This window comes from Pelecanus crispus, chromosome 4 (genome assembly GCF_030463565.1).
Source record: "Pelecanus crispus isolate bPelCri1 chromosome 4, bPelCri1.pri, whole genome shotgun sequence".
In the NCBI taxonomy this organism is placed as follows: Eukaryota; Metazoa; Chordata; class Aves; order Pelecaniformes; family Pelecanidae; genus Pelecanus; species Pelecanus crispus.
The window spans coordinates 29352398-29408502 of record NC_134646.1 but is presented as its reverse complement, the minus strand read 5'-3'; the positions used below and the strand labels follow the sequence as shown (position 1 = coordinate 29408502).

Sequence of the window (56105 nt, the reverse complement as noted above, 5' to 3'; positions counted from 1 at the left end):
AGTTTTTCGTACACGAGGGTACAGCATTGCTGTTCAAAATACTATGTCTTCCTCTCTGTTTCTTCTTCACTGTTGCTAATTTGCAGCTACAAACCTGACTATCATGTTGCACTCAACAGGTGTCTTATCAATATCTTTGAAAAAGCTTTCCTGGATACTTGTTCTTCTGTCCATGCTCCACTTCATCCTCTGCTTGGTAGCTGGGTATGTGCTAGTCATCCATCTTGAGCGCTTGGTGCACAGCTACTGGACTTTAATCGCTAATGTCTTGCTGAACATCAGGTCAGCCCACCCTATGGCTTCAACATTTGCCAGACTTTCATACTGCTTCACTAAACATAAGGCATGAAAGTGCTTTTAGTAATACTCCCAACTTCTCCATCTTCTGTATATTACCTTGATGCACACCCACACAGCAGTGGGGTATGGAAGACTTTATACACCTTTAACTTGTCAAGTCATTTGGTTCTTTGCCAGCTCACTCAGTAATCCTTCTAGTGTCCTGGATATGAGAAGCTACCTCATTAAGAAAACTCCACTGGCATTGATAAAGCGTTGCCAAAATAAATCTGTTCATAAATGACTGGATGTTCAGTCCCATTGATGGGTATGGAAGTGCGATATGTGATCTTTCAGTGGCTGGTTAACTGTTTTTTTTCAGGCTGATGCTCCAAAACAAATTGTAAAGGCCACAGAAGTTAGCCAAGAGCAGACAATCTTAATTGGAGTAGGCACCACGTCTGACCAGCACACTAGTACTGACGTACAAGACTGCCAAACAGGCTGCTGAGGAAACCTTAAATACTGAGTGCAGTCTGGAGAGATTAAATGATCTTACTATCATTTGCGAGTATACGTGCTTTAAAGGAGTGGCCTGTGCTTTAAAGTTGCTGTGTAAATAAGTGCCACTATGCAGCATTGCATGAAAGGAATTGATTTTATGACATGTCCCTTTGGACATCAGAGGGAAAGTGTCAGGTTGCCCTAGACCTTAATTCACAGTGAAATTCAAATGTTGCTTTTGGCACCTGTCCTGAACTTGGCTGCGGTGTAATTTGTGGACACTTTTTTCTACAAGTTAGAGAGATGCAGGCAGATGCTGTTGTCAGAAGGAAATCCCTGTGGTTATCATAAATAGGATTTCTCCCCTTTTGCCCATAAAATCTTGACAGTGAATGCATTCTGCACAGTCTGTTATCCCACATCACATCCGAGAGGGGGAAAAAAAAAAAGTGATCAATCAGTCAAAAGCTGGAAATCAGCTCTATATTTCAGCAAGAATCTAATCTGAGCCAGATGCTCTCCTGTCTTTCCCAAATGCCACTGTGTCATTGTCTTGCCTGTTTGGCTATCAGCTTCTCAGGTGAATGAAGGGAACCAGGTTTGGTGCTTGGTGCAGTTTTTATATCTGTCTGAGTCCTCTAAGGGGGCTTGCTTGTTATCTAAGCATAGGTAATGAGCACCTTGCAGAATCCTCACCTTGTAGCTTTTACAGGTGTTTTTTCTGTCTGAAAAGTGCTGGGTTGAGACTGTGGACATAAGGCTTAGCATGGGGAATGTATGGTCCTGAAAAGATGACAAGAAGGGGAAGGAGCATTGGAGGGGGCCTTCTGCTGCAAACTTGAGCAGAAAGTAGTTAAAACCAGTCTGGGGCAGGGTTTAATTTTTGAAAGCTCACTGGCACAATTTGTATCTTGTGCAAAAAGTAGTTAGCTTTGTGTAGTGTTGCTTGAATTATCTGTGAAGTGTTTTGAAGGTGGAAAATGCTCTGTACAGAACTACCAGCCTGCAGTCGTATTTGGCATCCAAATACTCCCTAAGGGGTTTGGCTTTGTGTTGCGGCACAACCCACAAGATCTTTGTTTTCTGCTTCTAAGCTGCAGCCAGCCCCTTGGAAGAACAGCTGATGAGCTTTAGCCTTGATTTAGGCACAAATCAAAACCAATGCTGCAACCTAGTCCAAGTTGTTGGCCCCATCTGTCTGTAATCAGAGGCATCTCAGAGCAGCTCTGACCCTGCATTGGTGCCAGGCTGTTATTAAAAGTGTCCCTCAGTAAGTCCCGAGAGCTGTAGCTCATAGAAACAAAACAAAAATAACCGCTGTATTTTAGCATGTTCATGTAGAGTACCGATGCAGCCATGGCTGTTGGTAGCGGTGCTAAGGATGTCGTTACACGCTGCATGGGTTATGTTTAAACTTGTCACTTTTTTTCTTCTGGAGAAGGGCTGGGACACCTTATGTCACGCATGCCAACATCTGAGAGCTACTAATAGGAGCGTTCGAGCCAGAAAAAACACACACACCTTGTAGTTCTTTCCAAAAGGTTTATTCCCGGGGGAAGCCTGGTTGGCAAAAGAAGGCCAAATCTTCAATGTTCCTGGCCGTGGATGTGGCCTTCGCTCGCAGAGAGGAGCGGGTGGCCGTCCTACCTCACGAAGTTCAAGCTAGAGAAGCTTGTAAGAGCAAAGCCCGCCCGCCTTGCTCTCTGCAGGCTGCGGGTTTTGCCTCCTACAACTCGCTGGGCCCCCGTCGGAAGGCGCTGGGGGCTGCCGCCCCCGGCGTGCCGCTGGGGCTGGCAGGCAGCGAGGGGCCGGGCCTGCCGGCGGGGCCGCGCCGCGGGCGCCAGGTGCCCCTCCGCGGGGAGGCGGGCGGCCCGGCCGCCGGCGCCTCTGCCGGGGACGGGCGGTGCTGCCGCTCCCCGCGCCGCGCCTCCTCCGCCCGGCAGCGAGGCGGGCGGGCAGAGGCGCAGGGGCTCGCTGCCGCCGCCCCTCCGGAGCCGTCGCGGCGCAGCCGGCGTCGGCGGCAGCCGGACCTCCCGCCCCGCGGCCCGCCTCGCAGCGCGGCGGTGGGGAGCGCCTCTGCCACCCGCCGCCCCGCCGGCCATGGAGCTCTCCCTGCGGCTGCTCCTGGCGTCCTGCCTCTCCCTGGGGGCGGCCGGGGAGTTTGACAGAAGGTAGGCGCCGGCTGAGCGGAGGGGCGGCGGTCGGGGGAGTTGGCGTTTCCTCGGGCAGGTCGGAGCTCCTGCGGGGGGAGCGGAGGGAGCCCGGGCTGTGCCTCGCCCCGGCGGGGGCTGCGGCGCCGGCGGCTGTAACGGCCCCGGGCTCCTGGGTGCCGCCGGGGCGCGAAATGGCGGCGGGGGGGTGGGGGGGGAGGCTCGTTACCGGCCCCCGGGGCTGCCTCCCGGCGAGGCGGGGGCGGCCGGAGCCCTCGGCGGGACTCCTCTGGGCGCTGCCGCCCCCCCAGCCGAGAAGAGGTGCCGGCGGCACGGCGGGTTGGCCGAGGGGCCGGGCGGGCCCAGCGCCCCGGCGGGCGGCCGCAGGTGGAGGCGCGGGGCCGGCGGGGCCCGGGGCCGCTCCCGGGGCCCCCAGGGACGGACTCGCTCGGCCCCGTGCCCCCCGCCGCAAAGCGAGCGCCGCGCACTGCTCGGCAACCTCAACGCGGGCTTAGGTATAAAAAGTTTATCCCTCTGGCAGGGTTGCGCCCTGCAAGAATTAAAAACGAAGCACGTTGCATGCGGTAAAAATAAAATTAGTTTATTGACGCCTCGAGGCACTGGAAACAGAATACGGCGAAGGCTGCAACTCAAGTTTTAACATGAAGCAAGGTGAAAACGAACGCTTGGAGAGCGGGTGCCGTGTGGGTTGCGGTGAGCCGTGTCAGGTGTAGTGAGCGGAGGACGCTTCGTGGATGCGGCAAGGAGCGGGCTGCCCGGAGCAACACTTCGGCGTGCGTATGGCTCGGCCAGCACGATCCCCTCTCCAAGGATTTCTTTTTAGGATTTGTTGAAACGCAGCGTTTGCGTTATTTCAGCTTGTCATTGAAACGAATTCACAGTTTATGTGGTATTTTGTAATTGCTTGAGATTGACATCTTTTCCTTGGAACACGGAAACACTGCAGCTCTCCATTTGTATTTAATTTCTGTTTAAGAGTTCAGGAAGCTTTTGTTTTGATTTTTTTTTCTTTAATGTTTCAGTGAGAAAATTTGGCCATCTATTGTGAAATAAACCGATGCGGAAACTTTATGATGGTGGTTTATTCCGTGTTACAAATTCCGTGTTTCAGACTTCTGAATTTATTCAATACCAGCCTGGGAGTGGCAGCAGTGAGCATATTGCAAAGCATGTCAGTTCTTTTGAGGCTTCACAAAGTTACCCTAATTATCTTTTCCCCTCTTTGCTTATGGTCATTTACATTTTCTGAACTAAACACAGTGTTAATGATAGAAATATCATAGACTCAGCTTAGAGCAGCTACTGTTTAAAAAAAAAAATTACCTATATCTTCATACAGGAGAGTTTTTTGCTGGTCTTTGTCTTTTGTTTTTCTCAATCTACAGTAAGTTTAGCAACTTTCAGAATGTTTTACCAGACTTTTTTTGAACTGTCTTGTTCAGGTGGCCCAGACAAATAGTCTCCTCCACAGGACTGTGTCGGTTTGGAAGCAGAATTGACTGCTGCTGGGGCTGGGCCCGATTGTCCTGGGGACAATGCCAACGTGAGTATCGTTGCTGCTGGGGCTTCTAGTCACTTTTAGAAAAGGCTTGTACACACCTAGTCATGTCTTTCACTTGTTCACACACATTCTTACAATGCAGGCTTTTGCACGTACGAGTCTGACTTACTTAGAAGGATGTTGTCAGGTTAAAATTCTGTCTGTTATTAACAGTACTAAAAACGATTGCAATCAAGTAAGGTAAACTTTAGTTAGAGCAATGAGAATTTGGGAAGTTCTGTTTGGTTTCCACTTCATTTCATGCTCTGGTCTCATAGCCTGATGTAACACTACACCGTGTCACATTACAAGCACTGCAGGGCGAGAATATTTGCGTCCAAGAAGGAAACCCAAATTATTGATATTTCACTAGAAAGTTGATGGAAATGTTCCAATTAGTATTAAGTACAAATATTCTTTCAGTAACCCTAAACTAAGGGTATAAATCCACCTGACAGCATCCTTTTACTGAGTCACACACGAAGAGAAACATCTCTGAGATTCTTGCACCTATCTAGAATCTTTGATATAATTGCAGGATAACCAAGTAGATAAGTCTTCATCATTAACTGCATCTTCAAAAGGTGTTCTGTGGTGGCAGCTAGCACTGCGTCAAAATTGAAATTGTTAGGAGTGTCATAGAGACCTCAGCTTGTTAAAATTGATACTGGGAACACTCGCTCAGGTGTTTAACACTGCGTACGTGAGTGATACCCCCTAAGTTTTTGCAGGAGTGAACCTATAAATACTGGTTCTCTTTTTTTTTTTTTTATTTAGATGAAAATGTCTGCAAACTGGATTGTTTTCTGCCAAGCCATTTTTAAAGTAAAACAGGTATTAAATACTGTAAGTTGCTTAGTCTGCAAGGCAGTGACTGTAGGTGGCAAATATTAGGCAAAAGATAGAAATAGCATTGGCAATGCAACTGTAGACTCTAAGCAAAGGTTTTGTTCAAATCTGTAAACAACAAGACTGGCTGCTTCTTTCCCAAGAGTGTTAAAAGCCCACAGTGTTTAATAGGTATATAAGATGACTGGTAAAAAAGCTATGTAAAGTAATTCTAGAACATAACATCCCTGATATGTTTTTTTGATGCAAAGTTCTCAGGTTGATATCTCTCAGGCCATACCATGAATCATTTCGATTTTTAGGGCTGTAGCTGGTAACACACAGTCCTTTCCTTGGGATGAATGTTTATAGAGCGGGAAGGAGAATGTGAAGCAGATTGATTGAGGCTACTCCAGAGATGACAGAATCTCTGTCCCTCTTTCGTAACACATCACTGAGCATTTAAATGTTTGAGGTTATGAAGGCTTAACTGGCAAGTATCGATAATTCACATTGTTTTGTTTTTTTTTTTTTAAAAAAAAAAGCAATAACAAACCCAAAAAACCTCAAAACACTAAAAGGGTCTCACTGTGGCCCTTTTCTTAGACAAGTAATAATAATACAGAAAATATTTTTTATTTTTTACTCTTTGCATTTTGTCAATAAGGTCATTTGTAGTGCCAGCTTTTTCAGATACTATAAATGCTCTTTTTTTAAGGCTAAAGCTAGGTGAATTCTCACCTCCTTCCACTGCATTTTAGTCCATTATTCACAGATTTGTTCTCCGTACGCATTTCCAAGAAGTGCAGAGGTGGATTTTGTGTGGTCATCTCCAGCAGTTGGGACCAGACTTTCAAAGGAATACAATTTTCACTTAGGTGTCTAAATGCATTTTTTTCACACACTGGGTGCTGATAATTTTTTGAATCGCTGGTTTGGAAGAGTCTCAGACATTTGGGTGAAGAACTTATTAAACACTTAGCAGCTCCTTCTAGGTTGTAAATGGGAGCCAAACTCTTAGCAAAATAAAGCAAGAAAATCTGCCCCAGTTGCGGGTGGTGAAAATTCCAGTCCTATCACAGAGTGGGAGATTACACTAAATGAAAGTGAATCTTTCTAGTGTTCGCAGCCAAATAGAAAATCTGTAGTCAGCTCTCCACCTTGGGAATGTGGCATTCGGCGTGAAGGATTAACCTGGCACAGAAGGCAGCATTCCTGGCCTCAAAGGAAAACTTGAGTGTTTTACTGTACAAAGGGATATCACTGAAAAATTTCCAAAAAGCCAAGTACACAATTATTTCTCCTGCTTTCTCTATGGAGAAAGGCAAACCTCTGTCCCTGAGATGAGTGGCATATATACATGTCAGACTTTCTGTACTAGATGTACGTTTTCTTTGCCATTTCTAGAATAAATTGTATTTGCACAATGGAAACACGTATAGAGTCAAGCTTAAAAATCAGCAGTGAGACCCGGTTTACAAATGAGTCCAAAAAAGAAGCTGTAACTATTCAGGCAATAATGCTGAACTCTTTATTAGTGAGCTTGAACTGCTTTTCTCAAACTAGTTTGAGCCATCCTTGGTATGCCTGCAAGTGCTACAGCACCTTTGGACTCACCTGCTTACTCACGTGTAGTTCACTGTGTAGGCACCGGTCACCTCTGAATTTATCTTTCTGACAACAAATGTAAGGTGAGAGCCATGCTGGAGCCAGAGTGCAGCAAAAATACAGGCTTCCGATACGTGTCAGGGTTGTCGCAGTTTACAGAGACCTCTGAGTCATGATGATCCATGGGCAAGTGATCGCTAACATACCTGGATACATTTTCTGCTGTCCAGCTGAGCTGCTTCACCAAACACGCTATTGAGAAAAAAATGTGTTAGTTTAAACTGTGCTTTAAGGTAAAGTTTTAATTGTGACAGAGGTTTAAGCCTGTATGTGTCAGCTCTAACAGGGTAGGATTGTGGCACAGCTGACAAGCAGTGACTCATTAAGGCTTGGTAACTCAGTGCTCTTGAACTTCCATCCATAATCCATACTGACTGTGTTACCTAAATTTGCTTTTCTGAAGTGTGGAGTAATTCCTTTTATGTCTCTTCGACTGACAAAGGAGTGCACATCAAGCATACTCATGCTTACTGCTGCTTAGTAATGCAAGTCAGCATAACGCAGCTGTCTTTTTCACTCCTATAAACATGTAGGAAGAAGTTGAAATCAGGCCCCTCCTTTAATTTACACTCTTCCTTTAAAACATTCTGTGTGTCCTGTTAATAAATTACACCAGTCAAGACTTGTACATGTAAGGAAGTGCACGTATTTCTTATCTGTCTGTAAACTTTCTCCCAAAGCCTGTCAGTGACAGCTGTAACATTTCAGCTAGTAGAAATATTCTCTCTTCAGTGACATGAAATTGCCTTCCCAATTGCTCTTTCCGATTCCGGCAAGTGCACTTAGAAGGTGTCCCTCCAACTGAAATAATCAAGAACTTTGAAAAAGGTTGGATTTTTTTTTTTTTTTGATTCCTTGCAGGTTGTGAACACCAAAGTGAGATCCATGTTTAGGCAACCAGATTCATTTTGATAAAATGAATATGATAAAAATACAGCCATATTTTCAAAGAGGCTGAACAAACATAACTCTAAATTCATTGGCATTTCTAAGTCCTTGTAAATTGAAAAACCATCCACACTTACTTAGTGGCCTAATCTAGATTTAGAATGGTGGATATATTCCATCGCTAAATAACTAGGTAGCCTTTTTGAGGTTCTGATCTTATATATAAACCAGGTTTATTGGTTAAACCTGGTGTGTAGAAAGGCTAATCTGGAAGCAGCAGAAATGTTGTTTAAGCAACAACTCTTAGGTCATGTGAAGTAACCTCATCATCAGTAGAGCTCATCCTTTACACTGATGGACTCACAGCATCAGTGCTTTAAAGTTAGATGTTAAATATCCCAGTTTAAATTAGTCCAAAAATCCCATGTTGTTGCCCAGCCTTTGAGATTTACTTGTACCTTAATAAGTAGTAGTGGGAGTAATAGCTGTAAGTGGGAGTAATCACACAAAAGCCTACTTCTGTGAAAAATGGTATGTTGATGAAGTGCCTGATGAGATGTGTGTAAAAACAGGGCTGTTGTCTTGCATTTTTATGTGTTATTGTTGTGCACACAGCAAAACTATAACCCAGAGCAAAAGTGAGGCTAGAAAGAGTTTCTTCTGGATTTCTTCTCTCAGAGTAGGGCGTTTTGACTTCCTGTGATGGAGCATTTCTGGTGAGAGCAGGTATCAATAGTACATTTTTAATTGATAACTCTTTTTGTATTGTAAGGCAAGTGCATCTGTGGTACTGAGTGTGTTGTCCTAACCCAGTATCCATTAAATGGGTTTTAAAGTATACAGGGAAAACCAAGTCGCGGCATGCATCGTTGCACACATCTTGCACAAATGCACTTTTCTGTGAGCCAACAGAAAAAAATTGCCTTAGGAAGTTGATTCAATTTTTTTTTTTTTTTTTTTTAAAATGTGTTATTCAGCATTAATTTTCATAGTTTGAAATACTTGGGGGAAGAGAATTTCCAGCAGTGGTACGGTTGGAGCTCAGTTCTTTGAGCTGGATGAGAAATGTCAACTGCAGAATAGAAAACAATCGTGTCCATTCCTGTATTCTAGCTACTGTAGTCTAGGAGACCTGCTGAAGCCTGTCATCTCATCCCCCTAATAAGACGTCTGTGACAGTATTCTCCAGGGATAGCTGCCTTCCTAAGTGTTTCTCAAGGAAAGGATAATCTGGACCTTGTTGTTCAAATGTCTCTGCTAGGTCAGAGGTAGGCCAAGCAGCAGGGAAGTCCTTGGAACCACTGCTGACTGACCCTTGCTGATAATCTGGCATATAGAAATCAACTGTGAATATATACTGGCATACTGAGCTCTGGTTAGCCTATCAGAAAACTAAAATATAGGACAGGAGATGCACTCATTTCATGCAGAGACTTATGGGAGAAGTAGTGTGATGCTTTTTGTTCCTCATGAAAGTGGAAGTTTTTCCATTCGGTTTCCAACAGGCCATGCTAGGGGTTATTTGACAAATAGTAGTTCTTCGTGGACATTTTTGCCACTAATCCATCTTGGTTCCCTGAAAGTTATTCTTAGAACTAACGGTCTACCTGTCTTGCTTTTAGCTGGCTTACAAATATCTCTATAGTTCTTGCAAAAGCTGTAAAAATGGTTTCCACATGCGTGTGTCTTTCATGAACAAAATACACCTGCTTTGTACTTGGCTGCATGTCTGTTTGTAATTGATTTGTATGCTAGTTATATGGAGTCAAGGTACACTAAAAATGCAGGCTGCCTTTTGCTTCAAAATTTCAGCTGCAGTTTAACAGCCAAGAACTGTAGAAAGAGAGACTATTTTAATGTAGATTTAAAAGGTTAAGCAAGATTTTTTTAAGAAAAGCAATATAAAATGGCTTGAATTTTCATTCTGGATTACAGTTTGGACAACTCCTTTGCTAGAGGTGATGGCAAAAATGGTTCTTTTTGCTGTGTTCGCATACATACAAGATAGAAGGATGGATCTGCAGCTTCTATAAGCAGATGCAGATCTACTGTCAGATCCTCTGTTGGCATGAGTCTGCATGACTGTTGGAGTCAGCAGAGGGTACTCTGAGATTTTTTTCTGGTGGACAGAAAGTTTGACCAACAGAAGATGCTTAACAGGAATAAAATCCCACTGAACATGGATTTTACAAGTGGTGATGTTACTTGGTTACTTCACTCATTTCAATGTTGAATTGTCCTTAAACAATAACAAAGTCTATAAAGTCTGTCTTGAGAAGGGGTTGTGAAGATGAGTGTGCTCTTTCAGAGCATCCATCTGTTGTAACTCCATCTGGTTATCTCCCTGTGCTGAGGTTTGAGTGTTCTACCTAGGGAGCAAAAACAGAATAGGTCAGCAAAGTAGTTTCCCACCACGTTACACTAAAACCATGACAATTGGCTTAAAAGCCTGGGGACAGAGCAATCAAGAAAGTATACAGTGAAGTAGCCCATTAGTAAAAGTATAAGTCAAACCATTAGTTTACACCGCCCCTTGGCATTGCATCATTAAAAAATGTAATTGAAGGATGTCAGGTTAGCATTTAGATGTAGTCAAACCTAGTAGAAAGCATACTATTTCAGGAGGTTCTTAAGACGACCTGCAAGAGAGAGAGGGGAGCTTGTACAAGCTGATAGAGCAGACGCAGGCATAACCAAATGCTTTGCTGGGAACTGTGCATGCTGCTGCCTTGTTACAACAGTTGTGAAGAAACTTACACTGTCTGTGCTGCTGCTCCTGTCCTAATGAGCTGAAAGACTGTGTATCTGTACTGTGCCATCTGTTTACAGAGATGCAAGGTGGTGGTGGTGGTGTGGTGGGACGGGGTGGTGGAAGAGGTGGCTGCGCTCTCATTGATGCCTAGAAGGAGATTTTGTATAACCAACGATGATATTGATGGGAGTTTACCCACATAAATCATCTCGTACATCAATGGGAGAAGAGGCCATGAGCTGCTTAGGACTTCTGTTTCTTGCGCATAACAATGCTTTCAGTGGAAATGGCAATTCTGTATAGTCCAAGGCGCACAAAAATAAAACCATGATTTTGTCAATAACAAGCCATGAGAATACTGGCTTTCAGGAGGCTGACCCACTAGCAGAAACCTCCTTAAAGTCAGTAAGAGTTTTGTTAGTGAATTTGTGGTTGCAAGAATATAGTCTATATTAATGCATTGTTTTGGCAATGTTTAATTAATACTGATATGCAGCATGTCTGCTTCTTATGAAATGACCAATATTTTTGTGCATCCCTGGTACTTTTCGAAGACAAGAAATTTTATACAGAATTGCAATACTGCTTTAATACTGCTATGCAAGAAGAAATGAGGTTTTGCTATTTTTATTCAGTTGGGTTTTTTTTTCAGTTTAGAAGCTTTATGCTTTTAAAGCAGTTATGACTTTACTATGTTAAAGATACAGTATCCTTTTCCACTTCTCCACTGCATCCCTCCTGCACTTCATACATAGAATAATAGTTTTGCAGTCCAGTTTTTCCCAAGGAAATCTCAACAGTAACATGATTTGACCATTTACAAGTGTAGTATATTTGTATTTGGAGCTTCTCTCAAAGCCCAGCAACAACCTGGGGAGCCTCCCTCCACTGTAACAAATGCTAAGGGACTTTCTGGTTAAAACTAATTTAAACCAATATAAGTTGCAATCATAGCAAACCCTTAAGTGTTGGTCGCATACTACTTAAAATACAAAGAGCTGCTGTTGCTTAAGTCCTGGTCTTTTATAATAAGGCTATGTAGCCTAACAAGCTATGCTGCTAACATTAATTTTATTGGCAAATAAATTGATTTAAAATAAGCCCAAAACATAAATCTGTGTTTCCATCTTATTTAACTTTTGTAGCATATCTAGTTTCATATGGTAGTAAGAGCTGAAAAGGTCTCTAAGCATCAGTTTTAATTTAGATGACATTCAAAATTTAAACATTATAAAAAAGACCAGTAAATTTATATGCCAGCATGTTTATTGGTTGCAGATGTTCAGATACTTATAAATGGGTGTAATTTTAATTACTCTCAAATTAGCATCCAGATGCTAACCCTTTATGTTTGCTCTGTGGAGACGCAGCATTAAAAATGTGTACCTATATTTAAATGAAAGGATACTGTCTCTTTAAGAAAAGCATTTATGTTCTGTTGATGGAAACATTGGACCTAAACCTGAAACATGAGAATTTTTACAACTATGTACCATATGAAACATGACAAAGTGTAGCTCCTTAGTTGATTGAATAAGAATAGCATCACGTCATTGTATTTAATTACTCTTATGTATCAGAATGTGTTTGTTGAATCTCATAATGAAACACTGATGTAAGGTATTTCCATTTTTAAATGTGTACCAGAATTTTTTTTATTTCAGAAAAGCTCTGAATGTTGAATGTGTGTAAGTCTCCAGGAATGTAACAAGTTGATAAAAACCCCAGCCAAGTCCATCCTCCTTACAGAAAAAAAAGCTGGAATTTCTTTTTTTGGATATTTGTTTTGCAGCTTTCTACGTCTTAAGGCAGAGAATAGCCAGCCTAAGGTGCCAGCCCAAAGGTTAGCTGAACATATTTCTTGGAATAATTTTGGCAAGGTTATGACTTGGAGTTATGGCCTCTTAAGTCATAAGTTTACATGAAAACTTACGTTTCAATACGTGACAAGAAGATGTAGATGTTCTTTTATTTTCTTCCTTTTTTAAACATTTGATTTGGGGAAAATGAGGGGGGAAGGAAATTAACAGGGCTGTTTTATCCCAGTTAACAGGGCTGTTTTATCCCAGTTACCTATCCGATGAGATACTTATTTTCTAAACTATTGCACTTTTCCCTTTTTACTCTTTTTCTTTCTTTTACCCTCAAGCCCCAGGCAATATTTTTTCCTTCCTGCAAATTGTTTGTACTCCCAGCATCATATTTACAAGCTGTTAGACTTAGGAGGCCTAATTTTGCTTTCACAGTATTGAGTCATGTGCAGTGGGAGGTTACTTTGGGATGGCTGAAGCACTTATTGCCCCCCGTTGCCTGCTTTGCACCTCCACTACAAGTTGTTACTCCCACAACAGGGAAAACTTTACAGCCCCTGCTCTACAGCAGCCTGCAGCCTGGCATGTCAAGGTCCCTTCCAACCCAAAGCATTCTATGATTCTATGTTAGAGCAAAATGAGATCAACGCTAGTTTACATTGGTACCCAGGGCTGTAGTCTGCTGCTGCTTAGGAATTATAACGTCTTGTTTACTTATCCCTGTGGTGGGAGTACCAGTCTTCAGGAAGGGGAGAAAAGCGATCAGCTGTTCATCTGTCTGTGAAAGTCAGCTTTGTTACTGTGATACAGAAGTAACTCTGGTGAAGCCAGTGGGTGTTATATTTTAATAAACAAAATAGCAATAGGGCCCAGTTTGTTTCCTGCCACCACACATAGAGACACTCGCACTACCCCCCTTCTACCTGCTGGAATTCAGTAGACACACAGAAAGATTCAGGTAACAAACAGGCATTTGAGGTGATAAAGCACCATTCTTTAAGCAATTTTCATGAGCCACTTGAAATGCAAACATGAAAAGATTGACAAAGCATGAAATATTTCTTGCTTTGTTAATTTTGCATTGTGTTAGATGAATTTTTCACTGATTTTTAAAAAGAGTATTTAAGTGCGTAAGCATTAGATTAACTTTCACTGACTTCATTAACTCCTATTGATTTCAGTGTTACCCATGCTTAAGTTTACACGTGCTTTTAAGCACTGTTCTGAATAGCAAGGCATTAATGAGCCAGGGTCTGGATTTGTGTATGCAGTTTAGAAACACATTTGGCAGCAGTCATAGGCAAGCAAAGAATTCACTGCAATGAATAGCCCCACTGGTTGCAGTTTGTCATGTTAATGTGCTGTTACCAGAATCATATGTGCAAACTGAGTAACTGATTTACCCAGGCAAATGTAGTAGTTGTGCATGAAAAATTAGGAGCCACTTACTTAATGGAACTGTATGTTTTAGATAGAAGCTTAAGCATGCATTTTGACAACGTTTGTAATCATGAATGCTACAACTAAGTGCAAGTAATTTGTGAAAAAATATCCAGGCATTAGATACTACCATTTTATCTGATGGTATTATCAGTCTGTAGTTACAGAAGTTGGTCAAGGACATTTATTATCTTTCAAAAAATAGAGTAAGGAATGTTTTGCATATGAAATTATCTGAAAATTCATAACCCATTGCCCTAGTCAGGCTTATTAAGCTCTGCGGAGATATATGTTGTGACTGCTAGTACACTTATTTGGGAAGCAAAGTTATTTTTTCAGAAGTAATTCTGTAACCTGAATTATGGGTATGACAAGTTTTTACCACCTACTGGTAACTGTGTGGTAGGTTAAGCTTTATGCATTCTCCTGCATTTGTATGTAGTTGAACAAAAAAGAAATACGTAACTCTGAAAGAGCTGCAGTGATTTATTTTACAAATTAGCTCATACCTTTGGGATCCTACATCAAAATTACTGTGAATAAGGCAGATTTATTTTCCTTAGTGTGTGTTTATGCAATTGCATAATTTGCGAAGAATTGCAAAAGGTATATAGAAAGAGACAGATGTGAGCTGAAGCTGGCTCTGAGGAAGAGAAGTATAGAACTTGAGGCTGTGGTCTGTTAGCACCACAGGAAAAAGGGAGCCAGTTTCAGGTGAAGGAGAAGCATAGAGGAAAGCTTGTTTCACCAACATGCAAGTCTTGTTATAAAGTTGGCACTGGGGGAACATAAGTAGCAATCCTAAGATTGGAAGTCTGTTCTGCATTCAGCAGTATAAGAGAATCCGATAAAGGTTTGTGAAGCTGAACAGCATGTTATCATCTCTGGGCTGATGCACAAATTACTTTCTGTGTTTGGGCAAACTGAATTTTAAGGAGCTGGGATTTAGAGTCAGAATAAATAAGGGGCTGTATGTTACTTGGGAAGAGAGGGCAGAAGCAAGGCCATTCAGGCAGGTGGTTGGCATAGTTTGTTTCAGCTGCAGGTATTCTTATGCATATTTTTAGACTTCAGAGAGGTGAAAATAGAAGTTCAATGACAGTTTGGACAGCTGCAGTCTGGCATTTTGAGGCAGATTTGAGTGGCGGGATGCAGAAAGAGCAATTAAAGACACTGAGGGCAACTTCTGTCAGTGAAACCCTCTTGTGGGCATCACGCAAGAAAGAAAATGCGAGGAATAAGAAATAACTATTAAGGAACAGAAATTAAAAGGCAAAGCAGAGAAAAAGAAGGCAAGAATTATATGCAGAATTATACTCAAGGCTGTTTTGATGAAAGATGTAGCTAGGAGCGTTGGAAAACCAAAGAGTTAAATTGGTAGAGATACTCCACTAAGAAAGCTCAGGGATATCCATTGTTGGCCACAAATGAAGAGGAGGAGTTAGGTAGGTAGGAAGTGCAACTGTCTGGTTAGGACTCTACCAAACACTGTTTGGTAATCAAGAAATAAATCATTATCATTAAAAATCTAGATGAGAAGGAGTAGAGGGGACAGCATGTGGTAGTCAGCCATGCCCTCAAAAGCTGGGCAGCTTAGTGCAGAGGAGCTGACAAAACCTGAGGGGGACTTCCAAAGCAGTTCTGAGGGAACTGTGTGCAGGGAGAAAATACAGATGAAATCTTAAAAAACCAACATTATAGACCCACATTGAATGTGTTTTTCATTTATCGTATTTACACAACAATTAAAAAATAATAATTCAGAATGATTGAGTCATGCTCGGACACTGTGAGCGGCTAGTAGTGGCTGGGAAGATTGGTGGCTTCTGGCTTTTACACAAGCATAACACGTGCTAACAGCACATGCATTTCACCAGAAATTCTTTCTCCCTCTCTCCCACACTTGAAAAGAAACCCCAACCCTAAACCCAAACCACTCAGTCATCTTTCAGTTCCTTGTGTTATTTTCACAGGAAGTTTAATTTGGCCTGAAGTTTAAGTGAGACTTAGAAACGTTGTATTTATCATCTTATTTTGGAGGAAAAGTTCGTTCTTGCCAATCTTCAAAATAGGTACTTAGTTAGATTTATGGCCAAATAAAAGGGTTTAGGATACCTCCTTGACTCCATTGAAGTTGGTGGGAACTGGGACAGAGCAAGTGTTTGCATCTGGCACAAAGAAAAAATTTGAAATTATCAAACTGAAATGAATAATCATGAGACCAGAGTTTATTTGCTGGTATCTCTTGAATGAATTGGGCAACAAAATTAAATGGAAAGTTTAGCTGTAGTTTATTCTATCGCCTAGATAAATAAGCAGCAGTTGACTATGAAAATAGCTGTGCTTAGGATTTCTTTCCGTCTGTCTCAGTCTACATTACTACCCAATGGGAGTGCCAGTTTAAATGCTTTCAGAGAGGAATCCATGGAGAAATGGTAGGTCTTTGATACTGATTCAACAATAAATTAGCAATCTTGGTTTTAGTGGCACTTGTCTATACAACTTTTGTTTAAAACAGTTACCGTTACAAAGAGAAGAAAATTTTGCTTCTTTTTGGCAACCTTTTCAGACTCTTTATCTTCTGGACTTCATTGCCCTAAGTGTGTAAGAGAGTGACTTTCTCAGCCTGGTGTAACTCTCCACTGTCTACATTTCCTTCTTGCCTAGTAGGGAAGTGAGTGTTACATAGCAGACTGAAGTCTATGGACATGGCTTATTTCAGTCATTGTAAATATGAGTTGATTGGTGGGAAATGGTGTTCTATTGGGGGAATTTTTTAATTGTCAAGATGCAAAGAATATTACTTGGGAGACTCTTTTCCCCACTACTTCTGAGTCTAATTGTGTTAAAAAACGGATAAACTCCATGTGTTTGTGTGTGAGCAGAGCAACTGAAATACTCTCTTCTATCTGGAATTTTGCAAGAAATTAAGTAGAGTGGAAAAATTCAAAGAAAAAACCCAGTCACATCAGCAGACGTAGTGTATGCCTAGACTTATACCAAGCAGCTGAAATAATTGCCTGCTATTAAAAGAAATGCTGGGAGTCAGGCTCAAGCTTATTTTTATACCTGGATCTCATTGTTGATCACGTTCAAATGGAACCCTTCGGGAGTCAGCGAGCGTGTGTCCGCTGCTGCGCAGGGGCAGCTCCTCCTTTGGAGAAGGGAGTATTTGCAGGCTGCAGCTGGCAGAGCCTGCGCTGTCCCACCTCTCCGGGCCTGGTGACTCTGGTAGAGGTCAGTGGGAAGGGCATACGGATGTTGCTTGGTGGAACCCCAGCCAGCTGCGTAGGCTTGGCTGAAAGCCACCTGCTTCTTAAGTCCTGAGCGCTGTGCAAAGCCCCATGGAAGTTAATGGGAGGATATACAAATTGCTTGGTGAGGGTGGCTTGATTCCTGATAGGAAATGCTGTGAGGTTATCTGTGGTGGTGGCTGAGCTACAGATGTTGCTAAGCTTAGTGCAAAGCGCTTTTCCCTTCTGTATAGAAATTCTTCAGTTGTAACATTGTATTGAATTTCAGCAGCTGTATATAAATAAGATGCATAATACTTAAGTAGCCGAAGTGCAGAGAATGTACTCTAATAAACAGGATGTCTTCAAGTACAGTGTTTGGCAGCAAACATCGGTTTCCAAATACCTGTTTAATGTGCAAAAAAACCATTTTATGATGACTGACTTTATGGATGGTGGTTTGCTAATCATTAAGATGCTTTCCGTGTGGTAGAAGAGATTCTTGAGCTGTAGAGTGCTTGAGGGGCTGACATCTCCTTTAACTGAGACTTTTAAGAACAGAAAAGAGAGGTATCTGTCAGGTGATTTAAGTGCATTTCTTAATTATGTCTTGAGACTAGGAGGTAAACTAGATCAGAAGTTACCCACCTGTATGTCATACAAGACATTAAATACTGCATAGTATGGAGCTAAGTTTGTTGAGGTCTATTGGAGTAGATGATCTCTTGAAGATCTCATAGATGTGATTGCTTGATTTCATAACATGGCCTATGTTACATGTTTCGTAGCTGTAGACAGTTGTATATTATTTGTTTTAAACAAATGCTAATACATAATGTTTGTTCTAGTACGATATCTGACCTACTTGGTTAACTGAGAGAGTTAAGCAAAACATCTGATTCCTAATACAAACGTATTTGACCTTCTGAATTAGAGGAACATTTCCATTTCTAAATTCTAATTTCATTTCGTTCCTAAATGAAATTAAAATCTTTTATTTCATTACTGAATTTTATAAGGCTTTTCATCTTCAAGTATGAGATCTTTTTTCCTGTACCTGAGCTGCTTCTAACTTACAGTCTGTGCAATTGAGGGAGGGACCAAGACTTCAAAAAAGTCTGCTAAACTAAAATTGCCACAGGTTCAGCTACTGAACTGTAACATTTCACACGAAGCTGATCCCATGGTGACTTGTGTATTTTAAAGAGTAATTATTACCTAACTGTATCCCACTGCGCAATATGGATTTTCTCTAAAGTGCAGTTTTTCATTTCATTTCATGGAAGCTTTCAAAAACTTATATATAGTCATTTCTGTTTCTTTACTGTAGTTTAGATCACATCTTTTTCTTTTTCCCCAGTGATTTCAAAGTCTTGAAGTTGGTCTTCATAGTCTTTGTTTTGCCACCATCACCTCTAATTAGACTTGGATCTGTGATGTCAGGAAGATAAGAGTCTCAGTGTCTAAATGAGCTCTTACACAAAGAAGATCTTTTTTCTGTTTGTGACTATAGTGATTAAAAAAGCAGTAATTGTTTCCAAGTACAATGTTCTAGAAGTTTTTCATGATGTATCAGTTGCTCTTCAGTGAAATCTGTCCACTACCCAAGGGCATTATTTTTGAAACATACCTTTTAGTAGTCTAAGGAACCCCTTTCCCTAATGCTTTAATTGAGAGGTGTTTCTGAATCTGAATCTCATTCTTTGTTTCTGGGCAGCGTTTAATGGGGGGGGAAAAACTACCTTACATTAACTAGAAACATCCCTCTTGGTTGCCTTTTAAGATATTCCTTAAGACAGTTTTCGGAAAGAGACTGCACCATCGTGTAGGAAGATCAATCAAGAGCAGTGCTGTAGATTTAAAACCAGGTTTTATGTTCTCAGTGGATATCACTGGCCATATATATATATGTATAATGTTTAAACAAAAAAATGCTCTGATAATAAAGGGCAAATGCAGTCCTAAAATGAGCAAACTCCTTCTATTGCTAACAGTTGCTTCTGTGCATGCATTTGTGGGAATTGTGGTTTCTGGATGCTTTGAATCTTACGGAAAACATTTTAGAACATCAGAGATATATTTGCATAGGTCTTCTGCAACCAAAACTAATCTCTTGTTTCTGTTTCAATTTTGTTTAATTCAACCCTGTTGAACAGCTTGGCTAGAATGCAAGCTACATTTTTGAGTGCCTTCTGACAGATTTCTGTTAAATTACATCCTTAATACATCCAGTTTTATGATACAGCCCATTGTCAGATTAATTAATATTACAGCTGGATCTAGTTAGTTACTCTGCAAATTCCAAACACTACTGTTAGTGTAGAAAATGAACTTAAAGCCAGGGTAAATAGTAAATCCTGATTACAGGGTATTCAAGATATGCCACCCTCTGACTTCTGTCTAATTTGTGTCCATCTTGCTTAAACAGTAAGCTCACCAGAACTTTGCATCTGCATTTTGTCATATAATGATAAACAACATTTTAGAGATGAGTAAATACTTTAGCTTTCCAGTAGGTTGAAACAGTATGTTTAGTACTAGAAAGACATTTCTAATAAAAAAGACTGGGAAATGTTGTTTAAAATTTTCAGCTGTAGAATTGTTTCCAGAGTTATGCAGGATTTGTTGCACTCTGAAAATATTCCTGTTACTTAATCCTATATCAGTAGAAATATATTTGTGTGTAAATTCTTATATTTCTTCAAAACCAATGCTTATTTTATTATTGGAGTTTTAAAAGTTTGTTTTATGAATTTTACTCATGTTATATTGAAAGAGGTACCAAAAAATGGCTTCCTAACTATTATTTCTTGGAGTTCTGTATTTATGCTCCATTTGGGGAATTAGAAATTACCTGGCAAATTTGATTCTGGAAGCAGAATAGATCATAACTTCACATTCTGAGGCTATATCTGTACAGCAGGTTGGGTAATAAATGCTTGAAATGTTCTGAGTAGAAGTGACTTGGATGTGTCCGGTGATAAAGCAACATATTACAGTCAGTGTTGCTTTTCTTTTACCCAGTCCTTTTTTCCTCCAAAAGAAAAAAAAAAAAAACCCAAAAGTAATTCCCATGCCAGAATCCAAACACCTGAAAGGGAGAGATTCAGGCAAAACATTGCTTAATAAGAGCATTGCCTTACAGTAATAGAGGAAAATGGTGAATGCTGGGATCTGTGCTACTGCCTATCAGTGACTATGGCTTTGTTCCAATGTCGCCTATGACATTGGTGTATGCATTTTCTATATAGCTGGGGCGTATTCCAGGTTTACCAAATTTAATGGCAGGAATCATAGTACATACATACATAGAGAGAGCAAGCGAAGGCACAATGCCTGCTTGCTGATTAGGTATTAAAAGGGTTTAATATCCCAGAAACAGCACAATGCAGTGTTGTACAAAAATAGACTACTAACAAGTATCTCACTCTTCCCACGTGTATTGGGGTGGTGGTTATTTTTGAAAGTGCACCTGATGTTTGAACAGTGGTATTTGAAGCATATAATGATGCTGAAGGGAGGAACGTAAACGGTACTATTTGTTAGGTCATTGCCATTTGTTTCAAAGTAAAGCACTGTCAGCTGTGACTGGAGTGGAAGAATAATGAGTATTCCTCTGTTTGCAGCTATATGCCAGCCAGGATGCAAACATGGTGAATGTGTTGGGCCAAACAAGTGTAAGTGCCACCCAGGATACACTGGAAAAACTTGCAACCAAGGTAAGAAAGTGAAGTCCAAGAAAGAGAATTTCTTTTTGAAATCACAGAAGTATTGTTGATCCCTCTCCCCCCAAATGCTGTGTGTGTTGCCTGCGTTTATAGGGTAATGAACATTTTTTTTACACACACACACACACACACACCCCCACCCACCCACCCACCCACAGCCACCCCTCCACCCCCCCAGGTCTGTTACTGCTGTAGCTATTCCAATATTGGGGCTGCCATTTGTAGAGAGAATGGTGGCTGCAGTGGGATAACACAGGGGAAAAATTGCTTTCATTCAGATGAAATCAATGACATTAATGCAAACTATGTGTTCACCTGCTCTCCTGAATCTAAATAAAATTATTTAAATCTTATGGTCAGGATTGTTATTTCATAAAGTCACAATTTTCAGATTTGGACAGTGAAATAATATTTGTTTAATTAAAAATTTCATTCATGCATTCTCGTTTTTGTGTTTCTAATCCTGAACTACCTAGGTAGCAATAAACTGTAGTGTGTACTTAAGAGTCGGAAACATGAAGTGTTCTCTTACTGAATTATCAATATAGTTTCATTGTGGTTTTTTTGCCAAAAACGATATCCAAAATATGTAATGGTATAAAGATCATAGAGAATAAAACAGAATTGTAATACATGATTTATTAGATTTTGATGCCTAAGAAATGTTCACATACAGAGATATCTCAGTAAGACTGTTCTCTTTTCCAGCTGACTCAGCCTACAGTAAGAGTTCATGTGTTTTCTGGGAGTGCTGAGGAAGTACGGTAGAAAAGTGTGATGTTTAGAACTATGTTGTTGTTCAAAAATGTACCCTGATGTTTGCTAACCTTCTTTTGACACGTTGATTTTAGAGTGAATTATTTTCTTTAAAAATGGATACATATTTATTTTCAGATTTATTAGTCCTTCCCGACCTGATGTGGAAATGAGCGTTGTATTTTTCAGTTTTGTTTTAATTTTCATTTATTGTGTCATCTCTCAAATCATTCTCTCTCCTTTTCCCTTTACTCTGGGCTGACATTTTAAAGGATGGCTTGTTACGATTTTACTATTCTACACCTGTTTTGGTTACTCTGGAACTTTTTTAGAAAACAGTGCAGTGAACTAACAGTTGTTATATGTATATGTAACTGTTTTTGTATGTACTAATTACTTTAACAGTATCAAAAGAATGCTCTGCAAATTGGAGGCTGCAGTCTTGAACTAAACTATTCGCTCTCCACTAAATGCTAAGGAAGGAAAAAAATGTGGTGATAAATGATTAAAGGAAGCCTTTTAGGCAGTATTGATTGAATATTCTTGCATGGTATTGGTGGCAAAGTTGCCATGGCAGATGTGCATGAGGTTCCCAAGATGCCTGCTGACTGTGGTGTCCCAAGCGTACACCAGCTCAGGTCACTGCAGTCTGTATCTGTGCTATGATATGCTGAGGCCCTTGAGCTGTTCCTGGGGTCAGGTATGCGTTCTTGCCGTGTGCTGATTCCGTGTTAGGATGAGGCCTGAAAGTGCATAGTGGATGCAGAGTCTGCTTTTGCTGGGAGGAAATTCAAATCACACAGGGTAAGGGTGACCTATGTTATTATACCTTAATATAGCACCTGTCCTGTTCAGTCCGTGGGCCATCTTTCTCATTTCTGTTCTAGAATAATAGTTAGTAGTAACAGAAAGTAATGGTGTTGGCAGAAGAAATGGTGGAGTTCCCCTGCAGGGGTGGAAGTCTTTCTAGGATGTGTGAATGGTGCTGGGCTGTAAAGTATGCTCAGGTTCTCAGTGAAAGGCCAGTACAAGCCTTTCTTTGAGTACAAGCACTGATAAACAGGCTTTACATCTCATCTGTTCGTGAGCCTCGTGGATCAAACCGTATTCCAGGGACCAATCCAAGAGAAGAAGCCAGCCTCACAGCAGAACTGTTGAACCCTGACTGTGTGATGATGCCTGGATGCTTGGCCTTTTCCAGTGGCGCTGCAGCTGCTGTGGCAATCTAGACCTCGCTTTGGGGCACTCAGAGTTAGAATTAGCTGATACTTCTTTTATTATGTTGCTACCATCAGCAAGCAAATTGCAGTGACTTCACACAAGAGCTAACCATGTGCTCTCCCCACAGCATTCAGATCTCCTGAGCAGCTTTAGTGTTTCCCTTCTAGCTTTTTGATCAAGGTTTACAGCTGTAACCAGTTAAGAAAAAAGCTGAACAACTTGAAAAAAAAACATACCCTGTGCCAGCTCTCTAATTTACAGTGATAATAACGGAACTAATACTTCTTTCAAAATTTGTTCACCAGAAAATTGATACCTGCTCTTCAGTAAGATCTGTGTTCACAGATGAATACGAATAGTTGAAAACTTGCAATTTTTGCTAGCAATCTAAAGCACAAGCAGGTTAACTTCATGTGGCTAGGAAAGGTGGTCTTTACGCAAAGAATGTAAGGCTGCTTTTCTGTAACTTACTATCCTCTTACCCTGTTTGTTCCAGGACCATGATGCAAAGTTTGCTACTTTCTCTTCTTGTAATGCAATTCTTGTCAGCACTTGATAGATTTTTTTTTTTTTTTTTAAATGATGAAGTAATGCATATTACAAAGATCTGGTAATTTCATTTTTATTATGCCTTCTTCCCATCCTGTGAAGATGAGCAGCTGTATACAAGTCCACCTGGTCAGACCAGTGAAGCACTTCTATTCCACCCCCTGGAGCATCATGCAAGAAATACAGCATCAAGGGGTGAGATGGTCCTGTATTTCAGGTGGCGTGCTCCTTCTACCTGCACGGCTTGAAACAGTAATACAATTTCTTGCAAAGGGGTTGGAGGCTGATAGACCAATGGCTGTGATGCAAAAGCTGAACCTGCAACATCATTAGCATGCAGAGCAAATAACTGATTGTATTTCCTTGATGCTGTGTTCCTGTGTTCTGAAAAGCCTTGACTCTCCACCATACTCATGGATGTAACTCGCTTTTGTTTCTTTCCTCTGCTCTTCTTTCAGGGCCTGCACTTTTTATTTGTTTCTGAGTTCCTTTGTAAAGTGAGAGCGATGGAAATTGTTTGTCAGGTTAGAGAAAGACAAAACTGTGATTTACATAAAGCTGGAAGTTGAAGAAAGTGAGGGTTGTTAACCTCTGCATTTGGCAGCTGTTGATTAATCGGACTAAGTGATGTGAACAACTCTCTTAGGGTGATACAAATCTCCTCTCGTAAGTTTGACAAGGTGGTGTGATGGTAGTTGCTGGAAATGAAAGCTGATCTACTGTTTATAGTATGGTGATAACAGTTTAATTTTTTAATTGGTTTCTGGTCCCTGGTTTTCTGTTTTCAAAGTCTGAGTAAATTTGGTATTGAATGTTTGACCTCTGTGTTGCCTGATCCAGGTTAGCTAATAGGCAGAAAAAGGCAGAAAAGATAAAGAAATTAAAGGGATTTGTTAAACTTTTTAATAGTGTTGGGTTTTACATTTTAAATTCCAGTGTGAGATTATAAGTGACTAAAAGAAATTATGGTATTTTATTAAAAAGAAAACCATGTAAAAGTGTTATTTTTATTCCCCTTTGAATTTATACATTTTAGCTTTCAAATTTTTTAGAGAAAGCTTCTGCTGTTTTCTTATTTCCTCTTTTGATGCATAGACATTTGTACTGAGTTGTCTTTATAGATGTTGCTTGAAATACACAATAGATAAGTAACCAGCATTTATTCAAGAGGTATGTTGCTACAGCTGATTTTTTTTGACTGCTGACATTAGGCTGAACCTGATCTTGAAAAAATAGACCTTACTTAAGACAGAAGAAACACACAAACAGATAGAGTATATAAATAGTAGGAATGTTTTGGTGCTCCCGCAGTCCATGCGCAGTACATCCGGACTCTTCTTAGAGGAAGCACGCTGTTACAGATTATGGGTGCATGGAGGTGGATCAAGAGAGCAGTCAGCATATTCATACAGGCCTTTATGTAGACCCAGTAGGACCTGCCAGTAATCATACAATGTGCCTCCTAGGAAACTGAGTAGTGCTTGTCATGCAGTTTCCGAGTAAGTGCCTGTCTGCGCTGGTGAAAAGAAGAAAAGCTGCATTTTGGGGAAAATAAGATGGATTGAGCAGTATGCTCTGACACACCTAACCTGTTTGCAGGCTGGCTTCTCTCTTACGCAACCACAGCACTGCCAGTAGTTGTTTTCCTAAACAGTAGCATTCATTCTGGCTCCATAAGGTTAAAAACCATCTTTCTCTCAATAGCTAATTTCAAAGGCAAAAGTGAAAACCCGTGACACATGAGGTTCAGGTTTAAGCAGAGTTGTGCTAACAGCTTATTTCTGTTGCCTTGTGACCTTAGCTTTCTGTTACATCAGCCAAGGTTAAAAAACTTGAACTTTTTCAAGGCACAGGCATTTTATTTTCAGCATGTTTTTTAAGATGTGAATCAAAAGCTGATGTTGACAGCATTTGTTCACAGGCAGAAATAGAATGAAGGTAATAGAAATAATTTAGTCAAAATTCCAGAAACAAAAAGCATGTAATGTGATATCCTAATACAGTTGATTGCACCTACTTTTTAAGATCGGGTTATTCTCAGAGTATGTTACTAATAGCTATTTGTCAATACCAGAGCTTTCATTTCTGTACTAAGAATATTTTGTGGTGGTGTAGCATTCAGAGTCCTATAGAAAGATCCAATTATTTAAAGCTCATAATGTATTCTGTACTTTATGCAAGATGGTAGACTGAGAACAGTCATGAGTTCTTATCGTTTTCAACTTTGGATCTGTAGTTGTAGCTCTGGAAATAAATGTGAGGCAGTTCTTAAGGGTAGAGGCTTCAGGAGTATCTGAACTTAGGAGCTGAAGTGCAGTGGGGTGTAAGCACTAGAGGTTAACACAGGCATTGTTAGAATCCTGCCCTGTCAGCTTAGTTTCAGCATTACCTTATACTCATTCTGTGCCTACTTCTAGTTAAGTATTTTATACTTAGGTCTGTTATGCATATATTTTGTAATGCGATGCTTTCTGTACAGAAGAGGAAGAATACAGATATTTTAGAACTTTTCTTTCTCTTACTTCAAAATTATTGTTGTCTAAGAAACTCAGAACAGTCAATAGTATGGGCTCTGTGGGGAGACTTTTATGAATTGAAGTCAAACTAACAGTTTTTGAATTTAACAATGACTTTTTTTAACAGACGGGTTGCATGTGTAATAAATATGTTAATGCAGCTATAATGTCTGTCAGGAGCTGCCTAATTGTAGCAAGTTTTACAGAAGAAAGAAAAAAGCAGCTTTTTGTGCTGCCCAGAGAAGTTTGCCTCCCAAAATGTGAGCTTTCACCTGTTTATAATTGAACATTTTTATGTAAATGTTTTTTTACACAAAGATTTTCACAATGAAATCTTGCCCTTCCACTCTAGCACAATCATCTGCTGCTTTTGCATATGACCTACGCATGTACTCTGTCAATAGTCACAACTCTTAGCTGAAGATCCCGCTTTCACAGTAGAAAATGTACTTCTCTTCTACAGCTGTTTCTCTCAAACCCAGCAGGTACACACTTGTGATTGTGGCATTGGTGCCTGCTGGGAGAAGTATGTTCTCCTAGCAACTCCAGAAATATTTTCAAACTCCCAAAGAGTGAGAATTGAAACAGGATGCTCTTTCTGCAGCGCATGAGCTGCGGGAAGACCACGGAGGTGGTCATCACTCCTTGTGTCCTGGTTTCAGCTGGGAAAGAGTTAATTTTCTTCCTAGTAGCTGGCATAGTGCTGTGTTTTGGATTTAGTATGAGAATAAAGCTGGTAACACCCTGATTTTTTAGTTGTTGCTAGGCAGTGCTGACACTAGTCAAGGACTTTTCAGCTTCCCATGCTCTGCCAGGTGCACAAGAAGCTGGGAGGGGGCACAGCCAGGCCAGCTGACCCAAACTGGCCAAAGGGCTATTCCATACCATATGATGTCATGCCCAGTATATAAACTGGGGGGAGATGCCTGGGGGGCAGCGATCGCTGCTCAGGTGCTGGCTGGGCATCGGTCAGCTGGTAGTGAGCAATTGCATTGTGCATCACTTGCTTTGTGTATTCTTTTAGCATTATTATTATTTTCTCTTCCTTTGCTGTCCTATTAAACTGCCTTTATCTCAACTCATGGGTTTTACACCCCTCTGCCCCCCCACCCCGATTCTCTCCCGCATCCCACTGCAGGGGGGAGAGTGAGCGAGCAGCTGTGTGGTGCTTAGTTGCTAACTGGGGTTAAACCATGACACCTCGTTTGTCAGGCACGGGTCCAGCCCTTATTTTGGCAACTTTTCCTCACTGAAGTCCTGCCTACACCCACCTGATCTTCCTCACCGCTCTAGAAGCAAATGTTTCCCTTCAGGCTTCCTAGAAACCTCTTGTTCAGCTTTCTGCAGGAAGAAAGGGAAAATCATGTCCCTTACCACTACCCTCTCACAGCAGAGGGGAGCAGGAAGTACTCTTCCCTAAACCTGCTGCTCTTCCTGAGGCCTTGGAAAATGAAGGAAAAAAGGTCATATCCATCAATTAGGGAAAAGGTTGGGGGGAGGTGCAAATACCTGTCTGCATGACACTCACCCGTCCTTGACCCCATGAAGATGAAAACAAAGTAGGTCAGAAGATAATAAATGTTATGATACACATAAACATTGTTAGGAGCTCTGAGGAACAGCAGTGACATAAGAGAGTGCTCATTACAGGCACTGGCAAAATCCTTGTGGCTGATTTTGGATTGCATCAGTGACTTGTAGTCTGATATATTTATTTTTCTCTTGATTGCTCTGTATTTTATCAGTCATAATGAAAGGGAAAACATTTCTCAGTGTTTTAAAGAACATTGTTCTAAAGAACACCATTTATTTACTTCGGCCTGAAAAAAATGATGAAGAATGTTGCCTTCCAAAACTAAGTGGTTACAATGTTTCAAGATGAATTTGAAATCCAAATACTAGGAATTTGAAGAATTCCAGGTGTAGCTGTCTAGAAGGAATGTTTTCTCTGACTTCATCCCCACAGTGAACACAACTTTCTCTCACTCCATTTACAACATAAACCTTGTTAAGGTTGCTACTTGTAGTCCGTAAAGTGATCAATGAATTACTGACTTCATTCTAACCAGAGGTATATTTGTCTTTCTGTTTTAACATCTTAACTCTAAGCCTTCACATCTAGTCCATAGAAAGCATGCGTTGCCTTCTCAGCTGGCATTTTATAAGTGGCTGCTGTGTTTGTGTGTCTACCACACGGTAGGAGCCCCAGGGCTTACTTTCCTGCTACATGGGGTAGGGAGTGACACGTGGTGAGAAAGTGCTTAATAGTGGGAAAGCTCTTGGAAAAGTTCCTGGAAATAACAGTGACTCTCTTACTGTAACAGACCTTTAGATGGCATTGTGCTGTATTAGAGGTGAGGGTTGGTAACTCAGTTGTTTAAGTACTTGCTGGCTGGATTTGTGAATAGATTTATTATTTTCACCTTTATTGTCATCTTTACCTGTCAGTACACAAATAACTAAGTGACAAATTATTCTGGTTTACCCAGATAAAACCAACACGTATTCTTGGAAGAGAATTCTGAAGAAAGTCCTCACTCAACCTTTACTTCTTGTTAGAAGCCTTGTGTACTAATACAAAAATTGTAGGCTGAATATTTTCAGTTTAAGTCACGAATTCTGTATTAAATGGTAAATCTGAAACACTAGACTTCGTGGATAGCCCTTGACAAGTATCACTGATGTCAGACACTTTTTTTTGTGTGTTTTCTAGGTGGTAAGGAATACATTTTCTCTGTGAGATTGTTTAAAGTAGGTTAGCATCAGCTTTCCTACCTTCCCCTGCAACTAATTTTGAAGCATGATAGTGAATCACTGAATCGCTATCAGAATCACTGATAGTGATTGCAGCAGTGATATTTGCTTTCTCCCTCCTCTTCCTCCAGAGTTCTGGCTGGTCCTGGACATGGCATCAACATAAATAGCAGCGAGATGTGGGCAGCCTGAGCTTGTGCATTCCCTAATGAAACTTCTGTTGGCACTTAATCTAATGCTAATACTATAATTCCTGAAAGGATATTGGATATCTGTGAAAGAGAAGAAAATATGACACTTGGCAGGAGGGGTGAACAGTGCTTCATGCAGGATGTCCTGGACACTCGCTATGAGCTGGACTGCGTATAAAAAGCTAATTGCCATGTTTTTCCTTCTTTCTCCAGGAACTTGAACTAGTAGTTTTTTCACACATACTTTGTGTGTTTTCTTTTCCCACCCCCTTCCCTTGTACCCTTCATTTCAGATCTGAATGAGTGTGGACTAAAGCCGCGGCCGTGCAAACACCGGTGTATGAATACCTACGGCAGCTACAAGTGCTACTGTCTGAATGGCTACATGCTTATGCCAGATGGAATGTGCTCGAGTACGGCAAGGCTTGTTGCTTTCTTTTTTCAAACTCCTCAAGATCCGTGCTTGGGTTTCCCTGGGAAACTTGTGTGAAATGAAGATGAGTCCCAAAGTAAAATATTAATCGTGCTGGAAATTAGGCAGTTGCACAAGATGAGCTGCTTTTTTCTAATGAAATTAGGCTGAACAAAATGAGCAAATATTTTGATTTTATTAGTTTTATTACAAGTTTCCCCAGAAGCATTCTTCAGTGCTGTAAATCACCGTTAATTGGCCTTCAAGGACAAGTGCTTGCAGTTTTCATTGCAGCAAGACACCTGCAGTTCTGCTCTGTTATGTCCTTATGAACGTAAAATCATTAAAGCTGCAGATGTTGGTTGTTTGACTGGTATAAAATTGTGTTGTCATCTCTCTGGAGATCAGGTTCCTACTAGCCCCATAAAAGTGGGTATTTTGAGTGTCTGGCCAGAGAGAAGGAGGAAAGAAATTATGTTTAATTAGAGATGGTCCTATTTTAAAATGGCAGTACTGTTCAGGAGGGTTTATGGTACATACTGGGCTTTATGTTCCTGATGGAGGCTGCATTCCATGACACAACTTGCTACAATTGTGGTGGTTTTCTTTTTTTTTTTTTCTTAGAGATGCAATTTGTGGAAAGAAAAAATCTGCTACATATGCATTTGCTCTTTAAAGCCTGAATGGATACCTGTCAAATTCAACAAGCATTTTTCCACTTCTATCGTAATTATATGACATCTTAACTCTCCCACGTTTTTAGTCATTTTCTGGTACTGATCAGAGTCCTTATCTAAATATGTTCAATTATTTTTCCCTAGATGCCCTTACTTGCTCGATGGCAAACTGTCAATATGGCTGTGATGTACTGAAAGGGGAAGTACGCTGCCGTTGTCCTTCTCCAGGACTGCAGCTAGGGCCTGATGGAAGGACTTGCATAGGTAGGTGATCAAATGTAGATTTAATTTTTTTTCTCCAAAATGTTTTTATCCTTACACTGAACCCCGTTCAAGAGAGTTTATCAGATGTATTTAGAATCCATCATACATGCAGTTTAAAGACGTTACTGATGAGAATTGGGATAGGCATGTTGCTCAGGTGCTCTCAGGTTGTATGTGTCAGAGATTGCCAGTGTTTTCCTCCAGTCCTGCAAGTTTCATTGCCTGCTTAAAACTTGCACAGGCTGCTTGGCATCCAAGCCCTCAGCCCTTACCACTCCTGTTACTGGGTCATTTTAAACTATTGCTAACAGAGACTCCAAAATACCTGCCAGCATAAAAAAAAGAATGGGGAGGTCAGCTCTCCCTCTTACCCAACAAGATGGTGCCTAGTCTCAGGGAGTAGAGGGCTAATTTGTGCAAATTATTGAGATTATACTGGGACAAGGTGAAGGTGTGTGCATGCTCCCAATATTAATGGGATTGAAGCGACTGTCTGTCTTCCGTACTGTGAAAACTCCAGGTTAAAATAAACTCAGGAATTCAGACTGTGTAAAAGTGAAATGTTTTGTTCCCACGTTCGTGAATGTGGAAAAGGTGCTTATGGTTAATCAGGCTGTATTGTGCCACACTCTACTGTGGTCTGAAGAACAGTGTGACATGTGATTTCATTAGTCATTAACTATACATCCTGAGTGGATATGATGCTCCAGTGATTTTATTATTTATATCCTATGCAGTGCTGCAGTTCCATGACCAGTAACAACACTTAGAGTGAAAGAATGTAAGAGAATGTGGATGCCCTAATTATCCATTTGGGTATCATGGCTGTCCACGGGGGAGGTGGTTTGCCAAGTGGGTGACCCATGCTGACCAAGAATTTGTTGGCAGAGCAAGGGACAGATTCTAGATCCTCTGATGTGAGGAGCAGGCTGAGCTCTAAGTCGGAGGCTTTCTGAAGTGCATGATTGGCATGTCTATCTATGCAAAAGAATGGGTAGAACAGGTGAAAAAACCCCACCGTTGTCACATGCTGAAGGGATTGAATTGTGATTAATCACACTGTGTACATTATGGCAGACAGAGATCTTTGGAGGAGACTTGTGCCGTGCCATAGTGAGACGAGTGATTTTAAGTACCAATTCAAGGAGGTTATACCAAGTACAGAAATTTGCTAGAAAAATACTTGCAAGATTTTTATTTTATAAGATTACAAGACTTTATGTGCATTTTTATATTCAGGCAAACTTCATACTTTGAAATAAACAAACTGCATTTTTCATGCCGAAGACTAGCACTCAAATCAGTTATATGAAGCACTTTCAGTTCTTCAGTGTAATTTTCGAAACCCCACCTTTTTCCCAGAGAGGTGAAGAACTATGTACCCGCATTTCAGTTGGGTGTGCATCATTCAGATTGGTATCAATAACCTATTTTTAAAATTTTCCACAAGTATTTCAGAGCAGCTTTGTACAACACAGAGAAAGTAGTCACAGCAAGAGATCTTTGTCCTTCACGGGTCATAACATGATCTACTCCCCTTTTTTGGTAAGAAGTAGTTGTGACGTGCGCCCTTTTTGTGTTTTTTCTCTATCAAGTTTGAGTTGTACTAAAACCAGTAAACACCTCCAAGAATTGAAGCTATTTGGGGTTAGGACTGTGCCTTTTCCTCACATGTGTACAAGCCCATCACTGTTGGGGAGATTGTCAGCTCTGGCAAGGGTCTGGATATTGCTGCAGTACAAATAGAAGTGTAGATGACGGTAAAAAAACCTGAAGCGTGCATTGGCTGCGGCTCATGAAATCCTTGTTTGAGGAGAGTTTGAAAGAGAGCTGGGAATGTAGTGCTTATTTTTAGCACAGGTGGAAATTCCTCTAGGCATTGTTCTATTCTTAGTTTAACCCATGCTGATCATTCTCTTGTTAAAACGTTCCTTCCAGATAATCAGTATAGAGCCACCAAACAATTTGGCTATAAAGGTAAATCATATAAACTAAATAACAATGAATTGAAAAAGAATTCAGCCAAGTGTTCAGTGAAAATACAGATTAATAGACTAATTAATTGATTAATGACTCTTGAATCAATAAATCAATCAGTATTGCCAGCTTTTTGGATTGGGATTTTCATTTAATGAAATTAGCAGTATATATATTTCAGCTTCAGAAGGTCTGAAATTATTTGAGGACTGACTAATTATTTTCACTGTAAAATAAATTCTTTCTAGTTGTTTTGGTTTTGTATAGAAACTTGAAAATAGGACCTTGTAAACTTAAAAACTGTTTTTAAATCAATCTCATAGTTGTTTAGTGCTTGAGTTGGCAATATGGTCATACGCAGAGCAAGAGAGAGGCAAGACTTTGTAATTCTGCTTCTCTGTTGAACACTGACCACAGCACGCATTAGGTGCTGTCTGTATTATGTGCCTTCGGAGCGGCTCCCTGGCGCTAAGTCTGGGCATGCACCTCCATGGCAGACCAGGCTGAGATCCGAATACAAATCGCCCCTTCATGCCGTGGTTTTCATAGGAAGCAGGCATGAGCCACAGCACGTTGCAGCAGGCAAAGGGAAACAGCCTTACACCATTTGTGCCCAGGTGTGAACTGGCATGGGTCCACGGACTTGAAAGAAGCCACAGTCACGGTACTGTTTGAGAACTGCAGGAAACTAATCATAAGCACTTGCATATCAGCTTCTGGCTAATGATCAAGAAGTGTTTTTCCACCAATAACAAGCATCCACCCACCTCTGGTATTAAATGCAAGCAGTAGACTGTTAACTTTTTTCCATTACTTTTGTGTCAGTTTTCAAGAGTGTATTGATTAGCAGTTCAGTCCTGTATCTTTAGGATGTTTAACTACCTAGAAAATTAAACAATGCCACTACAGTGCTCTCATCATCTAACATACTTCTTGCCTTATGGGAATTTGCAAAAACATGAATATGTAGAGAGGGAAAGGCAGGACAAGCTCCATTAGGTTTCAAAGAATATAATCCATGCCATGATGAGGTATATTCAGTGGCTAATTTTCTTCTTACTGAATTGCTTTTTGAAGTTGTGGTGTAAAGATAAAAACAACAACAAAGAACCCCAACTAACTCATAGTAATCAAGAGTCTGAAATTTGCAGCCTTGAAGTAATATTTTAATAAAGGCAGAAGATTGTGGCTTGTCAATTAAATAACAGTAAGGGACCCAGTAGAATTTATAAAACTGTTAATAACGTACTGAAATCCTAAAACTTTAATAACAGATTCAAACCAAGAGGCAGATTTATGAGGAGATTCAGGCACGTGGAGAGGTCCTCAGTATTGGCCTTGTTTTCTTCCTTGTTCAGGCCTTTACCGCAGCATTGCAGGAGCGCTCCTGACTGAGAGGAAAGGAAAGCTGCTGTGTCAGAGCAGTCTGATGGGCCAGAGTGTGGGAGGGAGCTCAGGGGTTGAATCCTTGCTGTCCTCAGTAATTCTTCATGCGGAGTGGGACAGTGCCAGCAGGAGCTACTGGGACAGCCTGTCTAGGCAGTGATTCATGGCTTGAGGTCACTTCTTTTGGCTGCGGGAAACACAGCTTGGAGAATTCGAAGCTACATCTCCCCTGCCTCAGGTAGCTGCCCTAGCTAACCAGCAGTTTTGTGGTAATATTTTTCCTGTGCTGTGCAAGAAGCTCAGGCTTCTGTCTGCCTTGTTCACGCCTCTTTCACAAGCTAGGAGGACATCAATCACTCGGCTTTGTTTTGCACTCTTGACACCTGCAGCTGAAGTGCTCCTTTTGGGGAAAGAATTGCGTGGAGAGCAAAATGTTGCTTTCCTGATAGAGCTGCAGAGCAAAGGCTTGAACTGTGCTCTGTAGATCAGCAAAAAATGCCAGGAGTGGCGTGCATCAGAGGCTGCTGCGCATGGCAGGCCTCCACCTCAGTGAAGAATTAGGGTTCAAGCACTCAGCAGGCTTCAGCTCAGTTTCCAAGGGCTACAAAGTGAGTGGTAGTGCAAGCAGCTTCTGTGTATCAGCCTGACCTCATCTGAGAGTTTCCCAGACAGTGAAAGCAGTGCTGGGTGAGCATTGCCTGCTCCCTGGGCCTCTGCCTGGCTTGTAGGTCAGCGTGAAGAACAACATCTTCTGGGAGATGAGGGGCATCAGACATTTGCTGAGCATCATCCGTGTCATCCCACTCCTCTGTCCTGGCCTGTAGGTTGCTTGCTGAAGCACTGCTTCAGGTCCTGCTGGCAGCCCCTGGCAGGGCACATGGGAGCTGTGTATCTCAGAACCTCAGAGATAGTTTAAGGTCACTTAGGTAGCCAACCTCTCTGTGAAAGAGGGGTCAGCTACAGCGGAGGCACTGCAGGGTAAGAGGTTGCAAGGAGCACGTACTCAAAAAGCATTTGGCCTGTGGTAACTAACTGGTAGGAGACCCAGAAATACTGCACCTCTGGCATTAGCTTGAACACTCTTTGTTCAGAGCAAGTCCTGAACAGATGAAGATTTCCTGATAGGCTCAACGGGCAGGTCATAGATTAGGGACATCTGAAATTTTTAAAAAAACCAAACCACTTCCTACTGCAGGGTGATGTACTTTGAATGTGCACGTATGACCTGTGCTATGGGAACAATATGTCAGGTGTGTTTCAGAAAAAGAATTACTGGGGTAGTTTTTATTATCATTCTTTGTCTGTAGATCCAGGTGCTGTCTTTATAACCAGGCAGGGCTTAGTAGGACAAAAGTAAGTTATACAAATAACATGAAAGAGGTTTTCTTCAGACGAATACCATTACAGTTCTAAGGATGAGTGTTTTGAGGCCTTGAAGAAGCTGTCGTGCGTTCTGTGGGGCATTAGAGAATGTCTCCTCTCCAAGGGGAAGGGTACCAGGATGGCAAGAGCATAGAGCAAGCATTCCAAATTCAGTAGCGATGCTTGTTATCCCAGTGCATCTCTTGTCACTCACAGTATTTATAAAGGCTTCTGGCACAGGAGGCATAAAAATTTGGGCATGTGACCAAGAGCTGAACTGAGATGGCACAACCAGAAGAAGCGCTCGGGTGTTATTGCTGGCTGACCAGCTTGTAGCTGAAAGGACCTTATCAAAAATACTTTGGCTATTCTTCTTTAGTTTTTCATTATGTGAAACCAGTTTAATTTAGATAGTATAGATTGTATTTTAACAGCTATTAAGAATAATATGGTTCCTTTGTTTCCACAGATATTGATGAATGTGCTACTGGGAGAGTTATCTGTCCACGATTTAGGCACTGCGTCAATACTTTTGGAAGCTACATTTGCAGGTGTCATAAAGGCTTTGATCTAATGTACATCGGAGGCAAATACCAATGCCATGGTAATAACAACTTATTTCTTATGTGCATGTGATAGAGCTGCATAATCTAAACTGAAATTAATGGTTTAAAGAGGAATGTTTGCTTATTATGGCTGAAATGTTGAAGCAGTTGGTTTGGGTTGCACTGCATCTGTATTTTAGGAAAGAGTGGATTATAGAAATAGGCTGTGAAAAAGAAAGCATATATTTGGCCCCCATTCTTATAACTGGTTCTCCTGTGGAAGCTAGTGGGAGAGCAGAGCTGATGACCCCAGGAATTCCTTCCCAAAGTTTTTGTCCCCACAGGTTTCGCTGTGCGCAGGCAGTTGCAGGTCTGGAGCAGCATATGAGCTTAGGCTATGTCTGAGCTGTAAGCGGGTGTGCTCTGTAGCATGCCCCAAGATCCTAGATAAGGAAATGTGGCTAGAGCACACCCCAGCTCCTTCCAATCCAGGCTGCCCAACTTTCCTTCTTCCCCTAAGACAGGTTGGGAAAAGGCAGGGGCTGAGAAATAACCTGTCTTTGTCTGGACGTGAGACTGGAATGCAGCTGGTGTATGCCCTTCAACAAAGATGTTTCCAGGTCCCAGTCTTAGTTTCCCAGGGCCTCAACTGGTTATGATCCTTTCACTGAAAACAGGATCATGTGGAGATAATGAGGCATTGCTTTATGTTTGTTTAAGTATATGTTTGGAGATAAATCTCTCTGCAGAGCACTGGAATTTGGAGATTTTTGCTTGCATCACTAACAACAAATATGGAAATGCCATATAAGATGTTTGAAGCGTTTTCTACTTGATGTAGAAACATCTATACAGATATATAATAGAGGAAGCATTTTATGAAAAAACAGTTTAATACCTGTGTGATTAAGAACATGCATATCCTACATGCAATTTTTCTTTTCTTATTATGTCACCTTTAAGAAGTGGTTATTAAATTGTGATCTTCATGATCTCAACTGCAATCTACATACAGCACATCATCAAAGCTGATGCTAAGGTGTATATATAAGATGAGCAATATCCAAGTTGCACAATAGTCCCTTTTACCCTGATGTTTGTATCACCACGCTGATTTGTGACTGCCTTATCTTCCCACTGGCAATTCAGTTTTATTAAATTTTTCAAAATTAATAGTATTTTCCTAATGACCATACTACTGTTTGTGTTTTTGCAGGGATAAGCATTAAGTCAAGTTTCTTTGACGTAAATGATTTTTTAATGTAACTTTCTGTTGCAGATATAGATGAATGTTCCCTTGGCCACCATCAGTGTGGTAGTTTTTCACGATGTTACAATACACCAGGATCCTACAAATGCAAGTGTAAAGAAGGGTACAGAGAGAATGGAACAAACTGCATACGTATGTAATGCTCCTTGTAAAAAAGGAATTCTGAAAGTAAATGTGTCCCATGTTGTAAATTTTGAGATACAGCACTATCAGGCTCAGTTTCTCTTAACTATTTTTAATACTTAGTAAGAGGACAGGGAGTCAGAGTTTTCTGAGTCTTAGCATGCCTTGGTAAAAATACCTTTCCCTGAGACCTTTTCATAATTAGAAAGAAATTCACCTCTCCCTGTTCACAGCTTCATTCTACAGATTGCTTTAGGATGAGAACAACTGAGTAAGCAGGGTAGGTCTGGTCAAACAGTACATATTACTCATACCCTGTTATTATGTACACTCTGCCACTGGTCCATTTCAGCAGCTCACCCCATCCACTCCCCACTGCTCCCTAGACGTGAGCAGAGCCGAGAGGGAAGATTTCTCTGGAAGAATTCTGTGTTGGAGAATTCCCTTCCTCACCTCTCTTGGGAGAAGCACCTGTCCCCCTTAGTACAGAATAGGCCACTGGAGCTCCCCCACATTTGACATCCCTCAGGACTGTGCAGCTCTATGACATCTGCTGAATCTTTTTGAGGATCCTGTGTTCATACATGGGTTCTGGTCTTTGGTGACTCGCTGATCTCTTTAAAGAGCAGTACCATTGTGGACTTGTTTCCTTTCGCTGTAGCTGTCATGCTAATGTGATCTGGCTAAGGTGATCTTTCACAACCTGAGTGCTTGCAATTATATGTGGATGAACTTCACATGTGTTACTGGGACGTAGTCCTAAGGTGCATTTTATATTTTTATATACCATAATGTAAAAAACGCAGGGTATTCAAAAGAACAGTAATAAACAGGTGGCCAAGAGAAAACCTTTTTACCTGCAATCATCAAACAATTAATTGTTTAACAAACAGTAGTTCTTCATTTTAACTCCATTCGTGTTATACTTGAAATACTTGTACACAAAATAGGTGACTAGAGTTCTTACTGGGGCTTTTAAGATCTCCTGTGAGAAAACCTTTTTACCTGCTATCATCAAACAATTAATTGTTTAACAAATAGTAGTTCTTCATTTTAACTGTGTGTTATACTTGAAACACTTGTACACAAAATATGTGACTAGAGTTCCTGTTGGGGCTTTTAAGACCTCCACTGAGATATAAAAGGCTTATTAACAAATAGAAAATTATAAATAACAAAACAGATGTTCTTGCATTTCACGTCCACAGAAACTCCCCCTGCGAAACCAAGTTAAAATTTGTTGTCTGCCCTTTTTGAAATATTGGGGGAGATGGTACTGTAGGCACTGTCACTGTGGTGTAGGTGGTACTCAGTTCACCTTCTCCTTTTTGTGGAGGCTGAAAAAATGCCATTTACTTAGTTTCCTGGTGTTTAGCAAAGGTAAAGATCTAAATGAAGGCTGTTGGCTTAGGTTCAATCTCTGTAAAATGATTAATGCTTGTTGACAAGGAGAAAAGTTTAGAAAAAGTGGAGAGGTCTGTAAGATAACGTTCTTAAGCTAAAGGTATCTGGCCATCCATGACCAAAATCGTTGTAACATCGGAGTCTTACTAAACTCACCTCCACTCCTGAATACAAACTGGTCCAGTTTAGAGGGCTGCTTAACACACATCTTCGTGTCCATGCTTTTTTACTAACAGTGGTTTTGGGTACGTTTTACCACCTCTGAAAGAGTGTTGATGCTTGGGAGGAGGTGGGGATGAAAGTCTCTTGGTCTTCAGTCATTCTAAATCATCTCTAAACTGCTGCAATGAGAAGTAGTATTTAAAGGGATGTGATAATTTAGCAGTGCTGATGCTAAAGTATGTTTCTAATTAGTGGAAACATTCAAAAGAAGAGAAATTACTTCAGCAAAGACTCTCCGTGTCATCATGAAATATATTCTTAAGTTTCTGGAGCGAGAGACTCAGATATCCATTTTGGTCCCATTTTGATTCTCTTTGCAGTTATTCTTAATGTTATGATTGAACCACCTGGTCCCTATCATATATTCAAGGGCAACAGCATGCTCCCTAAGGGAGGCAGTGGTATAACCAATAGGATTCCTGATGTTGAAGGCACAAGGCAACCCCTCAGACCACCATATGTACTTGCTATTGTTACAGAAAGGCCGGTGACCAGGCCAACAACTCGTCCTACACCCAGGCCAACAACTCGGCCTACACCCGGGCCAACGACTCATCCTACACCCAGGCCAACAACTCGACCTACACCTGGGCCAACGACTCATCCTACACCCAGGCCAACAACTCGACTGACACCAAAGCCAACCACTAGGTATGTGCCAGTGACAACAAGGCCAGTAACAAAGCCAGTGACGAGACCTCCACCTCCACCCCCACCTCAAGCTACAACGTTAAGACCTACACTACCACCACAAAGAACTCCTCTGATAACAACTGAAGAGCCTTCACATATTCCTGTTGAAACTACATCTTCCCAAGGAATTACAGATGACAACAGGATCCAGATAGATCCTCAGAAACCTCGAGGAGATGTGTTCAGTAAGTAATTTTACATATCGTTTGATTTATCAGAATTGTAGATGCAGTGAGGTGAAAGCATGTGCTGTACTGTTTGGGTTCTTTGGAACACTTTATCAGTGAGAACAAAGACATGAAACTGAAAGTGTTCATATGGTAAAGCTGCACAAATAATTGATTTTATGACTTAACAAAAATGTGGGGAGGAAGTTCTGGATCAATTCAACCAAAAATTTCAATTCTTCTTCCTGAAATTATTTGTGAGTATATTGTCCTGTGTAAGTGCTTAACTTAATTATGCCTTCAGAGGAAAGTTTTGGAGAGTGAAAGACATTTTATTGAAAAACACTGAAATGCAACATAACATAAATAGTTAATGGATTCAAATTCAGGGAGTTGAGTGTCACTCTTAGACAGCGTATTTCCTTAGCTTTAAGAATGGTAAGAAATGGGACCATGTCTGATGACCTAAAGACTGTTAATGTCACCTTATTGTGTGAAATCAAATAGTCCTGGATGTTTATGACTAAGCAATGGCAAAATTGCATAAAAATAACAGAGAGGCTAATTTTATGACTGCAGCTATGAAAATTGATACATGAAAAGCTGAAGATAGTAAAGATTCTCATAGCACGAACATATGTCATTTTAAGAGCTTCTCTGAAAGCTACAGCACCATTTCTACGCCAGCTTTAGTGCATACCACAGAAGACATTACTGGCACATGCAGAGTTATACATATCTGCCAAGAAATACTCAACACCCGATTTCATCTTCAGTTCTGCTGCTAATTTTAGATACGTGGAGGGTGTGCTGGATCAGCCCTTCTCCTTCAGCCTGATGTACAATAAAGCTGCTGAAGCAATGTAGTAGGAGGAAAAGTTTGCTGTCTTGGAGCAGGTGTACAAGCAACATGGGAGGTTTTTTCCGGTTGCTTTGGCATCTGTGTGGTAACTTCTTGGGCTGTGTTCTCTTAGGTCATTACATAGTGAAATATTTTGTTCCGTGTAAAAACCTGTTTGTTTTCCCTGTTGACGTTTTATCTGCTGTAGACAGTGTGGTAAATTTAAAATGGAGACAAAAGCTGACTTAGAATTTGGGAAGATAAATCCTGCCACTACTCAGAGGAGTGTGCTTTTGGCTTTTTCAAGGTTATTTTTTAAACAATCTATATTCAATTAAAATATAAAAACATTTTGGTGTAAAATTCTAAAACGAAATATAGTAAAGACTCCCAAAAGTTAATATAATGGGAACCAATAGTTAAAAATATAGAATTCTGTGGAAATTTTTCTAGACTCTAGCATTGTGTTTCCCAGGCTGTCCGTGTTGTCTGGAATTCTAAAGCAGAGGGATAGTTTTCAGCTATTTTCATGAAGTCATCACAATCATCTGTATAAAGCTTATTATCTACAATTAGTCTTTCTGTATTGTCCCTGGAGGCTCGATTTTGAAGCTAATGCTTTCAATAAGTATGCTTCAGATATAGGGGTTTGGAAAGCAGGAAAGTGAAAGTGTTTAAGTTGGTTTTCTGACTGTAAGCTTACATTATGGTACGTACAACAAACACAGGAAAAGTTGATCTCTGCTAAGTAAGTGTTTATCAACTATTTAGGTCAGCTGCCACCCTTTGAGGTTTGTGATATACCTGCATAGCTTCAAAGGCTTCAGTGCACCATACAGCAGATTTCCAACAGGTCAAGCACCAGCAACTGTTACTGGCTTCAGTAGGTAATACAGGGACAGATACCTCCTCAGATCAAGTCAATAGATATGTCTTTAATCTCATATTATTTCTTCTTCTATCCCCTGCTAAAGATATACTGGATATACATATGTGTGTGACATAACTGTGTGACTGAAGGCAGACACTCCACGTGTGCTCTAGATGGTAGGAATTTGCATGGTGCTCGTAGCGTAATCCTTAACGAAGCTGGTATCATCTCTTTTCTTTCTGTCTTTCTTTCACGACTACTTTGAAAGTATCATCTAGGTAGTGGTCACTGGTGTCCCCTCCCACCTTCTCTCTGTCCAGAGGCATTTATTTAGTGAGTGCACAAAAGCATTTGTTTAGGATTTGAAAACTACAGTCGGGTGCAAAACAGTTCTCTAGCAGAAGAATGCGCTACCTTGTCAAGGAAAGGTGTTACTTTACTTATTGAATCCTGTTACTGTAGGAGTTTGTGGGGAACGGGAGAAGTTTGAGTTCCTCATGTGGGACACCTAGAAAAGCGGGTAGAAAAGTTACAGGCACATACTTTACTACAATGGGATGTGCAGGGCATGACACAGCTTGTCCTCGCCTGCTCTGAGACCTGCACTTCTGAGGATAATACTGAGATACTCAGTCATCCCCAAATGTCATCACACCAGGGGTTCAGCAACATGGGAGCGTTACTGCCAGGCGCTGAGTTCCTGGGCATTGGCTGGGCTGCAGAACTGGCTGCGTGTGTGCTCTTGGCCAGTGGCAAATGCAAGATCAAGTGCATTAGCTCAAATGCCTTTCATGTTAGCTTACAGATGGCATTTGCCGGGTGGATTAAGCTTCAGGTTCCTGCTGGTGTGCTGCAGGCCAGCCCTGCCCCTGCTCCAGGCCCGTGGGAGAGCAGTGCCTGACTCTGTTAGGCTGCAGCTGCTCTGCATGAGGCACCGCAAGCTCGGGACAGCAGCGCTTCCACCAAGCGTAAGCTAGGGCCTCTCGAAAAGCATTCCTCACAGCCAAACACAATGTTAACAACCACATTGTTAAGACAATACAGAATTTTAAACTGAAATAACTAGTAACATTTAGCTAACCTCTGACACGCTTCTTATCTGCCATGTGGATGTGCCAACCTTCCCCCTCCAAAAACATTTGTTGATTTTTCATTTGCCTCTCTATTTCCTCAGGGAAGGGGCTTTTTCAGCTAATTCCTTCAGCTTCTTTAAAACTGTTGCTGTTTTAATCTCACCTACATCAGACATCTTTGCGGTATTCCTGGGTTGTGGATATGAGCTAATTTCATTTGGCTTATACTGAGCCTCTAGGTTTATTTCCCCATGTCATCTGCTTCTCCAGTTGAGGCAGCAAAGAAGCTCAAAAATGAATTTGCACTGCGGTCCCTGTATGCCTGCCTGAAAAGAGAAGAGAAAGCCTCACTCTTGCCGCCTTTGTTTCCAATGGGAGAATGCAGGCAGCAGTTTGGTCATCTTGTAACACCCATGGTCTCAGAAAACAGAGGAGGATCCACTCAGATCATGAAGTAGGACTTCAGTTTTGTAAAGTCTTCAGAAGAGTTACGGTGTCTTCTTAGATGGCTGTTTCCTTGTGTGTTGCCAAGGGCTGTTGTATCCCAAAGAGTCACAAAAAGGTAGTGTTTTATAACACAAGGATGGGCAAAACCCAGCACAGAGGGCACTGTAGGCAGCAGTCACTGGCAATTCTGATCTTCTAGCACTTAGCATCTGCTGAAGACCTCAATATTTAAAGTTGTGTTTTTACGCTAGGTTACCTTGTGATGCATGGACTTTTTCCTTCCTTTTTTCCCTCTTCAGGCTCTGAAGCCTTAGCCAGACTTCGACAAAGCAGCGTGACAGTAAATGCTGTTTTGCTTAGCCATCTGATATAGGTGGTACTTCTGTTAGGCAATCCATGGCAAATGCGTAGTTGCTGCTCTGTACACTGATAGATGTCCTAGTGCACGAGACCAAATCATGCAAACATACTGGTGGATTGGGCTGGATCAGGAGAGGAAACATGGGCAAGCATACTTGTTTTCTGCAAGCATCTCTCAAATTTTCATTTTTCATTATTTAACCTTTTCCTGAGCTTACCCTTGTCAACTCGTTGCTCCCTGTTTTCTCCTTTCGTGTTATTTGACCTGCCGTCCCACATGCTGAGTAAACTTGTCCTAAGCTTTCACTTCAGAACACTCTTGAATGTGCTGCTCAGCTTGAAATCAGCTGAGGACTGGTGAAACTGGGCTGTTCAGCGGCGACAGAGCACAAATGATAATAACGCTGGTAATGTTATTTAAATACCTTTGCAATTTTTGAAAGGTGTTGTGTTGTTGCATTTCTTTAGATGCTTTACCCCTTTTCTAAAAATGACTGCAGTGACTTTGGGGAGCTGCTTTTTCAGAGAACAAAAAAATGAGTATTCTTTAAAATGGAATTCCTACACTTGGCCTTTGAACCACTTAGTCAGATGCAGACAGTGGAATCTGGCACCAAGGATAATCTTCTCCTGATATGGATATGGGGGGAATGGCAATGAGGGAGGAATGCAGCGATGGCTTAATATTTAACTATTTCAGGACTGATACAAACTACACAGCGAAGTACAGAGGTATCTTTTCTGGTTACTTGGATAAAGTGTCTAACAAATAGAATGTACTTCTCAATAAGACTATGAATTTCTGCTACCATTGGGATCTGGGTGATAAGCATTAAAAGCATAAACTTAAAAGACAAAGCATAATACTAGATGTCAGCAGAGCAAGAACAAAACCCCTTACCTGTATTAAAAGATAGTTCAGCAATTTTCCTTCTTAGGCCTTAGTGGAGCTGAAAAGATTGGAATTAGGAGACTTTTCTCGTAACAGCTATTAAAAAAATTTAAAGACTGGATTAAAACTTGATTCTTTCTGCTCCCCCTTTCAATGACTGGAAAGTCCTTAGCGCAGTAAATGCAGTTATGTGATCCTTGAAGCTGTTGAAAAAAGGGAAATGCTAACAGCAAAGAATGTGGGTTTTGTTATTCCTTGATATCATCAGAGTAGCATCATTTTACAATAGCATTTCATTTGTCTTCATCGTTTTGGCACCTATTAAAATGTATTTGTCTTAATATGTAAGCATTTAATATAGGCATTTTGTTCCTGTTTGTACTCTGGAGCTAAATCATAAGATCTAGGAGTCTTGCAAATCACACCCTCCATCGGTCTTGCAGCTAGTTTTATCCCCAGCTCTGATATGTAAGCTTCTGTAGAGTACTTATTTTAGCTGTGTTTCCCTGAAACTCAGTTGTCACTCTGCACCTCCTGAATAGCTGCTCATAGAAAAGCAGGCAGGTTGCTTTTCAGAAAATCTTCTGAGAAGATATATAATAAGATGTTTGATCTGGTCAAAGTTAATGAGCCTTGTAACTGCCTGAGAAACGCAGGATTGGACTTTAGAGTGGTCGCACGCTAGCACCATCTCTTCCCTCTTACAAAAATGGTACTGTAGAGGTGGGACAGTCCATGAAAGCCCTTCCTGAAATAATTCTCACTGCAGAATTTGAATTTGTGGAGTTTTAGGCAACATATCCTGGACTCTGCAGGTATCCAGATAAAAGGGTGAAGTGTTGCCTCTCTGTTGGCCTTCTTTTTAGCCCAGCATTTATCAAAGTCTTCCCTGGAGGAAAACAGGACATACTCTTTTTTATGAAGTCTGACTGACCTCTGGACTACCCTTCCTTTTAGGTATTTTCTACTAGTTCTGTGAGAGATCTCATCACTTGTGGGGGTTTTTTTGGAATTTAACAACTTTCAACTGTAACTATTCAGTCAAAAAATCTTTGCCCTTTTTTGTTGTTTTTAACAAATGGGAAGCTTGGTCATGATTATTGTGTGGAATGGAACTGCATAAGAACACAGTGTTTGTTGTAAGGCAGAACACTGTATTATTAATAGTAATAACAATTACTAATAACATGAAGCTGCACTCCATGTTTTGTTTTGGTTTTGTAACACCAAAACAGTGATTATTCTGTAATTACAAATAACATGACATATGTACACACCATCTCTTACACTCCCAAACTCAGCAATTAGCAAGTAAATGAAAAAAAAGTCCTACTGTTTTCCCAAAGGATTAAAAAGCTGAAAAGAAATCAGTCTTCTGCAGTTATTAAGTGTTCCCCCCCACATTCATGCATCTATGAAGAACTTAGCTCATGAACTTTGAGAATATGGTACTGTTGATGTATTGGCTCACTCAGAGCTTATAAAATTCTCCAAGAAAAAGAAGCCAAGTTTATATTTAACAAGCTTTATCAAACCATTGAAGTTAAGTGAAAAGCATGCTGATACACTCTATAAAGTACACAGAAAGGGCCTGGAAAGCTTGCAGAAAATAATTGTGCCAAATACTTTCTCCCACGATCACCACTCAACATATTAGTCATTGTAGCAAAAAGAAGTGTACACATGGATCAGATTTAGGGTCCTGCATCTCTTGTTTCATATCAAGTGCACATTCCTCTAATTAGGTCTGAGCACTGAAGTGACTCGTTTAAAGCTCTGCAACACGTTCTTCTAGAAGTTCATAATAACAGTGTTTAGAGAGGACTTTAGAGAGAAGTTTTGAAGAAATATTTTATTGTAGAGCTTTAATTATAGGCAAATATATCAACTTTAATTTGGAGAATGCTTGTATGTGTGCACAGATGTAACTCAGATCTGTATAAAATAACCATACATACAGTACGTACGTACACTGCGCTCAGCAGTTTTGAAGCGAATTGCCGACTTGTTGTTCATAGCGTAGGAAATGAACGGTATCTTTTTTCCTTAGCACAGTCCAAGAAGAGGAAAGGCAAGGTGATAGTCCCTGGGGGATGCAGCAGAGATGTGTCTCATGCGTGGGGACTGCTGCATTCCCCAGGGAGCAGCAGCCTGCAGTGTGGTCGTAACGCGAGGCAAAACTCCGCTGTGAGGGGTTAGCCAAGGCAAAATTGCGGTCAGAGCACTGTCCTGGCAGAAATGACAGTAAGTAACTTATAGGATGCTGTTCGTTTAGCAGCCTTTGTCAGTAAATACTCCTGCAAAATTTGCTGTCCCAGGTGGCTGGCCACAGTAAGCCCAAGAAATTGAATTACCAGTTTTAACATCCCTGAGCAAACCCACTGCAGCTGAATTTAAACTGTGCCGATCGCTGCTGTGTGTACCACAGTGGCGGTGGTATAGACACGCATAGACAGCTCACACACGTATCTACTCCATAAGCTACTGCTCATGGCTGTCCGTGACTGTAATGCAGTTAAGAGCAGTGTAAGAGTGTGTATGCTGTTACACGTCAGAACAGCTTACATCGCCGTAAGCACCTCTGTGCAGGTGTGACTGTAGCTGTACGATGTGCTTGTTCAACTGTCCCGCCTACACGTCAGATAGAGCTCTTAGGAAAGACGGCCGTATACTGCTGGGAGGGATTAAGGGTGAACCATGGTTTTAGAGCATTCCTGTTCCGATTTTTTGCTGCCTGAGGCAAATGGATTTTTTTTTTTTACGTAATTGAATATAGTATTTGTGCATAAATGTACTGCAGGGTGATTATTGGCCTAGGTGGTGTGGACTGTGCACATTTGTAAGGTTTCTTTCATGTCAAATCTCAAAATTCTAATTACATAAGCAAAAAACCAGATTAAACAAAGCAGCAAAAATGACAGTGTATCCTTAAAAATTAACAGGCCTTTACTACCCAACGAACCTAAAGTTCTTGAGGCTGTTTGAGCATTAATATCCTAGACTGCAAATAGACATAATCTAAAATCTACAAAGTATTAAAAAAAAAAAGAAAGGAGACATAATGATTCAAAAAAGACTATAAAACTAAGGAGTCAATCGGTTCCCTACAGACTTCAAGCTTTTTATTTATTTATTTTTATTATAAAAAATTTCCATCCAAGATCTGTAGCCTGTAATATTACTTTTAAAATACATTAGCATTTGGTCGACCTTTTATCAGACTGCTTATTTTGTCCTAATTGCAAAAAGCAGGAAGCTACTTCATTCTTGTTTTTAGTTTTCCTCTGTCTTCTGGCTTCAGAGGAGCTCTTGCGGTAGTGCTATTTACGTGTTGTCCTCGTGCGAAAGAAGTTTCTTCTTACCTTTGATTAGATTTCCTGAAAACAACAGTCCTTTATTTCAGTTTAGAACTGCAAATCATCTCAATTCTTGTTCTCACTTGCCTAAGAAGCCTACAGAGACATTCAGATACTTATTTCAGCACTGCAAATGGAAAATGTGTCAAGTTTTTAATAGATAAGGCCCTTACAAATACTGTAGGTGTCAAGAGGTGTCTATAACATTTAAGGACATGTCTGAAACACATTACTACTGTTATTAATTATGCGCTAGACCTGCCTCTAAAAGAGGAGTTTCCAAGGCAGCTCTGTCCAGTGCAGTCTGTTTATTTCTAGTTGACAGCTGTCCATCAGGCCTGACATTGGTGTGTTATTTCTGGAGACATACAGACTGGCACAGGGTCTGCAGAAGTTAAGTGGAAATCTTTGTAGCCACCTGACTTTGGCAGCCATCGCTCCCACAAAGACCTCTTAAATTTCAGCTTGTCCTGGCTGCTGAATGTCTAATAACCTCTGGGCCCGTTAATCACCGAGAACGTTCCTTCTTGCAGCTGAAGGACAGACCTTGTTGGAAAGCAAAAAGTATAATTACAGTTGAATTCCAGCTTCCACTAGAGCTCCTCCTTCTCAGCTCTCAGTACAGTCCTGGTAATTGTTTAGGGAGCTCTAATCCGTTGCAGCGAGATGGCTACACCTTCAGCTGTGTTTCAGAGGGTAGGGGGGTGGGGGGCCTCAACAGAGATGCTCCTATAAACATCTGTGGAAGGTGAGTGGATCGGAAAGTTGGAGCAAGGGCTTTAAAGTGGCTTCATTTTATTGAGAAACCACTATCTTTAAAAGTGCATTTGGAGGGTAATAGTGTGCTTCAAGGTTAAAGCTTTTTTCTTTCTTTTTTTCCTGGTTAAAAAGGAGTTTTCATTTGAACAGCCTTTAGCAGATTTGGAATCACCTTTTACAGTGCTCAGATAAATGTTACAACATAAATCACAAATCACATAGGCATAAAGTTTATGAATCCTCATGTCAAATACAATATATTGAATTCGCCAAGAAAAGCACAATGCCCAGAGCTGTTCTGCCGTTTTTTATTAAAGATAAGGAAGTAGGTCACTAACTACCTTTATCTCATTCATTTCTGAAAAACTGCTTTTCTCACAGTTCCACGCCAGCCTGGAGTGAGCAATAATCTACTTGAAATACTTGAAATTGAAAGAGGGATTACTGCCGATGAATTTGAAGCAAACGATGACCCAGGTAAAGATCACGTCTCCTGTTCAGGGCCTAGGGTTTAGGATTTTTTGAGATGTCTTGGTTTTTTATACATTTTTACAAGACTCCTAAATCTTATGCCCCTTGTTTAAACTATGCTTTCTAAAAAGAAAAAAACCCACCACCTAAGTGGTCCCTTATCATTTTATTTCCTAACCAATTTAGCACAAAAATAGTGTGAATTGTTAATAATAACACTAGCATCCTTTTTATTGTTTTAGTATTTTTGTAGATTCTTTTTCTAGTGCTCCTTCTGCTGCATTTAATTTTTGTATTTACTCACTAGTGTCAGGCGCAGGGGAAGTTGCTGTAGTTCCCCAACCAAAACAATCAAAATCACCTTTTTTTTTTTTTTTTTTTGTTGACCCTCTGCTCTGTTCTGCCTAGGTGTGCTGGTACACAGCTGTAATTTTGATAGTGGACTGTGCGGATGGATCAAGGACAAAGATGATGATTTGCACTGGGAACCGGTGAGAGATGTGTCAGGTAAGATACCTGTGTACGATCGCATCCTATAGTCGAAGAACCACCCAGGCTTGAGGTTGATGACAGTTATTGCATTATGATGAATTTACACAGCTTCTGTTCCCTTTAGTTCCAGGATGTATTTCACACACATACCTGTTGCGTGTATAAAAATCAAAACTGAGGATTCCCAACATGAAAGAGCAACTGAGAATTTGCACTTTTATCATAGCTGGTATCTTTACAATAGCAATGTCTCTGAAGGAGTAGTAAATGTATTCCATAAAAGATTATCTGTCTTAAAAGAATCAGAACAAAGACGTGGACACAAACATACTGATTTCTATATTAGCAGCAAAATTGTAGAAAGTGCTGGAAAACAGTCTTTGTTCTGCTGCTAAATAATATTCTAGTTTAACCTCTCAGTTCGATTTTATTGAATTCTACTCTAAGTTACAGCAACCTGTATATAGGAAGGCTGTTAAGTAACTGGAAGGAGGACAAGTTAGATGCTTATATGCAGAGACTTCTGAAAATGGGTATGTTTGGGATGGTAAAAAGCGACCTTGTAATGAGTATTACATGGGAGCGTGTACGAGCCACTTGCAGGATAGGAGAAGACCGGCCCCAGTGGTCAGCCAAAGCAGCGACCCCTCCCACTCGCACCCCTCTGCCGCTGTAGTCCCAGCAGAGCCGCACATCTGCCCTGCTGGCAGTTGGCTGTATTTTGTCCCCTCTCAATTTTACAGTATGGCACCTCCAGAGAGCCTGGCTGTCCGTGCCTGCGTACCCTTCCCCCAGCAGTGCTTGCCCCACAGCGCGGGGATTAGACACACGTCTCTGGCTCCCCGTAATGATGGGATTACTTCATACCCAGAAGAGCAGCCTTTGAAGTGCACAATGCTTACATTATGTGAGGGGATGGCAGACTTCGGAAGGAAATGCGCTCTCAGGCCGTAAAATGTTACAGGTTAAGTTGAGGGAGGGTGAGGGCGCTGAAAGCCATTTTCCTTACGCACCACCTCATCATAGATGTCTGTCCTTACGCTGCCATTGACGAGACGGTCATTTGCCACCGCAGCGGGTGACCTGGCGCCTTTTTCAGGCTGTTCAGCTGGCGAAGTGGAAGTGCTGTCTTCACTTACTGGGCAGGCCCCCTCCCCACCCACAGGCATGCTCTACTATTTCATATGCTCCTTACGACACTTAAAGTCTCATGAATGACTCGGACAGCAGAGCAGAGCTCCTTCCTCCCGCAGATGGGAAAACAGGTAGCTGTCTCCTGCTTGCAGACTGGCATTTTGAAAAAGATCACACATATATCAAACATCTTTTTGAAACACTGGATTTAAAAAAGCTTTGTTTCTGAGAAAGTAAGTCACTCAACCCATATTCACTATGTGTACTCAAAAGTTGTTGTTAGCACGTATTAAATCCCAGAATTATAATTTTTAACTAGGGTTTTTTTTTTTTTTTTTTTTTAGACTTTTTTCGCCCCTCCTACATTGCTTCCCGGTCAGGGACAATCTCAGCTTTTTGTTTCCTGTGTATGTTCTGCCGCTGTTGACATAACCTGTTAAAACTAGTCCCTTGAAGTCACCCACCCACTCCCTCCTGTCTAGAATACCTTGTTGCAAGGATTTATTTTCACAGCTTGTTCCCGAGTGTTTGCTTTCACCTTTCAAAGTTCACTATTTATTGGTTTATCAGAATCTGCATTTCGAAAGGTTCCCTGCTGAAGCCTTATAAGCTTATCTTGCATGCCGAAAACGCTGATTTGAGGGGACCTTTTCCTGCAGGGGCTTGCCTACAGATAGGTTGCCTTTGTGCTTACCTAAATCTGTTTCCTATTGATTGGATTCAGTCACTGTAACTATCCGAAAGAGATGCAGTTAATGAGTCAAGTCAGTACTTTTATGGTGATATAATTGTATCTACAACAAACAGGTGTAGTTAGTTATACTCTGTTATGCTTATTTTGGTGGTTAGTGACCTTGATACAAAAACAATGCATTAAAAAAATTAAAAACTGGGGGGGGAACACAACAAAAAAACTTTAACAGATCCTTGGACAAATGGATCCCACTTCCATGCCCAAATGCAGATCTGGGGCCCCAGACAGCAGCGTAATACTTCGCTTTGTTAAATCTCATTGAGACCAAAGAACTTAAAAACCTGTGTAGAAGTAGTGAATTGGAGACAAGGCTGGCTTTCCTTTCAAGTGTGTGACAAGCCCTGGTACATTGTTGTTAAAGCTGACAGCTTTTGAGGGAAATCACTGTGGCTTTCAAAAAGAAGCTTTCACTCTGGTTGAGTAGTAGCAGGGTGACAGTTTAAATGAAAAATATTTTTATATTCTATAATTAAGTAAAGACTGTGTACGTCAACAATATTACAAACCCCCAATATTTCCACATCATCGGTTTCAACTAAGGAGCCTAAATGCCACCTTTACCTTAAGTTCATTAAGCTTGGATTTTTTGATTAAAAAAGATTAAAAAAATCTGATCTCATTAAAAAAAAAGATTCTTAGGTTCAGAGTAAGATAAGAATATTCTTTTAATTTTTATTTTTTAAAAGTAAACCCTCCTCTCTTTGGTAATTTCAAATTTTAAACTTATCATCCACCTTGCAGAAGTTTTAATGAAAAGTACAAAGAAAAAATACAGGTGTGAGTTTTCTCCAAGATGTGAAGTCTCATTGTAGTTTTGAGTGCCTATGTGAAAAGGTGTGTGGGACTTACGGAAGGATATGCCTTTTTTTGTTTGTTTGTTTAATGGATGTTGCCATACCTGAGATCCTCCACTTTTCATGTTCTAGGTGTTTTTATGAAGGCACCTTTACTTCATACATGATCAGAGATAATAATATGGTTTTGAATTAAGTGTGTCTGTTCACTGACAACTTACTACTGTTAGAGAAGACTTCAGGGAGTGTATCAAGTTAACAGCCATTCAGAAATCATTACTGTTTCTAGCTTTCTGTATCTAACCCAGATTAAGAGTTTAAATTATGGTTAAATAAAAAGGCTGTCGGTGTTTGCAAATGGATATGCTTTGACACTTAACCTGTTGGCACAGTTCCCAAACAAAAGGAAAGGGACGGAACCATAGCTCAATTACATGATAACATTTATGCTGGCTTTCTCATTGATCTAGCCAATAACAAAAACCTGCCGCTTACAAGGTGCGTAAATGTACACAGTAGCTTTAATGTCACTGTGATTTAAAATCATGCAGTCATCAAGGGGTTGTCAGAAATTAAGGAATGCATGAAATTTTCATTTCAGAAAGAGGTATTATTTGCTTTGTAAAAAAGAAATTAGCTGGGCAAGACCTAACCTGGTACTAATGTAAACAGAACACCAGTACCGTAAATCTGACCCTGCAGGAGGCAGATGCATCAGTTCTGCTTCATGTTCCAGCAACTACATGCCTTATTTAAGACTCAGTGGACCTTGTGGAGTCCTTTTTTATTTTTTTGACTTTTTAATGACTCTTGCGCATTTGGTCCTGCAACATAGTAGAATTTAAAAAAAAAAAAAAACAAACCAGTAACTGCTGCTTCTTTTGCAGGGGGACAGTATCTTACTATCTCTGACCCCAAAGGCAAAGAAGGAAGAGTAGCACATCTTATCCTGCCATTGGGTCACATGGCTCAGGCCAGTGACTTGTGCCTGTCGTTTAGGCATAAGGTGCCTGGACTGCATTCTGGTGCCCTCCAAGTCTTTGTAAGGAAAAACGGTGCTCATGGACCTGCCGTTTGGGGAAGAAATGGTGGCCATGGCTGGAGACAGACACACATAACTTTACGAGGACTAGGCATCAAGAGTGTAAGTACCGATGCATGTGCTGCATTCTGGTTTTTTGTATGAGAAGCTGAAGCCGCTTAGATGGTGTAGCACTGGACCGTTTGTCTTCTGGGTGCAATTTCAGCCTGTGTTTTACTACTTTGATCCCTGCCCATGGAATCATGTTAAGGATAAGAGAGTCATTGTGCATTTTGTCAAATTAGTTTTTTGCAAAAAAACCCTACCTACAGCACTAGACACATAGGAAACTACAAAATACTGAGCTACCTTGTAGAGCCTGTTTTCAGGGAATCGCCATGCAGGAAAGAGCAGGCTAATGAACAATGTCATACTGTACGTGGATTTCCAGAAAGCCTCTATCAAGATTCCTCATGAACAATGCTTTAAATAATACAGTGCCATGAAATAGGAAGAATCATCCCCTGTGGATTAATAACTGCCTAAACCAGGGCAAAGATACTGAAAATAAGTCATTTTTGATAATGAAGGGAGGTTACATGTACAATCTCACATGGTTTTATGCTCTTCCAGCATACCTGCAGCTGATCTGGACAAGGAGGTAAATGATGACCTAACTATGCCAATAACACAAAATGATTTAACGCAATCAAAAGAAAGTCTCTGGAGTGCCACGGAGAATCTTTTAATAGCTGAAAATCTTAGAAACATTGGGTGATACACTGATAGATCAAAAGCTCAGCATTTTTCTTCAACCTCTGCTTAGCTTTGAAGGTAGTTTCTATTTCAGATCTGAAGAAGGTGCTTGGGTGCTTCAGGGCCCGTTTTGCTCTGACTTATGTCAGGTAGCCTAAAAAAAGCTCACACATCATAATGTTCATGGTGGGAGCAGGCTACAACACACACAGAGTATATGGTTCTAAAATTAACGTTAAGGCTGTAATTACTGCAGTTAATTTTCCAAAAACTTCACCTCAGCAAAAGTAACAAAGACACCTGACCTTCTGTTAGCTGTACATGAGTATCAGACTGAGAATGTGGAAGTTTATAGCAGGTGAACAGTATATTTGCCCCATTCTTACCCTTTTCTGCCAAGTTTTAACACCTCCTGCAATCCTCAGGTCTGTCTCGCCTTATAGAGCAGTTCATTGAATAAGTGTGTATTATTAACATGTTGTCTGGCAGAAAAGCAAATGAGTTTGAGACGGCAACCAAGACCAGCAGTCCCCCTTTGCACTGTCCCCTGCCTCTCTTGACCACCTCAGCAGTAGCTGTCAGCGTGGCTTGCCAGCTGTAACCCATCGCTGGTCCACAGACCAGAGCTGCCTCACGGCACCTTTCGGAACAGTCGAGTTTGGGATCTTGTCCAGCCAACATGGGGAGCCTGGGTTGCTGACCTGAACCACTGTGACATTTATTCCAAGGATCAGGGAATGAGAGAAAACTCAAGTTAGCAGGAAAGGCCTCTGCCACAGAGAAATCAGGAGGAAATATGGAAGCTTGATTTTCTACCTAATTAAAAACCAAAAGTAACTAAACACTGGTGATTTTAGGGGGGCCTACTGGAAACCTGAGAAGAATATGAATGGAGACCAGAATCCTTCATCACACTTTCTACTGAATTAGCGCTATGTAAATTATTTCTAAAGCACACCCAAAATCACTCATTTCTAAAACAATAATTCATTTATTCAACATGGAGTTGAATAAAAAAAAAAATTCTGAATTCTTTTATTTCTAAAAACATAATTCAGTATATTCAACACATACTTTCTCTGACTTCCTCTGTTCCTAATCCTTATTTGAAAGTGTGCTTTCAGCAAGCATCCAAATTATTTTTAACTACACAGCTGAATTTCTGATCTATGTATCCGTCTTAACTCTATCCAGCTCAGTGATAACAGCAGACTTTTACAAAGTTTTGCTGTAGGCTTCGGATAATTTTAAAGCCAGGGTCGAAAACATCAACCACATTAAAACAGTTCAGGCTTCTGAATCTACAGCAGCAGCAGAGGTGGGCAATGCTGATTTATGGGAAGTGTTTCTTAAAGTCAGCTGGCCATTCTGTATATCATCTCCAATTTATGCTCCAGTCCTTCTAGTCAAGTTTTGTATTTGTTGAATTTCTCCTACTCAGGCTAAATCTGGACTGCTAATGATGTGCTTAAATCCATACCCAAAGTTCCGCTGCCATTTTGCGAGGAGCCAGCCCTTCTCTAGATTACCATCAGTCTGCAGGAGCCAGAATTTGTTAAATAAAAGATGGGTGTTTCTAGTTCCCATAACTAAGGCAGCTGCAAGGTGCTTTAGCAATGGAAAGCTCCTCTTACACAACGACTTTCAGAATACAGATGATTTTATGCGTTTGCCATGAGGGACAATGAAAACAGTGCAGAGATGATATGTAGAAAGCGCCCGAGATTCTCTTACGTGGCAGTTTGTCTCACCTCAGCAGATGGTGCAACTGGAGCAAGTCTGTCCTGAGCTGCTGGTTCTTTGTAAAGATCCTGCCAAAGTGAAGAAGGGAGAGGATCAGGAATAGAAAAAAACAGCTGTAATTCTGAGCAGAGTAAATAGGCTTTTGTGAGTCAGTTACGATTGCCTGAGCTTTCTTATGCTTTTCCTTTCTCACTGTTGAGACCTCCCTCAAGCAAAGCTTCTTGCATTTTACTTTACTTTAGCGCTCTAATTGTTCTATTTCTCTTCTCAGGTTATTTTCAAAGGGGAGAAAGGGAAAGGAAGAACTGGCGATATTGGACTAGATGATGTGATCTTGAGGAGAGGACGCTGCTCTGAAGAGCATTAGCAAAGTCAATGGGACCAGCACAGTCATCTCCTCTAGCCCTTCTTGTGCTATTCCTATCAAGCTTTGAAACAGAACTGCACAAAAAAGAAGAAAAAATTGGAGAATGACAACTTTGTAGTCCACTAAGTGCAATCTCACTGAAACTTCACTTAAAAATATGGAGAGAAGCTCCCAGGGTTCAGGACCTCCAATCCCATGCTGGTTATTTCTATTAATCCTTACCCCAAATCATATTTTGTTTGTAATAACTTCTAACTTCATCCCCTGTTAAGCTTGGTGAGTGCTCACACAAAGAGCACTTGTGAAAAAAGGGAGAATTAATTACAAACGGTGGCAAAAGAGAGCTCCAGCTCAGAAAGTTTTAGTGTTAACTGATACTCATTTTCTTCCTGTAGTGCTACTCTTTCATTGATGAGATTTGATAGACAGTGGGATTGGTCTAGCTTCAGAGTCACCTCAGATTAGCAGAAGGCTGGACCTGAACTTTGGCTTACTGCCATTGACCTTTGAAGAAGGGTTTGCTTCATATTAAATAGCATTTATTTTGGTGTTGCATCTGTATTAACAAAAAGCAGTTACATAGAGTAGGCACTGCATCCTGTAATATTGCTACTGCTGTGTTTTGTGTATATGTGTATGGTCA

General features: G+C 40.8%; 1 protein-coding gene across 1 annotated transcript; it reads left to right on the top strand.

Annotated features, from left to right (window-relative positions):
• The first annotated feature begins 2883 nt into the window (after positions 1–2883).
• On the top strand, positions 2884–55462 carry NPNT (nephronectin). Its single transcript, XM_075709519.1, has 14 exons — positions 2884–2954; positions 4397–4497; positions 12423–12473; positions 20741–20833; positions 23471–23563; positions 29123–29242; positions 30063–30182; positions 35377–35511; positions 36732–36854; positions 38951–39349; positions 48312–48407; positions 48810–48908; positions 52463–52719; positions 55367–55462. The coding sequence occupies exons 1-14, from the start codon at positions 2884–2886 to the stop codon at positions 55460–55462; spliced, it is 1854 nt and encodes a 617-aa protein (XP_075565634.1).
• Positions 55463–56105: the final 643 nt, after the last annotated feature.

Excerpts from the sequence above, each read along its gene's own strand:
- NPNT (XM_075709519.1), top strand. The coding sequence starts at position 2,884 with ATGGAGCTCTCCCTGCGGCTGCTCCTGGCGTCCTGCCTCTCCCTGGGG. Across the intron at positions 20,834-23,470 it reads TGGAAAAACTTGCAACCAAG|ATGAGCAGCTGTATACAAGT; the intron begins GTAAGAAAGTGA and ends CATCCTGTGAAG. Across the intron at positions 48,909-52,462 it reads ACCGGTGAGAGATGTGTCAG|GGGGACAGTATCTTACTATC; the intron begins GTAAGATACCTG and ends CTTCTTTTGCAG.